General features: G+C 38.1%; 3 protein-coding genes and 1 pseudogene across 3 annotated transcripts; 1 reads left to right on the top strand and 3 right to left on the bottom strand.

Annotated features, from left to right (window-relative positions):
- Positions 1-50,562: 50,562 nt before the first annotated feature.
- LOC113359021 lies at positions 50,563-51,294 on the bottom strand. Its single transcript, XM_026602719.1, has 2 exons — positions 51,064-51,294; positions 50,563-50,964 (listed from the first exon to the last, which is right to left on the bottom strand). The coding sequence occupies exons 1-2, from the start codon at positions 51,292-51,294 to the stop codon at positions 50,563-50,565; spliced, it is 633 nt and encodes a 210-aa protein (XP_026458504.1).
- Positions 51,295-58,097: 6,803 nt separating this feature from the next.
- Positions 58,098-60,217, top strand: LOC113355318 (60S ribosomal protein L9). The gene is made up of 3 exons (XM_026598149.1): positions 58,098-58,546; positions 59,615-59,737; positions 59,827-60,217. Exons 1-3 carry the CDS (start codon positions 58,172-58,174, stop codon positions 59,911-59,913), a joined length of 585 nt encoding a protein of 194 aa, XP_026453934.1. The 5' UTR covers positions 58,098-58,171; the 3' UTR covers positions 59,914-60,217.
- A 498-nt stretch (positions 60,218-60,715) lies between these two features.
- Positions 60,716-67,238, bottom strand: LOC113355317 (annotated as a pseudogene).
- On the bottom strand, positions 65,372-69,198 carry LOC113359020 (pentatricopeptide repeat-containing protein At5g66520-like). Its single transcript, XM_026602718.1, has 4 exons — positions 67,319-69,198; positions 66,857-66,878; positions 65,470-65,588; positions 65,372-65,387 (listed from the first exon to the last, which is right to left on the bottom strand). The coding sequence occupies exons 1-4, from the start codon at positions 69,196-69,198 to the stop codon at positions 65,372-65,374; spliced, it is 2,037 nt and encodes a 678-aa protein (XP_026458503.1).
- Positions 69,199-72,089: the final 2,891 nt, after the last annotated feature.

The following is a 72,089-nucleotide window of genomic DNA, read 5'->3' as shown; positions in this document are numbered from 1 at the left end:
ATGTGCTCAAACTCGATAATATGCTCATGTACTGAGCCTTTTTGAGATATTGTAGACAGTGCCAGATGTGGGTTTGCAAATTTTTTATCAGCAAATCGATCACGAAGAAGAGAACAAAAGTGCAGCCAAGTTGGATTATTTACCTTATTTTGAACCCACCTATACCAAGCATTAGCTTCACCCTTGAAGTGAATTGTAGCAATTGAAATTTTTAGTCCTTCAACAACGTTGTGTAGACGAAAATATTGATCTGCCTGGAAAATCCACCCTGCTGGATCTGTTCCTTCAAAGTTGGGAAATTTCAAATTGATGGGGGCTGCACGAATACCTGAAAGAGCATCTGGAGAACCTAAAATACCATTGCCCTTAGAGCCATTATTTCCATTAGTACCATTACTACCATTGGTACCATTGATGCCAGTCGATCCACCAAACCCAGGAGGTGTAGTTAGAGGAAAAAGCGCGAGAAGGAGTGATGCCATGTTACGAGTGATAGTATCAGCAAGAGTTGTGGTATCTTGTCTGTTATGTTGCATCACAGTATTCATCTCTTGTCTATGATTCTCTAAAATAGATTGCAAGCTTGTATTATGCAAAATTTGAGAAAAATCTAACATGCTCTGATGACAGAAATTTCAACTCTTAAGAATTTATATCTAGTAAGAATCTCTCATTGAATTTGAGAGAATCCAGTTGTTCCCTTCTAAAGAAGTGTCTTCTTTTAGATAACGCTCAACGATCATTTGTTGAGAAAATTGATGTGACTAGGAACCATTCAGACAAATTCCAAGGGTTTGGTTTTTATGGATGCTCATCCGATCATCCTCGACTACCCTGTACGTCGTCTTTAAGGAGTCTGAAGGCTGCAAGTAATCCTTGTAAGAATACTATGCAACTTTGTGTTACTCAAAAGGGACGTATGACACTATCAGGATATTCTGTACAAAAAAGTACCAATGGTATATGAAGTCTTACTTCTTGTCCTACTTCCTCTCTTCGATGGTGTACTGATAGTCGTTGTGGGCCTTTTCTACATGTGTTAGGCGATTCTTCCTTGTGTGTATCTTTTATCGTCTTCAAACGTGAAAAAGACTCTACAACTAAGACAGAAGGACATCTGTCAATTGGTTGTTATTCGTCTCATTCAGAACCAGGAAACATTGATGTAATTCTGAGCAACTTCTCTTGGAAGAAATCAATGGATGATTAGTTAGATCAACTTCATAGACAAGTTATGTGGAACCTTGTATCATGCAAGTGCAATGTCTATAATGAAGGTTCTAAATGGGTATCCAGGAATGAGGGAGATTGTTTAAACACCTTCAGAAATAATCTCAGGCTCATTTCTCAAGGACACACACGTGTTCAAGAATTTGAGGAAACGATTGTTCCTATGGAATGCCTTTTAGATTTTCAGCCCACTTATAATTGTCGCATGTCCTATGTGACAAGTGCTTCAGAGAACAAAAGAAGAAGAATCTCTGCACATATGCCTTACCTTTGAAAGTCACTATGGGATAAACAAGGGGAGCTTTTTGATCCCATCATGTCTTCCTAATCCTAGACGTTCGCGTCCCTATGTTTGTCTTGAGAAAATGGGGATTTGCGTCTTTTGGATCAAAAAGTGTATTTTTGGTTACATTTTTTGTTCCTGTGTATATAAATATCTAAAATACAAAAGTTTTTGTTTGTCCAGGGTTTCTGTCTTCCGCGAACGGTGCATCTCAAGTCGTCCTTTCGATGGCACCTGTTATTAGATGCAGTACAAGCAGGAATGCAACCCTTGCAGCTAATGTTCGTGGATGCACAAGAATCTCCTCCACAAGTCTGAAGAAAGTGAAGGTTGCAATTAATGGTAAAAATCCTTCCTCTAACTGGTTCTTGTCTTCTTATCAAAGTGATGAAAACTTCAGGAACCTAGTAAAAGAATGAATTCATCGGCAAAAGAAATAGCTTAAAATCTCGGATTGCTGCATCCCTAGAAGAGATAATTCACTATGAACGTATGATGTCCCAATCTTCAAACACTGTTTAAAAACTAGAAAACGAACTTAGTAAGTTTACGGTGTTATCAAAAGATTTGGAGGAGTTGAATGATCCCTTTGTTAATGAACTCTTTAATAATGTGAAGGAGTTCTCTGAGGAAACTTTGGAAAATTTCATGAGCGCCTAGGATGTCTTCTTTTTGGATTAGTTGGAAGAATAACTAGTGCTTTGGATAGCGATGATTGTGACTACACATAGTTATTTTTTGTTTTCATCTTCTTATATTATTTTTTAGGTTTATTGGGTATTAAATTCTAAAAATATTTGGAGGATAATTATTATTGCAGTATTTGAATGGTTTGTTATATTGCAATATTTTTATGGGATATGTATTGTTTGCGTCCGTGAACTTGAAGGTCCCATATTGCGGTCAAAAATAAAGTTGTTCATGAATAGGTATTCGTATTGATGAAAGGACGAATGGACTTTTGACATTCACAAAAGTTATGCCTATGCAATCATGTATTTGATGGAAAATAGTATTAAATTTTTTGTGTGACAAGGATAAAGTCTATTATGTTGTTATGCATATAATGATGCAAAGATAGAATAGATCCTTGTATGTTATCCATGGTATAAATCTTCATTGATCCATTTTATTATGTATTATCGTGAAGGCTCCATTATGTGTCTTATGTTGAGAACCTTACAACTAAAGTCGATTATTCTTGGATTTGTTGGTTGTTCCATAAGATGTTATATGTTGATCATTAGGAACTAAATTAATCAACTAGTTTGGTTATTTAGTTTTGTATTCCATAAGCTTTTTCTTCTTATGTTGAGTACACGAACGGTTAAGGTTGTCGTGTCCCATGATAATCTTAGTCGGGGTTCCATAATCTCTTATGTTGAGCCCAAAATAATTAAATTGATTACCTCGGTGATTAGTTTGGTTATTTGTTTGTTTTCCGATTAGATTAATTATAGGCTCTTTTATAGTTAATCTAATTAGGTTTTCATATATTCCACAAGTTCTTGTGTTGAGTATATGAACGGCTACACTATCATGTTTTATTGGTTAATGTAGTCATGTATTCCGTAAGGTTTTCCTTATGTTGAGTAATTGAACATTTAAGTTAGTCACCTCCATATGATTGATTTAGTCGTAGCATGTTGCTTTGTGAGTTTACTTATGTTGAGCACTTTCAATTAAATTGATCACTTTTGTGGTTTTGGTTTAATTGCGTAATTCAATTATAATATTCATGGGTTTTCTTGTGAGTATTTTGATTGAGTTTTGGATATAAGAAATCATTCACATGGTTTTTGGTGTGCAAATAAAAATCCTTATTTTCTCTCGAAATTAAGGTCGCTCTTGTTGTTCCTTTGGGGATGACATCAAATGGGGGAGAGTTCTTTTGAACTTGTGCTTAATGGTAATATCTTGCGGGGAGTGCGGATGTGGAATTTTATAGGGGTTATCTTGTGTCTTAAAACTCCTTGATGAATGTTGTTAGCTTCGGCTATAAGATTGCATCTAAATTAAGATGATATGTTGTCTTTCTTTTGGTCATGAAATGTCTCTTGTGGAAATTTCATTATGAACCCGTTCTTGTACCTTTGCCAATTTTATTGATAAAAAGGGGGAGAAATATTGTAGGTCACACTACAAATACATATGGTTTTCGGATCATTGTGTAAGGGGGGGGGGGGTGGTTTCCATGATTGAGATGGAGTATTTACTAAGGGGGAGTGATACATATCATCATAGTATTATTGTTAAAGTCGTGATGCAATTGGACTTTGATGTTCATAATAATACTATGACACTGTATAATAATGATCGAGAATCTCGATTTCTCTCATTGTTATAGCTACGGATCTTCAACAACGGTGATACTAAACTTACAACCTTTGGGATCATTGGAGTACTTGGAAGGACGAAGATTTCAAGGAACGTTGAAGATTGGACTATGGAATAGGAGCCACTAAAGTTTATATTTTTTGTATTCCATATGTATTAATAGTTTTGTCACTAAAATTGATAAAGGGGAAGATTGTTAGAGCATAGCTCTGTCAACCTCGCATGTTGCTATATCAAGCATGTTTGTCAATGTTAGTGATCAAAACTATAAAGTCTTGATTTCTATCCTATTAGCTAAGTCTCGGACTAGGATAGGAAAAGTGTAGTTGAGCTCAAGGACTTCATGGTGATTCAACGATAATGACGAAGATCTACACCAAGGAACCGTGGAACTTCATCAACAAAAAGGTATGTGAAGATTTGAACTTATCTATCACTCGAAAGTCTATCTATTCTTCTCCTACTTTTTATGAGATAAAATTCGTATGTAGACTAGATCATATACACTTGATATTTCGAGTTGAGTATTCATTGCTTATCTTTTACTCGAAATCATGTGTTGGTAAAGCGTTTCGCTTTGATCAAGTTTATCTTCACCTAGTGACGAAAGTCATGAAAGTTTCAATTACTTTGAGAATTTCTCTGACGTGAATCGGTCTCTGAATAACGGCTACATAATGTCCTATGAGAATGTCTCAATGATTGAAATGAGAGTTTAGATAACATAACCATGTATTCCTTGAACCGAAGTTTTCGAACTTTGTTGATCAAGAGAAATCGGTAGGATTGTGGAACTGGCTTGCCAAGTCCGCGAACAGACGGAAGTTCTCGACCTAGAATTTCTGCTGGGATTTCCAAAACTCGTTTGTGTTTTAAGTCCGCGAACTGGCGGAAGTTCTCGACCCGAGAATTTCTGTTGAGTTTGGAAAACTCAACCGATTAGCTTAAGTCCGCGAACTTGTTTGTGAGCTTAAGAGGTTATTATCTAAAGATGTGCTTTGAACATGAAACATTAATTATTAAGGAATGATTTATGCAAACCGTGGCTATAATGTTGATGAGCCGATTCTAATCGAATCGAATCATCTTTGTTTCAATCGTGTCTTGTGTAGTTACATAAGATCTCATAGCAATTGAACAACTCTTAACTAGTTCATTTGAGTCAATTGAACTAGTTATGGTGAAGAAGAACATGATTAATATGAGATGCTCATATGGTTGACCTTTTGGGTTATCATGTTGAACCAACATATGTGTACTCGTTTGGGCATGGTTTTCTCAAACCCAGTAAACGTGTACCCAAGTGTGTGTGACAAGCTATGTCTTTCGATCTAACGGTTGAGAGATATTTGCTTAAATATAAATCAGGTTTTCATCTAACGGTGAATAGAGTTTTCTTTGTACCTAAGGCAAAACCCTGATTTAAAGGCTATATAAAAGAGACATCTAACATTGAGAAAACCTAATCCCCACACGTCTGTGTGCTACTAGTGCTCTCGCTAGAGTCGATCTCCATTAACTCTTGACTTTATTCTCTAAACTCGAGTTAACGACTTAAAGACTTCATTGGGATTGTGAAGCCAGACCGATACTACTTTTATCGTAGTTGTGTGATCTGATCTTGCATCTTCTATCGTACGAGTACAATCGATTGATTGGCTTGATATCATTAGAGTTCTCCGATAGGCAAGATAAGAAGTCACAAACATCTTTGTCTCACTGTTTGTGATTCCTCAACAATCCGCTTGTGTAGTCAGGAAGGATTGTAGAGAGGTGATTGATTAATCTAGGATGTTCTTCGGGAATATAAGTCTGGATTATCAATTGGTTCATGTTCATCTTGATTTTATATCTTAAGACGAAACAAAACCTAGGGTTTATCTGTGGGAGACAGATTTATCCTTTCGATAGAATTTTCTGTGTGAGACAAATTCGTTTATTATCAAGTCTATGATTTTGGGTTGCAGCAACTCTTTGTTGTGGGTAAGATCAGCAAAGGGAATCAAGTACGCAGTGTCCTGCTGGGATCAGAGGCGTAGGAGTACAATTGTACCTTGTATCAGTGGGAGATTGGTAGGGGTTCAACTATAGATAAGTCCGAAGTTAGCTTGGAGTAGGCTGGTGTCTGTAACGGCTTAATACAGTGTGTATTCAATCTGGACTAGGTCCAGGGGTTTTTCTGCATTTGCGGTTTCCTCGCTAACAAAATTTCTGGTGTCTATGTTATTTCTTTTCCCCATTATGTTTTATATAATAGAAATAATACAGGTTGTGCGTTCGTGATCATCAACTTCTCTAATCCAACTTTTGGTTGTTGATTGTAGTTGATTGATCCTTGGACATTGGTCTTTGGTACCGTCCAAGTTATCTATCTTTGATAAAGACTCGCTATTGATTTTAGCTTGAGTAGAAATCAAATCGAGAGATTGAGATATAAACTCTTTGATATATATTTCTATTGATTGAGTATGACTGTCTAGTTGATTCTCATAAAAAGTATATTGGAGTTTGTCCATATAGATTGCTAATAAAAATATTGGGTGGTGTTATTAGACCCCCGCTTTTTCATAGTAATCAAATCAAAAGTTCGGGCGGCCCACACAGAAGTCCTACGGCAAGTGTTCGAAAAGTGACAAATTGAAGATGAACCCTTTGAAATGCGCTTTCAGTATTTGTTTAAGCAAATTTCTGGGATTCCAGGTGACTGCTGAGAGGATCAAGGTGGACCCATCCAAGACCCAAGCTATCCTCACAATACCGCCTCCAAGAACGATGAAAGATCTACAAATCTTCATGGGTAAGGTGAACTACATTCGACGTTTTATACCTGGTTTATCCCAGCTCGTTGCTTCATTCACCCGTTGCTGAAGAAAGGAGCAAGCTTCGTGTGGACCACACTACAATAGGAAGCGTTTCGGAAGATTAAATGAATATTGTCATCTACAAATCATCATAAAGAGTTCGCCTATTATGTCAGCCCGGACGAGAGCGAGCCCGGGATATCTTCAGATCTACTGGAGCCGACACCTCAAGGGAGCAACCTCAAGAAGATAGAGAGGTCTGCAACATTAATGAGAGACGCTTTCAGAATTTTGTTTCCCGTAGAAGAAATATTTTCATTACCAAAGGATATTTCACCGGGTCCTTAAGAGACACGATCCAAAGATGATAATGGCAAAGGAGCGCGGCTGGGGACTGCTTAGCACTTCCCATCTCAAAGATGCTGAATTTAGAAAGATGCGAGCACGCTATCATCATGATTCCAAGATGTCCAAATACGAGGATATAATCAAGAGAGCAAACGTATTTTCAAAGACCAGTGATATTCCTGGACGTCTATGAAACGCAACTCAGACGTGAAGACGGCCTCATGAACCCAGCATGACAACATCTATCAAGTCGAAGGCTCAATGATACTCGTGGGCAGGGGATTGTCTCCCTCTTTTTCATTCTATGAGGCAACATCAAGGAAACTATCGGTTCCATCATTAGCTTCTCCCTATAATAACGAGACAAGCTCTAACACTATATGAAGACTGCCAAGTTCGTGCACGTAGCTATCACGCCTCTCCCTGCCAGTCTCTTCTGATCAAAGCTTCTGTTAAGAACCGTTGTTCGTCTATTGATATCAGTGCCTGAACTTCACTATAGAAATAACCACTACCGAAAAATAACCATATAAGTCATGCTTGGGGATTGAGGCTCAGCATGAGATTCCTTCGCCATCATTCAAGGACTTCTACAACACAAGAGATGGTCAATCAAGAAGCATGAAAAGGGAAAACCAAACTGAAGAAGGAGACGCTTCAACGCTCTCTCTCCAGGAGCCGCATCCACGTTCGCTTCAGAAGATGCTTAAACGCTCTCTCCGGGACCCACGTTCGCTTCGGAAGCTGCTTCAACGCTCTCTCCAGGAGCCGCCTCCACATTCTCTTTAGAAGCTGCTTCAACGCTCTCTCCGGGACCCACGTTCACTTCGGATACTTCAACGCTCTCTCCAGGAGCCGCCTCCACGTTCGCTTCAGAATCTGCTTCAACACTCTCTCCGGGACCCACGTTCGCTTCGGAAGCTGCTTCAACGTTCTCTCCAGGAGCCGCCTTCATGTTCTCTTCAGAAGCTGCTTCAACGCTCTCACTGGGACCCACGTTCTCTTCGGAAGTTGCTTCAACGCTCTCTCCAGGAGCCGCCTCCACGTTCGCTTCGTAAGCTGCTTCAACCCTCTCTCCGAGACCGACGTTCCCTTCGGAAGCTGCTTCAATGCTCTCTCCAGGAGCCACCTCCACGTTCGCTTCAGAAGCTGCTTCAACGCTCTCTCCGGGACCCATGTTTGCTTCGTAAGCTTCTTTAACGCTCTACCCAGGAGCCGCCTCCACGTTCGCTTCAGAAGCTGCTTCAACGCTCTCTCCGGTACCCACGTTCGCTTCGGCTGCTTCAACGCTCTCTCTAGGAGCCGCCTCCACGTTCACTTCAAAATATGCTTCAACGCTCTCTCCGGGACCCAGGTTCTCTTCGGAAGCTGCTTCAACGCTCTCTCCATGATCCGCCTCCATGTTCGCTTCAGAAGCTGCTTCAACGCTCTCTCCGGGACCCACGTTCGCTTCAGAAGCTGCTTCAACGCTCTCTTTGGGACCCACGGTCGCTTAGGAAGCTGTGTCAACGCTCTCTCCTGGAGCCACCTCCATGTTCGCTTCAGAAGCTGTTTCAACACTCTCTCCCGGACCCACGTTCGCTTCGGCTGCTTCAATGCTCTCTCCAGGAGCCGCCTCCACGTTCTCTTTAGAAGATGCTTCAACGCTCTCTCCAGGAGCCGCCTCCATGTTCGCTTGAGAAGGTGCTTCAACGCTCTCTTCGGGACCCGCGTTCGCTTCGGAAGCTGCTTCAATGCTCTCTCCAGGACTCACATTCTCTTCGGAAGCTGCTTTAACGCTCTTTCCAGGAGCCGCCTCCACGTTCGCTTCGGAAGCTGCTTCAACGCTCTCTCCAGGAGCCGCCTCCATGTTCGCTTCAGAAGCTGCTTCAACGCTCACCTGGATGCCTCTTGAACGTGACATGTTCCAAGGACAGGATGACACATCTCTCCTGGTAACATCTGACTTTGTCTCATAAGTTTTATCTTTAGTTGTCACAATCTCATGCCTACCCCACAATAGTGCAACTATTACGTTCTAGGCAGGGAACTTAATGTTGATGGTGGATTTTAGTTCAGGGCTAAAATTTTTAAAACCAAATCTGATGCGCTTACATCCTACAAAGGGTAAAGCCGTTTGATAAGTGATGAGTACCACTTCGCTTTATTCGAAGCAATTCTATAAATACATGAAATTCACTCAGAATGGTGCATGTAGAGACAATCCCAAATATTCTGTGAATTTATAGCATTATTAATTAATGCATGATTTGCCTAGTATTTCCTGTGTTGTTCTCAGCAGAACTCTCATTATTGGCGCGACATGACTACTGAGTGTTCACTCTCAGCAGAGTAACATGAATCTCCAAGTGTCAAAATACCCATACATGCTACATCATTCTCTAACAAATAAAATCTCGTATCGGCGTGCTTTAATTAGCCCGATCGGGCATATTTAATTTCCTAAGGGAAATCTGGACTATCCGTATCAGTCTTAGAAACGATCACGGCCATGCAAGTTGACCGTATGATTTAACCAGCCTAGACGAACCCTAGCAGGAGAAGGCGACCACCATAATGACCACCAGTGGGCCTGTTTTTGCCCTAACTGGTCGAACGCATGCTACACTCCCAAACACGCACCGACCGCTGGCCTTGAAGCGGGATAGTTGAGCTGGTTTGCGTTGTATGAAGTAGCTCGGAATGGCTCGTACGGGCAAGTTTGTCAAAAGCAGTCTCAAAACACCGAGACCGTCCAACTTCGCCAGCCAGTTGGACGGCTTGGATCGTCCCGCGATTTATCGGTGAAGCGCTAATGTACACATTGGCGGGCCCACTCCTCACATACCTGATGGCTTTCTCACGGCCTAGCCATGGAGTAATGAACGCTTGCTCGAAACATGGACGACGTGATGCTTAAAGGGTCGTGGAAACTCCACTAGCGTCTTAAATCGATCATAAGCATCCAACTTCTCTTGCATGTTTGGATGAATTAGATCGCGCCTAGGACCAGCGAACAGGTACACATATATTCACCGTCGGCCCAATATGGGCCCCACATGGTCGGTTTCTCCAAATGGAAAGCATGACTTGCCAAACCGATTGTCCAAAGTCATGCATGCGTGACTGCTCCAAAAACCTAATTAGGGTTTGAGGCGCTGCATAACTTCCATAGTTCGATCACGACCATCCATCTTCGCAAGCTTAGATGGAAGGTGTAGATATAGACTAAAGAGGTCCAGAGAGCGTCAACATGATCACCACGGGCCCACCTATGCGTGTGACCAATCGTCCTAGTCCAACCACGTCCGAGTGCCTCGAAACGCACGCCAAAAAGTGGCATGACGTGCAGCTTTCAAATCGTTTGCGGCAATGGATTTCTGCAGCAAACCGATCTCAACCACTCGCCTTTGCCAGTCAAATTTAGTGGCCTAGATCATACCTTCACGAGACGAGACAGCATGGACATGTACACCGGCAGGTCGTCTACATGCATGATTGGTCGGTCCCACCGAAAATGGTATCCATGCTTGAATTCGATCGAGAAAAAGAGTGATGCTTGCGCACCTCTTAAAAGCCCTAAAATTCCATCAACGGTCGCAAATGAGAGTCGCAAACCATCTCGTCCGTCCAACTTCGCTAGCTTGGTCGGACAGCCTAGGTTAAAATCTAGACGACTAGTGAGACACCACGATGATCACCGTCCGCCACTCTTTCACAGGAAGTGATCGGCCAGAGCATGGCCCGCCCATGCAGCCTCCAAACGATCACTTGAAGATGGTTGGACGTGATGCTATTTTAAGACGCTTGCTCCGCGACTTATTCGGACAAGCTTTAAAATATCGATGCCTCATACATGCTGATTGTTTACAATGCATTACATGCATCGAACATACACGATATTTCATGAATATAGATGTGGGTCCCATGATCCACTCATTCGAGACATCAAGCATGTCACAAACTGGGGGATACTTACTGTGGTATTGGTTTGGCGGTTTACAACGTGCAACCCGCCATCACAAGAACATGTCAGGGGGCATGGAAGGTTAACGATGATGGGAAAAGTGGGCAAAGACGTGATAGTGCAATCACCTACACGACCCCATTACTCCATTAATCAACTTCCTCCACTTCCTATAAGATGAGGGTTTTGCGCTCAATGACTTGTATAAATAGGTCCTTCGCTTATCTCCAAAACACAAGATACAAGCACCGAAGTTGCCACAGTATTCAGAAAACACCAGAACTGATAGCTTTCATTGTGCAAGCCAATTCATCATTCTGATACAAGTCATAAACAGCCAACACCTTCACAATCTCAACACCTTCTTCGCTTACCTCCCTAAGATCAACCCCGTCTCCTTCACTTTGTGACCGAAGCAAGTCTGGAACGACCATTTCTTGGTTTAGGCCAGAATTGTATAGATTAATCTCTCGAATCAAAAGCACTCCCGTGTAGTGCATTTGTTTAGGGTTTAGATTCGTTTCTCATCCACACACACTCAAAATTACAAAAACCAGCAGAAACAGTTTTCACCCATAAAAAAACACTCAATCACAAATTATGGGTTTAACGGTTCTACCAAAACAATTTTCGGTTCTACCTCCATGTGAGTAATGTGAATAGTCACACTAGCTTTCCAAAATTCGGTTGACTAGGTACTAGGATCGGTTTCCCCACATATATATGGTATCTAACTTATATGTGTTGCACATGTCCATATGATCAGTTCCCCTTTGCCTAAAAATGTGTTGCACATGTCCATAGGATCGGTTCCCCTTTCTGCTACAAACTTGCTTCACCTCATACAAGGATCGATTCCCCTTTGTGATGTGTTGCACCTCTTACTAGGATCGATTCCCCTTTACCCATATTTGGTCATACACAAATCACAAACTCGATCATACCATCTCCGGTGATTATTTAAGATCGGTTTCACTAATAAAAGTCATACCAATACATAAGTCAGGCCTTTGAGAATAGTTTTACCAAGAACACAAACAAGTTATGAGTGGTTATACTAAATCACACATATTGGTTGTTCACAAGATATGCAATGAATAACAATACCAATAACGCCTGGGATTTCCTTTTCGATTCATAAACAAGTTTATGAACTTACTTCCTTAAAACACATGTATAAAATTGTTTCCTAGGATGAAATCCTCACCTCATACCCATACATAATCACAATAGCATTTAAATAATTATGTCGATGTCTTATCTACAAAGTTTAATGGTTAAGCAATAAACCTCGTATTGTATTCCTTAATACTATGTCTATCTAGAGTGTTCATGCTTCCCAGTTTTGTTTTCAATATGCACTAATGTAGTTTTGAAAATGGTAAGTAGAGCATCGTTCAAACTCGGACTTGTAAGATTCGATTTCAGACTTAATAAAATATATACAATAAAGTTGTCACAGTATCGAGAGGTACTGAGACTCGGGATTCCACCAAATTCCATTCATGTGACTCAAATAATAATTCCAATCAATTATAGTTCAAATAATAAAAATATGGACTCTTATTCTTTGCCAAAAAGTAGATTTTTGAAAAGCAATGATTGTAAATCAAAAGCATGATGTATCAAAAATACATAGACCAAGCATACACCATCAAACGAAATCACACCCATTCAATAAAAATCATAAATCGATTAAAAATCAATGCAATTAGTCATAAAATAATTATTAGAATTACCACATGCGTGAAATAGGGCTTCCTCCGTCATCCCAGTGTTAGGGTTTAGCTTCTCATATCAAAAACAGGCTCAAAAGAATAAATCATGGCTCAAAGGTTGTTTTTATTGAAGAGATGATATGATTCAGTGAATATGCAACGACGTACTGGTGTTACAGAGTTCACTGTTACAGGAGGTGTAGCTAACTGAAGATAAATGTGGTTGTTCAGCTGTTACAGAGAGAATACTGTAGCACTGTTGCGAATTTGAGACGTTGTTCTTCGTTGCAACGCTTGTTCTTCAGCAGCAGCAGCAGAGACAGGCTTCCTGTAATCTCCGATTCTCTCCTCCTGAGCTCTCCTTTCGACCCTAAACTCTCGACACCCCTTCTACATGACCCAAACAATCTATTTATACACCACAGGACGATTAAATCTCTCCCAAATCACTTTGAAATCTCTTCTTTCCTTCCTTGGATGTCACGGCAATAATTCCTTCCAGAAATTGTTTTACGCGTTTCTGAGCTCTCCCACTTATATCAAACTCTTCCTTAGATAGAATATGTACGTTTGGAACGAATTTCTTGCCTTTAATCTCTCTGAATATCCAAAAACAAACCCAACAGGACCGTGTTTCCTTATTCACCTATGTTTCCCTTTTCCGGCCATTCCAGCCCAATTCGATCGATCCAATTGCTTCTAGTAAACTTGTCTAGCCATGACAAGTCCAACCCAATCAATTTCCGGTGTTGAATCTCTTTAAAACTTCCCAAAGTTTCACGTCCAAAATCTGCAGACGTGAAGTTTCTTTTCCCGCCAAATCTTTTTGATTCAAATCGTGAAGAAGGTGGGTGTCCCCCTATCCTGTGATGTTCTCCCTTTAGCAGCTGCCTGGAAATAGGTTACCCCTTAGTAATTAGGTTACCCCTTATCCAAAGTGAGAGTCCGTATAGTAATTTTCTCCCACGAGCGCAAAAACCACTTTTTTAGCCAATTTCGTCGCAAAAGCTTATTTCTCCAAAAATACCTACAGGGACATAAAAAGCCATAATAAATATAAAATCGAGCACTAATAATATATACAATTGAGATTATATAAGACAAAAAAATTTTCCTATCATGCACGACTTGAAAGATACGTTAGGGAATGAAACAGTTCAAGTAAAATATCACTAACCTCAAGTGGAAGGATGATGTTGTCGTTGTAGCTTCTTACTTCTTCACTTCTTCGCAATACTTGTAATGTCTCATATCCTAATAATTTCAAGCTTACCTATATGAAGTTGAATCAAGTACACAATTAAACGACTCTTAAATGAGCTATGCTTAACAGTCTTATATACGAAGTTCAAAAGATAAGCGTTATACTTCGTATCCTAATTCCTTAACACTATGATCATGTGATCATGTCTTACTACTAGAGTATAATCATTCACAGCTTGGCAGTTATGTTTTTAATATAGCACGACTTGAAAGATAAGTTAGGAATGAAACAATCCAAGTCAAAATATTACTAACCTCAAGAGGAAGGATGATGTCGTCGTTGTAGCTTGTTACTTCATCACATTCTTCAAGTCTTCGAGTAATACTTGTATGTCTTATAATCCTAATATTTCTAGTTTAATCTATATGAATTTGTTTCTAAAAATAACCCGAAACTGCAAATGACTAAATCTATTTCAGGAGCCAACTCACTTATCAATATTCCAAATCACTATATAGATCAATGATAAAGTAAAGCACATGATCTTCCGTTTATTCAATATAAACTCCTTTGGTGAAAGATCATTACCGAAATAATCTATTTTAGTGAACAATATTTATCCAAGCAATTCTACGAGTAGAAGTACCTAGATAGTTTGTTCGAACTTTAAGTCTATAGTAATTAACCGATTTTGTACATGTGACACTGACAACAAGCTTGAGATAGCAAAACTTTTGAGTTTGACCGACCGATGATCTAATAGGCTCCCACACAATCAATCAAGTAGTATGTTTAAGGAATTAACCTGTAAGATTACAAGCTCCACCGTTTATAGTGTTATGACAAGCTTGTTTGTAAAACTAAAAACCTCTGTATAAGAATATCCTGGGCACCAGAAGAAAATATTCTTACATGGAGGTATACTGTGAAAAAATCATGAAAATTTGTTGTACATGTACCTAGGTGTTTGTGGGTGAAAATTGTTTCTGCCGGTTTTGGTAAATTTGGGTGTGTGGATAAGAAACAAATCTAAACCCTAAACAATGCACTGCACGGGAGTACTTTTGATTCAAGAGATCAATCTGTACAATCCTGGCCTAAACCAAGAAATGGTCGTTCCAGGCTTGCTTCGGTCACAAAGTGAAGGAGAAGGGTTGGTCTTATGGAGGGAATCGAAGAGAGTGTTGAGAAGAATCGTTGATTCTGAAGGAGTGGTTGTTTATGACTTGTATATGAAAGTAGAACTGGCTAGCTGAATGGAAAGCTACCAGGTGATTTCTAGATAATGTATCGTTGTCGACCAAAACTTGTTGTTTGGTGAAAGTAGGTGAAGCCTATTTATACAAGTCATATTGAAACGTACCCTGGTCTCGTAGGAAGTGGAAACGATTGACTGGTGGAAGAATAGAGTGACGTGTAACCGTCATTCATTATGCTTCCATGATGAAGGAGGTGAATTCGTTTATACCGTTACTTTTTACCACCACTAATTGTCCTACTTCATGACACTTTCTTGTAACGGGCGCATTGCACGCCGCACGCTATAAACCGCCAGACCAATACCCTGATGAGCATCCCCCAGTTTGTGACATGTTTGATGTCTCGAGTGTTTTCGTGAAAAACATGTAGCACTTTGCTATGTTTGGCAAGTCAAAGTCAAGGGACTTACCGCAGGAAAATAGCATGCAATGCTATTAGGCTCGTTTTGGCTGGTCGCCTAAAACTTGCCACAGGTTTGTCAGTTCAATGGTGAACTTCGATGGCTGAGATCGCATCTCATGAAGGAGGGTAGTCGTTGACTATGGCTACCTTGTGTTGGCGCCTGATAATGGCACGGTGGTGTTTTGGTGTACGCCAGTGGCAATGTCGCATGGATGGCACGGCTCGTGCATGCTAGTGGCATGGTGATGCAAGTGGCGCCTGGCGTAGCCATGGCCACTAGATTTAGGCAGCTGGTCGCCTGAAACTTGCCACAAGTCTGTCAGTTCGGTGGAGAACTTGGATGGATGAGATTGCATCTCATGAGGAAGGATGGCAATTGATTATGGCCGCATCTTGTTGTATAGCGAAGTGGCGCCATTGGCATAGTGATGCCTGGCGGAGCCATGGCGTAGCGGCATGCCAGTGGCGTAACCATGGCAGTTGTTTTGGCATATTGGTGTTAGACCCAAATATGGATTCTGGAAACATTGGCCATGTTGCTACGTTAATCTTGAGGTCTCAGGAGATCCATTGAACCCAGTTGGAATGGAAAATTTTAGCTAAATTAGGGTTTGGCGTATCGCAACTCTATTTAGCACGTGCGGCATGACTGTGGTATGGTGGCGTGGATGGCATAGTTAGCACATGCCAGTGGCACGAAGTAGCGCCTGGCTAGACTTTGGTACATCGGTGTTAGACCCAAATGTGGCGTGGAAACATTGTCCCTGTTTCCACATCAATCCCAAAGCCCTGGGAAACTTTACTTGGCTTGGTTGGCGTAGCAACTTTTCCTAAACTAGGATTTGGCATGTCGAAACCCTAATTGGTGCGTGTGGCATGCGGCCGCGGCATGGCGACACTTTTTTTGCAAACGGTGCCATAGCTATGCCAAAGGAACTATGGCATGGCCGTAGTGTGGAAACGACCATAAGAGTAAGGATTGTCGTGTGTGGCTATGATACGGCGCCATTCCTAGAGCTTCCTGGGCCCCACATGGCTCATGGTATGTTGTGGGGCTGAAGTGGCATAATTTGTGTTGCGAAAATTAGGGTTTTGGTTAATGCAGGGTCGTGCTTCTGACTAGAAAACCCTAATTTGAGCTTATCATGGCGTTGGCCCCGAACAGGATGTAGGTAGCACGTAGGGTTCTATTTATGGCGTGTTGGCGCGTTTTGGCAGGTTTGGCATGCTGTTAGCATGTTGACGCGGTAAGTGGCGTGTTTGGAACGTGCACTTGGCATGCCCGTTTGGCATGTGCGATTGGCATGCTTTTTGGCGTGTTTGGCATGTTGTTAGTATGTTGGCGCGGTTTTGGGAAGCCAACATGGTATGGCGACATCTTGAAACCTCTTTTACAGTTGTGGCAGGTTTAGAGCAACCTGATTGGTCGAAAAAAGGAAGGACAAGCAAACATGGTGTGGCCACACTTCCGGCGTGAGTGTGGCGGCTTTGGAGCGACCTGATTGGTCGATGGAAACTTGGGACGACAGGTATGGGCCCAGCCACAACTGGTATGAGCGTGGCGATTTTAAGGAGACCCGATTGGTCGAGGGAAGTAGGGACGGTGTGGGATGGGGGCGTGGAATGGAAAGTGGCGCGAGCTGGCCTAAGGCATGGCCACACCTCCCTTTGCTGCTGCGGCTCCCTGTTTCCTGATTCTGGGCAAGGTTTTGCACCTTCTAATCCATGGCGGATTAATTACCTAGTCTTCCTAGGCTTATTTTCGACAAGAAAGGTCGGGTATACTGCGCAAGGCGTAAAAGTAATTGATTGAATTCTATGTGTTGACACAAAGTTCTTTAAGTTAATAGCCAGAGAGCAGTATGCTTTCTGATTGAATACCTTATGCAAAGACCTTATCCTTGATATTTGGAAATTCGTGTTACTCTACTGCGAGTGAACACAAATTGTCATGCCATATCAACATTAAGGGTTCAGCTGGGGAACATAGCATAGAAAGCATTCAAGGAAACTTTTATTAAGTGAATATAGGCAAGACACTGAAATTTACAGAACATCTGGGATGGTTGCTACATGCGCCAGTCTGGATAAATTTCGTGTAAATATATTGAATGGCTCAATAAATATGCCAGTGGAGAGGTTAACACTCATGGATCTGTTTCCTTGCAGAGTGACGTCACATCAGATGCAAGGTTTTACAATTTCAACCCTAAGTTAAAAACCACCATCAAAATTAAGTCCCCTACTTAGCACGTAACAGTAGAATTTTTGTGGGGTAAGCATGAGATGGTGACATACAAGAGTAAAATTGAAGGGTCAAGACGTGAAGAGACTGCCAGGGAAGTTCGACTAGCCTTTGGCGGAAGGCATGAAGAATCCGTGATCCTTGTCTTGGCGGCTCTGCGTATTTTCGATTTGGCAATGGGGTGTTGGCGTTGGCGTTGGCGTTGGAATTCCGGCTACTGATCGGCAGAGATAACGCTGCGAATAGGTCCGCGAATCGGTGGATGGCGCAAGCTGGATAGGTCATGGAACACATGGAGATGGTGCTTGCCTTAAGTCCATCGAATGATGGAAACTGGCTGCAATATGTGGAATGGCGGGAACAACGCTTGGAACTTCGGACACCAAACAGTGAAGATGGAGCCGACTAGGTCGTAGAATGGGCAGAGATAATGCGGCTTTGATCACGGAGTGCTGGAGTGATGGCGCTGCTTGCTAGGATATGGAGTGGGCATAGATGGTGTTGCTTGTCTGGTGGAGCGCGCGGAGATTGCTTCTTTGAGCGGTGAAGAAGGCGCTCCTTTGGCTAGGTCACGGAATGGCAGGGAGAGCGCTTGGATGGAATTGTGGGTCCGGTTTCCTTTTATGCATGACCCGAAAGAAGAAACCTTCTTCTACTCAAACTTCAAAATACAACGTATATAAAAGGCGTTGTCCCCCCTTTTATTTTTGTATCATTGGCTTTATCTCTGTAGCGGAAAGCCTCTTTCCATCAGCAGTCCAGATGAGCCAATTATTCTTTCTTTCATATAGATCGTTGTAGAACTGCATCCATCCTCTTCACAGGTACCGTCTCGCGTCTTTTATCATAGTTCTCCATTTCGTGTTCTTCATCATGTAGATTGTTGATGCAAACGTAATGTAAAAAAAAAAAAAATTGTGGTGCACAATGGGATCTTCCGATGATGATCATCTCTCTGACTCTTTGGAGAAAATTTGGAAGTCGACAAACCCATGTTTTCTTCACATGAGGATATATTAAACCAAATCAACCCTTTGTTCCATGCAGACGGTCGGATTATATAAGGCATGTCTCTCACCCATCTACGCATCGTGCGGGTGCGTACTCAGGCTTTCATGGCTTTCATGGACATGGAGGAGACGTGGAGACATGATGAAGCATCCCATCAAGTCGGGAAATATCAACGTGATGAAGCTTCTCCACATCCCAATATCAGAGCTGAGCGATTCGCTTCTCGGTTGAAAAGACGAAGGACTGAGTCTGAGAAACTTCTGGGCGAGAGCCAGTTTGATTACCCTGTCCATAATGGTATCGTAACCCTTGATTCTGACGTGAATGAACTGGAGAATCCTCAAGAGGTTTTTGGAAAATTTCTGGAGGAAGATGTTGGCACGGCTTGCGAGACTGAGGCAACTTTCGGAGCGAGTGACGTAACCGCTGCTGGGGAAGTTGGAGCGATCACTGAGGATGTTGTCAAGGTAGATGGGGAGGCGGTGGAAGCATATGTTGGAACTGACGTCGAAACGGATTCCGGATGGGATGTTAAAGTTGCTGATGAAACGGCTTCTTGATGGAATGTTGAAGCTGAAACAGCTTTGGGATGGGATGTTGAAGTTGCTGCTGAGATAGCTTCTGGATGGAATGTGCTGGGGAAAGTGCTTGAAAAAGCTCTGATGGAGGCGTCATTGACCAAGGCGTTTGTCGTTGGAAAATGGTTTTCCCATTTTGCGATTTCCTTCCATAGAGAAAAACAATCTTTTTGTAGCTTGTAGATGTTTTTGATACTTCGGTTTTTCTTTTGTTCGTGCGACTGAAGATGTGACGGACCGAAAAATTACGCCTTGATAGGAAGTATGAGCATCTAAGGAATGGAATGCAACTAGCCTCATCAAGTATGGCCACAATCTTCTCTTGCATCGAGCTACCGAGCTTAGATGATATGAGGGGCCAAAATGTTGCAATCATCTCACAATTAGATGATATGAGCAACAGAGTGCTGGACTGGAAATGCTGCAACTCATTGCGGCTGCCTACGTACCCTTCCCTACTCTAAAGGGATCAAGCACAGACCATAGTTCATCCACGAAGGGACAGAAGCTTAAGCCAACTCGTTTGCATGGCCGTGGCCAAGCAATAATAGTAATGGCCTAGTCCGTATAGGTCATTCCGTCAAAATGCATCCAAGTGATGAATATTTGGTCTGCGGCATGGCATAGTGATGCCCATGCTTAACACGATCCATTGGTAAGGCTACATATCTATAAATGAGGCCTAAGCATCATTTATACTCTTCCGGCTAAGCTATGAAGCTTACTTGGTACATGGTCCGCATATGTACCTTCAACCAACTATCCCTCCTTATATATGTTTAAAAGACATTTTTACAACTTAGGTTGGGGGAGAAAAAATTATTCATCAACTGCACCTTACCATTCTGGCTGCACCTTACCATTCTGGCCAACTGAGATGTATGGCCGTAATGGTTGTACATTCAGTTCTGGCTCACAGGCCAGTTTCAATGTCCGGCCATGACGGCTGAACATTTACTGAGCCAGGTCCCGTTAAGGGCCGTGATGGATGTACTTCCGGCTTTGGCCCGTAGGCCACTCCAATGTTCAGCCGTGATGGCTGTACATCTCTAAGGCTATCTCACTTGGTGCATGGTCCGTATATGCACCTTCAACCAAGTACCCCTCCCTATATATGTTAACATTTTTACAACTTTGATTAGGGGAAGAAAAATCATTCATCAACTCCCCACTTTTACTATTCATGGCCGTTGCCATATACCCGACCATGTTGGCCGTCCACTGCCATCTGATGTCCAGCCATGTTGGTTGTCCATTACCAACTCAATGTCCAGCCATGTTGGTTGTACATTTTCCACCCGATGTCCAGCCATGTTGGTTGTACAAATTCAAGGCCATCTACCCAACTGGCCTAATGCATCATTTGATGCAATATTGGCTCTTGGATAATGTAGCCTCCAACTAATACCATATTGGCCTTAGCCAATATGCATACGCGATGTGCCTTACTTGGCACCGGATATTGGCCTTAGGCCAAATGAATCTCACATGCAATGGAATCCTTGTATGAAGCTTCATCTCGAGCAATGGCGCATCCTTTAGCATGCAATGGAAGCCTTAGAATCTCTTCGTATACATGAGGGCATTTCTATCATTTAAAAAACAATAACTCTACCTTCACTCCGAATTTCTCCTAAAATAACCATCGACTGAGACAAAAGCGTGGACCTCATTTTTCCACTCTACCATCCTAATGCTAAGCACGCTGATTGGGACCACTCAATTATCTTTCAGGAGATTTTTCGGTAAAAAATCACGGTGTATCTGGTACCGCTCTTTAAAAAAATCATTTGGAAGACCCTTACGTGTATGAACCTGAGATTAATATTTTTGGTCCAAAGACATGAAAAAGGACCACCGGTAAAACCACTTCAAATAGGTGGACCAGTCATTAACATGGGATTAGTCAGTTGAGATTCGTGGAGATGTTGAAATTTTTTTAGAGACATTCAAAATCTTTTGTTAGTCAATAAGGAGTTTTTGAAAATCTCAAGAAATCTCTGTTATTGGATTGTCACTTTATAAAAGTCTTCAGAATTCTTTGTTATTGGAATTGGAATTTGAAATTAATGACTCTTGGTTTTGAGAGACTTGTAGAGACTTTTATTACAAAACATACCATGAAAGGCTTAAAAAAAAGAACGCGAAATTGGGGGATAAAAAAACTAATTAGGGGATATAGATTACTTCCCCCAACCCATGGTGTGTGCTAAGGGGTGATTTTTGGATCTGAAAATACTAAAATACCCTTTTCTCAAAATCAAAATCAAAAAACTTAAAATCAAAAAACAAAATCATATCCCCCATTTCCCCAATCCCTTGAAAACGGTTTTTTTTTTATCATTCGGAAGCGATGAAGACATGCTGGAACTGGTGAAGACCAATGCCGGCATAGATGAAGACCATGCCGGAAGTGATGAAGACCATGCCGGAAGTGATGAAGACATGCTGGAAGTGGTGAAGACCAATGCCGGCATAGATGAATACCATGCCGGTAGTGATGAAGACCATGCCGGCATAGATGAAGAGCATGCCGGCAGTGATGAAGACCATGTCGGAAATTAAAAAAAAATTACATCGCTGGGAGTGCTGAATATCATGCCGAAATTGATGAAGACCATGCCGGAAAAAGGTGCCGGCATACTTGGTAACTAACATTCAATGCCGGCACTCATGCTCGATAGAAATCTATCAATGCCGGTAGTCAAGTGAAAATTTTTTGAAGTTTCCTGGATACTTTTCATCATGTGCCGGCATAGAAATTTAAGCAACATACTATGCTAGCATAGATACCAGCATGCTCGAGAATTAATTGACTGTGCCAGAAGTGGACTGATTAAACCCAAAAAATTTAGGTTTTGAAGATAAAAATCAGAAAATTTTGTCCCGGGCCCCCCCGGATAGTGGCAAACATTTATGAAAATTTCCAACAAATGCCGGTATGGTTTTTTCGGTTGATTACAATGTCGGCACCGAGCTATTTCAGCTGCAACAATTGTGGACTCAAAGAAAAATATTAAATTTTCAACCTCTTAGCAGCAATTCTCTCTTCACAATCGTCCTCCACTTTCACCAAAAAAAAAGTTCCCTCTCAAAAAAATTTCTATCTTTCTACTTTCATCTTATTCACCCAAATACAAATACAAATACATACTAATCATTTAACAAATACTTAAGATTTTTACTAATTATTACTAACCACTAAACCTGATTAGTGAGGGGTAGATTAGGATTTTAAAAAATACTTAGATAAGGGGTGACCCTGATTTGATATTTGGATCCAGTTTTTGTCTTTTTTCTCTATCCCCCAATTAGTTTTTTATCCCCCAATTTCGCGTTCTAAAAAAATGTCTCTCCAAAGTAGGTGATATTTTGAGAGTTTTTTTTTTTTTAGAAAAGGATTAAATATCAGAAAAACAAAAACAATAAAAAATATGTGATACAAAACAGAAGGGATTTATGAGTCTTGGACGGTCGAATAATATTTTGAGAGACAAACATGTGATCCAACCATCCCGATCTCATCCTAGCCAAAGACATCTAGCGGCCGGTGGTGTTTGTAACCTCCTTCCATTATGAACCTAAATTTATTAACCTTTAATTGATTGATCACCTCATAACTCAAAATATTAACTGAATTATTAAATTCTAAAAAACAAGTAGAGTTTAATGGTTTAAAGTATAAAATATTAAAATATATGCATTAGTAGGATTTTGTGGTGGCAAGGTGAATATGATGAGAAGTGATATATATATTTACACTATTACTTGAATAATTCGGTTGTTGGATTTTTGATGATATATATGTCTAATTTTATTAGGTTCACATAGACATTATTCTGTTTTGAAACAAAATAGAGAACCTTCTCGGAATTGAAGGATTCAAAGACCGGAAAAAAATCACATCAGTCGTAAGCAGTGCTGTTACGACATGGGTTATTTCTTAAAAATAGCAGTTGAAGAAACACTAAATTTTAGAACTGCATGGGTGTTTTCATTAATTTAACGATAGGCACCATATCAGATGCATCAAAAAATAAAATTGGTATGGTGAACTAACATAAGTTCACAGCATCATAAGATTCATGAACACGATTCATCAAAATTTCAGTAGTCATTGGTAATATTATGACCAAAAATTATTCAGTCTCATGTCATGCCGTTACGACACGGGTTATTTCTAGGTTTTTGAGCATAAATTTTGAGCTTTGGACGAACAGATAACATTTTAAGAGACAAACAAGTGATTCGACTATCCCAGCCAAAGACATCTAGCGACTGTGGTGTTTGTAACCTTCTTCCATTATGGAGATATTAATAACCTTCTTAATAAACTGAAAAAATAAATGCGTCGTTAATAACCCATTCCAAAAGAAAAAATGCCAAGAAATTGAATGTGTCCCTAATTACAATAATCAATGCAGTGTATAAATAAAGGAGTGTATTTCTTCAACCACACACATTCACTTATTCCAACTAATTTTTTTGGTGAAATTTTTATCTTAAGAGTATCAACATGTCAAACATGATTAACCGTGTCCCCACAAAAACCATTGCCCAAAACGTGTTTGCTTTCTTTTCGAGAATGCATGGTTGCGATGAAAACAAACCTGCAGTACTCAGGTTTCGTGTTGCAAGAAAAGGGAAGAGATCGATTTCATGGCGACCAACGATGTCACTACTTTGGATTTACTAATGATTGATGAAAACTTGAGTATATTATTATTTCGATCTGAACTAAACTATTTTTTTTAAAGAATAAAATATTAGTGACGCCTTCTAATCATGTTTTACATAATTGCGATGAAAATAAACCTGCAGTACTCAAGTTTCGTGTTGCCAGAAAATGGGAAGATGTCGATTTCATGGCGACCAACTAAGTCAATGCTTTGTATTTACTAATGATTGATCATAACGTGAGAAATACATATTTCGTCCTTCAAAGAATGATCTACGAGGAATTTTTATCGAAAACTATTATTTGAAGTCTAAAGAATATCGTGAGGAATTATTAAACTATAAGTGTAACTGAAGTTATAATTATTTGGATTAAGATTTCATGTCTACAAGTTCTCATGGTCCCAATTAAGCTTCACATGGTAATTATTAAAATCATTCTAACCAAAAATTATTATGTCTCATGACATGCCGGTACGGCACGGGTTATTTCTAGCGAACCTACAATTAACAAATTACATTTGTGGTTACAACATGCAAAACCCTTATTACTTCCTTGAAATAAATTAATTGTCATTTATCAACTTGCAAAGAACGAAGAACAAAGAACATTATGTTAAAAATACAAAAAAAAACATTTTTATCTGACTCTTTTTTGTTGTTGAAATAATCGAAAAATAGTATATATATATACAGTTGAGATCTATCCAAATAATGAATCACCAAAACCTTTAACTTTAATCATAGGCCTAATTTTAATTTTAGTGAAAAAAGAAATTTTATTTTAAATTTATAATTGACCTAGCTAGGACACTAGAATCGAAAAGCTTGGAATCGCATTCCTTTTCAAATGTGATAACAATCACATTCTTTTTCAAAGCAACACTGACACTGAAACCTCAATATTTTCATAAACCTCCCTGACTTTTTGAGTGGTTTCCTTTTTCCTATGCATCTACTAAATTTATTTATTTTTATCTTCTTTATCATGATTGTCTTTTCCTCGATAACAACACGATTGAGCATCGCCATCTAAACCTTCGATTACTGACCCATCACTGTCGCCAAATCCTTCTTTATTAACTCCAGCTTCTCAGCTCCTGATTTTATCATAAATTTTTATTTTTATCAATCACAAGTGTAACCAATTTATATTTATTTGGATGACAAATATCTAAGATTTTCATAGCTACAAGTTTTCGTGGGCTAAAATTAGTCTTTCATATTTTGTAGTATTTATTTAAATCATTATGACCAAAAATTATTACGTCTCATTCCGTGTTGTTAGGGTCGGATTATTTTTAGTAAGATACAATTAAACCCTTAAAAAAAACTTGTCTTCCAAAATCCAATAAATTTACTAGAGATTCAAACCCCTTAGAGCATCTCCAACAATGGGTGCTACAAATCCTATATGGAGTTTTTATTTATATATATGTAGCAAAAATAATAATGTTTCTCTCATAAACCATCTCCAATGGTGTGGGGTCTTATTTTTGTATAAAGATAAGGCAAGTTTCTATGGGCATGGAAAACTTTCGAGTTTGCCATTTTTGCACCCACTATGGAGCTGGGAAACTGACCTGTCTAAGTGGTAGATTTTCCTATTAGCCATGCCAGGTCAAGTTTCTACCGAGCGGTCGAGTCTCGACCGCTCGGTCAAGACTACACCGTTCGGTGTTTGTTAAACCGCTAGCGGCTTTCTTAAGACCGGTCGGTCTAGACTACACCGCTACCTAGAATCTGACCCAATGGCCATAAATCTTCGCCCCTATAAATACAAAATTCCTCTTCCATTTTCACTCACACCTTCTCTTCTCTACTCTTCACATTTTTTAATCTAAAACAAATTTCATCATCCAACTCTTGTATAATTTCTTTAGGATGTCTCAAACTAATACTCAATCTAATAAAAATAAGAAGATTAGGGATGCAAAATTTACCGTAGCCGAAGATGAAAGCATTTGCAGAAACACAATATAGTGTCGATGGTGCCCAACAACAATCTACCAAGTTGTGGGATAACATATTTGCTAAGTTTCGTGAAGAAACTATGAACATCAACGATCATGATGCAAACGGATTGTCCGGTCACTTCGTTATTGTTAGAGCATTGCTCGGTCAAACTCACATGTGTTTCTATCTCAAGCATGTCTCTCAATGTTAGTGATCAAAGCTATAAGTCATGATTTTTCTAGTCTACTATATCTAAGTCTCGGACTAGGATAGTAAGTGTAGTTGATCTCAAGGACTCCATGGCGATTCATCATACAAGACGAAGATCTACTCAAGGAACCGGTGGAACTTCTCGACAAAAAGGTATGTGGAGACTTGAACTTATCTATCACTCAAAAGTCTATCTATTTTATCTCCTACTTTTTGAGACAAAAAGTCGTATGTTATATATATAGACTATGATTATACACATTTGGTATTTCGAGCCGAGTATACCTCGCCTATCTATATCTCGAAATATGTGTTGGTAAGCTTTTCGCTTCGACCAAGTTTATCTTTACCTAGTGACGAAAGTCATGATATGTTTCAATTACTTTGAAAATTGCTTTGACGAGAAATGGTGTAACAACTATATAACTTCCTCTATGAATGTTTCAATGATTGGAATGAGAGTTTAGATTACATAACCAATGGTGGACATAAACATTATTGTGGAAACACATTTATATATAATTCCTATTCCTTGAACCAAAGTTTGCGAACTTTGTTGATCAAGAGATACCGGAAGAATGGCTTGTTGCCAAGTCCGCAAACCCAGTCCGCGAACTGCCGAACTTCTCATCCCGAGAAATTCTGTCGGAGTTGACAAACTAGTTGCGTGTGTACTAGTCCGCGAACCCAGTCCGCAAACCGGCGGAAAGTATTTTCCGAGATTTTCTGCTGGAGTTTGTAAACTCTGCCTGTTGCTTAAGTCCGCGAACCTAGTGTGCGAACTTGAGAAGGTTATATATCTAAAAATGATTTCTGAACTTAAACTTAAAAATACTAAGGAATGCTATTTGCAAACCGTGGCTATAAAAGTTCATGAACCGATTCAAGTGAATCAAATCATCTTTGCTTTAATTGTGTCTTGTGTAGTTACATAAGATTTCCTTGCAATTTAACAACTCTCTAACTAGTTCAATTGAGTCATTTGAACTAGTTATGGTGAAGAAGAACATGGTTGATATGAAATGCTCATATGGCTAACCTTTTGGTTAACTATTGTTGAACCAACAATGTACACGTTTGGGTATGGTTAACAAACCTAGAATCGTGCATTTCATTTGTGTACAACAAGCTAAGTTTTCGATCTAACGGTTGAGAAATATTAGCTTGAATCTAAATCAGGTTTTCATCTAACAAAGTGGATATTGATTGCTTTGCTACCAAGGCAAAATCATGATTTGAAATACTATATAAGGGGACATCCAGCAACTCTGCAAAACTAATCCTCACACCTTACATGTGCTACTAGTTTGCATGCTAGAGTCGGTTCTCCTTTAACCTTTGGTTTTCTTCTTCTAAAACTAGGTTAAACGACTTAAATACTTCATTGGGATTGTGAAGCCAGACCGATACTACTTTTATTGTAGTTGTTCTATCTGATCTTGCATATTCTATTGTACGAGTACAATCATATTGATTGTCTTGAGATTGTTTGATTTCTCCGATAGGAAAGATATAAAAAGTAATCACAAACATCTTCGTCTCATTGTTTTTGATTCCGCAACATCTTGTTTCGCTACCATACGATTAAGATTGTTGTTAGGTGATTGATTAATCTAGGCTGTTCTTCGGGATTATAAGATCGGGTTATCAATTGGTTCCTGTTCGCCTTGATTATTATCAAAATACGGAACAAAAACTTTAGGGTTTTTCCTGTGGGAGACATATTGATCCTTTGATAGACTTGTCTGTGTGAGACAGATTTTTTTATTATCAAAGCCTGCGATTTTGGGTCGTACCAACTCTTAGTTGTGGGTGGGATCAGCTAAGGGAATCAAGTGCGCGGTATCCTGCTGGGATCAGAGGCGTAGGGAGTACAAATGTACCTTGGATCAGTGGGAGACAGATTGGGGTTCAACTATATTCCATTCCGAAGTTAGCTTGGAGTAGGCTAGTATCTGTAGCGGCTTAATACAGTATGTATTCAATCTGGACTAGGTCCCGGGGTTTTCTGCATTTGCGGTTTCCTCGTTAACAAAATTTCTGGTGTCTGTGTTATTTCAATTTCCGCATTATATTGTTTTATCTTTATAGTTGAAATAATACAGGTTGTGCGTTTAGATCATCAATTAGTATAATCCAACCTTTGGTTGTCGATTGTCATTGATTGATCCTTGGACATTGGTCTTTTGTACCCTCCAAGTTATTCCTTGTATTTGATTTGAACTCGCAGGTTCTGCTTGAGTAAATCAAATCAAGAGAGATAAATAAACTCGTTGATATACTTTTAAATGATTGAGTCTTGTTTATTCTCTTGAAAGTATATTTGATTTTGTCCATACAGGTTGCTAATCGAAATATTGGGTGGTGTTGTTAGACCCCCGCTTTTTCAGTTGGTATCAGAGCAGGCAAACACATTAAAGACCTTATAAGTTTGTATTTGTAGCGATCTGATTATGGACGAGTCTATCTCTAATAACATACCATTTCAGAAATCACCAGATAATTCTAAAAGCTTCGTTTCACCTGAGAAAACTGTTACGTCTAAGTTAATATCTAAACATTCTCTTGATGTAAAAACTGTTGATTGGGAAACACTCCTAGAATAACAGTTCGATGAACTTTCTGATGAAGGTGATTCAGATATTGATAGAGATGTTGATGAGGAAGTCTCAGAGTACGTTAAGTTTTTGGATTCGTAGAAAATGAAGAAGATTACAACTTCTCATGTCACACCTCTTCTGACTCCTCTCTGTCGAGAAAACAAGAAAATGAAAAGGATTTACGGAAGTCTTTATGGTCGTAATCGCACTTGCGAATCGGCCCTCAAAGATACCGAGGAAAATCTGAGTAGGAAGTCACTTGAATGTGATCGTGTATATCAAAAATACTTCTTGTTAGAAGAAAAACTTTCAGAAATTGAAGGAAGGATTAACTCCCAGCAAGCAAGTTTTGATGACACGGAAAACGCTTTTCTCGCTCGAGAAAAACGTCTTGAGGCTGATTTAGCTGTTGCTCTTGATAAAATCAAGATGTTGGAAGATGACTTGAAAAAGTTCAATACTGGTTCAAGCAAATTAACCACAATGCTAGGAGAAAGTAAAAATCATCGTGATACACGAGGATTGGGCTATAAGGGAATAGATGCTCCAAGTATTAGCAAAGAGGTAAAATTTTTCAAGGCTAGTGATTCTTCTCAACAAAAGGTTTCCACTGATGGTAAAAGTGAAATACCTTCACCGGCAGTTAAGGTTCAAAATAGCAAAGTATATCAACCTCCAAAGTCAGCACACACAGATCGAGGTAAGAACATTCCTTATGTTTGCCACTATTGCGGGAATAAAAGTCACCTGGAAAAAAGATGTTGTTTCCATATAAGGAATGAAAAACTTCATGATGTTCTTTTTTGGGCATCACAAGAAGTTGTGAAACCAAAATCATATGTTAATACTGATCCTCCTAACGTTACAGGTTGTGACTGTCCAATCTTTAGGCAAAGGAATCAGTGTTTTAATAAACCTAGATTTTCCTATAAACGTCGTACGAATCCTTTTCACAATCGTAATGTTTATCAAAAGTATAACTTCGTAAAGACGAAGACAAGATCTGATGCTCCCAATTGGAGAAAGACTAACTTGCAAAATAATAGTCAATCCAATTCTCTTCCTAGAAATCTTGAAGGGTAATGGGAACAAGGTTCTGGTTGTTCCTAAACGCACTCATAAGTGGGTACAAAGAAAGCCAATGATGCTTTGAGTGTGAAAAGGAATGATCTTCCAGAAAATTCCATGTCTATGGAGAAGGCAGTATCCATGATGTTGGAACTTAACAATTTTTTTGGAAAAATGGAATTGGATGTGAAAGGTTCTAAAAGAGATCTCTTTCATGATAATCCAAAGGTCACTTGTGGTGATCAAGACATTGTTCACCCCGACACAACTTGATTGTGTTGTAAGTGCATCCTCACCAAGAAATGCCCTGCTATGTATACGGTGAGGGAAGCACAAGAGTTGGGGCGCACAGATTATGTTCGGTAAGGTTGTAGAATTCAATTGGGTTCTTCTAAAAAGGTATGACTATAAAATTGATCAATTTTTGTGTTTACAATAATCCATGTACCTTGCTTATCGTTCATTTCTACCTAACTTGATCAGTGTTTGAGGTTCTTAAACGTTTAAGTTTGAAAATAGTAGTTTGGGATGTTTGGACTTCATGGTACACCTAATAGGTATGCTTACCATAATTTAAAATCAAAATCCAGGGTTTTAAGTTCGCAAACCCAGTTTGCAAAATTTTTTAGTCATGAAAATTCGTTTGCAAACTCGTATGCGTACTTGCCTGTAGACACCGATATTCGGTAAATTCTTTTTGGCCGTAATTTCTTCGTCCGAACTCGGAATGACCTCATTCTTTTTGAATTCTCTTTCTCTTAGAATTCTCTTCAAAATGGATATGACAAACCTTGAATTTTGATGAGTTAAGATTGGTATTTATCCTATCTCTTGTTTTTGAGTGTTTTGCTCCATTTCGTCACTTGTTCCACTTCTCTTGGAATTGGCAACTTGGATTCTTGGAGTACTACTCTTCTAAGCTAATTTGTAGATTTTACAAGAATGTTGTTGGTGAATCACAAAGAATGGAGTTCAAGAATGGGCAGTAGTATGCATTACTAGGGAATTCTTGAATGTTCACAATCATTTCATGTGAACTATGGTGCATGGTCGCTAATGACGTTGTATGATCTTCTTTGTTAATAAAATCTTTCTATACGCCTTTGGTAGCTATTCTTGGTATAAATCCGGAAGAAAAAGATTGATTATACCCTCTAAGGACAAATCATCTTATATGTGCATTACGAGCTTGTCTTGATGCCTAAGAAACTTCTTATGGGAATTTATTCTTGTTTTTGAAGGATTAGTAGAGTTTGGAATAGAAAATATTGTGATTACACATAGATATGTCCAACGATTTCATCTTTATGTTTTTAGGTTTTTGGTTTAAATTCTAAAACTTTTTGGAGGATGATGTTTTGCAGTATTTGTTATATTGCAACTTGTTATGGGATATTGGTGTTAACGTCCATGAACTATGTTGTCCCATATTTTATCAAAAGTAAAGTCGTTCACGATCGATATTCATGTATTGATTTAAGGATGAATAGACTTTTGAAAATTACAAAAGTTAAGCATATATTGTCAAGTTTTGATGGAAGATAGGTTAAAATCTTTTGTATCCAAGGATTATTGCTATTGTATATGCTTGTGCAACTGAATGAATCCTTGTGTTTTCCACAGTATTGATCTCCATTGATCCATATTTTATGTAATATTGTGAGGCTCCGTAATGTGTCTTATGTTGAGCATGATACAACTAAGTTGATTAATTTTTGATTAGCTTGGTTGGTTGTTCCGTAAGGTACTTTATGTTGAGCATTTAGAAATAAATTAACCATCTTGTTTGGTTATTTAGTTATTACTCCACAAGTTTATCTTTGTTGAGTATATGAACGATTAAGCCAATCACTCTCTTATATGGGTAATTTAGTTGTTGCTCCGTAAGTTTACTTATGTTGAGCGCAATCAATTAAATTGATCACTTTTTGTGTTTAATTTGATTATGTATTCCGATTAAATTAATCATGGGTTTACTTGTGATTAATTTGATTGAGTTTTGGATATAAAAATCATTCATATGGTTTTGGTGTCCAATAAAAATCCTTCTTTTCTCTTGAAATTAAGGTCGCTCGTTGTTGTTCTTTCGGGAATGACATCAAATGGGGGAGAGTTCTTTTGAACTTGTGCTTAATGGTCATATATTGAGGGGTGTGCGGTTGTGAAATTTTAGAGGGGTTATCTTGTATCTTTAAACTCCTTGATGAATGCTGTTATCTTCGGCTATATGATTGCATGTAAATAAGATGATGTGTGTTTCTTTCTCTTAAGTTATGAAATGTCTCATACGGATATTTCATTATGATCTCGTTCTTCTACCTTTGCCAATTTTATTGACAAAAAGGGGGAGAATTAATATGTAGTTCACACTACAAATACATATGGTTTTCGGATCATTGTGTAAGGGGGAGTGGTTCCATGTGAGATGGAGTATTGACTAAGGGGGAGTGATACATATCACCATAGTATTATTGTTGAAGTTGTGATACAATTGGACTTTGACACTGTGTAATAATAATATGACACTGTATAACAATGATCGAGACCAATGCTTTCTCATTGTTATAGTTACGGATCTTCAACAACTATGGTGCTAAACTTACAACCTTTGGGATCATTGGAGTACTTGGAAATAACGAAGATTTCGAGGAATGTTGAAGATTAGACATGTGGAATAGGAGCTATTAAATTTTCAGTATCTTTTTTGTATTTGTATTGATAGTTTTGTCACTAAAATTGACAAAGCGGGAGATTGTTAGAGCATTGCTCGCTCGAACTCGCATGCATTGTTATCTCACGCATGTTTGCCAATGTTAGTGATCAAAACTATAAGTCTTGATTTCTAGTCTACTATAGCTAAGTCTCGTACTAGGATAGTAAGTGTAGTTGAGCTCAAGGACTCCATGACGATTCATCATACAAGAAGAAGATCTACTCAAGGAACCGGTGGAACTTCTCGACAAAAAGGTATGTGGATACTTGAACTTATCTATCACTCAAAAGTCTATATATTCTATGTCCTACTCTTTGAGACAAAAAATCGTATGCTATATATATAGACTATGATTATACACATTTGGTATTTCGAGCCGAGTATACCTCTCCTATATATATCTCGAAATATGTGTTGGTAAGATTTTCGCTTCGACCAAGTTTATCTTTACCTATTGACGAAAGTCATGATATGTTTCAATCACTTTGAAAATTTCTTTGACGAGAAATGGTGTAACAACTATATAACGTCCTCTAAGAATGTTTCAATGATTGGAATGAGAGTTTATATTACATAACCAATGGTGGACATGAACATTGTTGTGGAAACACATTTATGTATAAGTCCTATTCCTTGAACCAAAGTTTGCGAACTTTGTTGATCAAGAGAAACCGGAAGAATGGCTTGTTGCCAAGTCCGCGAACTGCCGAACTTCTCATCCCGAGAAATTTTGCTGAAGTTGACAAACTAGTTGCGTGTGTAAGAGTCCGTGAACCAGCGGAAAGTATTTGCCGAGATTTTCTGCTGGAGTTTGTAAACTCTGCCCGGTTGCGTAAGTCCGCGAACCTAGTGTGCGAACTTGAAAAGGTTATATATATAATGATGATTTCTGAACTTAAACTTAAAAAGACTAAGGAATGCTATTTGCAAACCGTGGCTATAAAAGTTCATGAACCGATTCAAGTGAATCAAATCATCTTTGCTTCAATTGTGTCTTGTGTAGTTACATAAGATTTCCTTGTAATTGAACAACTCTCTAACTAGTTCAATTGAGTCATTTGAACTAGTTATGGTGAAGAAGAACATGGTTGATATAAAATGCTCATATGGGTAACCTTTTGGTTAACTATTGTTGAACCAACAATGTAAACGTTTGGGTACAGTTAACAAACCTAGAAGTGTGCATTTCATTTGTGTATAACAATCTAAGTTTTCGATCTAAAGGTTGAGAAATATTAGCTTGAATCTAAATCAAGTTTTCATCTAACGGTGAATATTGAATGCTTTGTTACCAAGATAACATTGATTGCAAACCCTAATTTGAAAGAATATATAAGGGGACATCTAGCAACTCTGCAAAACTAATCCCCACACCTTACGTGTGCTACTAGTTTGCGTGCTAGATTCGGTTCTCCTTTAACATTTGGTTTTCTTCTTCTAAAACCATGTTAAACGACTTAAAGACTTCATTGGGATTGTGAAGCCAGACCGATACTACTTTTATTGTAGTTGTGCTATCTGATCTTTCATATTCTATTGTACGAGTACAATCATATTGATTGGCTTGAGATTGTTTTATTTCTCCGATAAGCAAGATATAAAAAGTAATCACAAACATCTTCATCTCATTCTTTGTGATTCCACAACATCTTGTTTCGCTACCATACGATTAAGATTGTTGTGAGGTGATTGATTAATCTAGGCTGTTCTTCAGGAATATAAGACCGTATTATCAATTGGTTCATGTTCGCCTTGATTATTATCAAAAGACGGAACAAAAACTTTAGGGTTTTTCTGCGGGAGACAGATTGATCCTTTGATAGACTTGTCTGTGTGAGACAGATTTGTTTATCGTCAAAGCCTGCAATTTTGGGTCGTATTAACTCTTAGGTGTGGGTGAGATCATCTAAGGGAATCAAGTGCGCAGTATCCTGTTGGGATCAGAGGCATAGGGAGTACAACTGTACCTTGGATCAATGAGAGACTGATTGGGGTTCAACTACAGTCCAGTTCGAAGTTAGCTTGGAGTAGACTAGTGTATGTAGCGGCTTAATACAGTGTGTATTCAATCTGGACTAGGTCGCGGGATTTTCTGCATTTGTGGTTTCCTCGTTAACAAAATTTCTGGTGTCTGTGTTTCAATTTCCGCATTATATTGTTTTATCTTTATAATTGAAATAATACAGGTTGTGCGTTTAGATCATCAATTAGTATAATCCAACCTTTGGTTGTCGATTGTCATTGATTGATCCTTGTACATTGGTCTTTGGTACCGTCCAAGTTATTCCTTGTATTTGATTAGAACTCGCAGGTTCTGCTTGAGTAAATCAAATCAAGAGAGAGATATAAACTCGTTGATATACTTTTAATTGATTGAGTCTTGTTGATTCTCTTGAAAGTATATTCGAGTTTCTCCATACAGATTGCTAATCAAAATATTGGGTGGTGTTGTTAGACCCCCGCTTTTTCAGTTATAATCAACGCCCAAGTTTCCTTGTATGTCTCTGCTCTAATGGAAGCTGCTCGTGCTCGAGCGAGCGGTCTTGTCGATGTTGATGTTGAACGAAAGTGTCCAACTGATTGGCACCATAAACATGGGAAAAAAATTTCTTATGAAAGTTTTTATCATATTTTGAAAGTGTTGCCTAAATATAATCCAGATGTGTTAGCAAACATGCAGAATATACGTGCAAGTTCACCATACACTTCTTCACCTTCAACTCCAGCTTCACAACCATCTCAATCATCTCATCCCCCTTCGGATAATCCATTTTCTTCACTAGAAACCACAACAAACAACAATTCCAACTTGAATGTCAATGATGCGATTAAGAGAAAATTATTAGGAAGAAACACTGCAAGAGCAGCGAAAAAAGCTGCCCAAGAAGGATAAGCAAGTGAAGGAAGTGTTATGGATACTTTCATAGAATATCAGAAGACCGTCAAAAAACAAAGAGTTGTAGACCGGAAGTTCTTGACTAGGGAGATGAAAAAACATCGACAAACTCAAGAGAAATTTGTTTCAAACTATTACAAGAATAAGATTCTAAATACAAACACCGCAAAAATGAATCCCAGACAATATATGGTATGGGAGATGGAGATGGACAGGTTAGCAGAGAATTTGGAAGAAAAAAGAAACATGGAAAAACAATTTGGAATTCAAGCTGAAGATGAGGATGATGAAGACCAAGATGAATTAGTGCCACTTAATGAATTAATGTATCAGCTTTAATTTTTGAAAATGCGGGGGTTTAACAACCACACCCAAAAATTCATTTGGCAATCTGAGTGGACTTACTCCAATATAATTTCTAGAGAATCAACTAGACAGTCATACTCAATCTAGATAAAAGTATATCAAAGAGCTTAATATCCCTAACTCTTAATTCAATCTGCAATCAGCAAATAGAAATCTGTGAGCCAGATTGAATATAAGAGGAGTTAACTTGAACGGTACCAAAGACCAATGTTTAAGTGTCAATCAATGTAAATCAAAAACCAAAGGTTGGATATTCTAATTGATTGATCTTAACGCACAACCTATGATGTTTCAATTATATAAAAAATATAATGCGGAAAAGAAATAACACATACACCAGAATTTTGTTAACGAGGAAACCGCAAATGTAGAAAAACCCCGGGACCTAGCCCATTTTGAACACCACATTGTATTAAGCCGTTACAGACACTGACCTACTACCAATTAACTTCGGATGGACTGTAGTTGAACCCTACTCACACTGATTCAAGGTACAGTTGCGCTCCTTACATTTATGATCCCAGTGGGATACTACGCACTTAGTTGATATCACCCACAATCAAGAGTTGCTACGACCCAAAGTCGAAGACTTGATAGACAAATCCGTCTCACATAGCAAAGTCTATAGGATTGAATAAATCTGTCTCACATAGAAATACCCAAGAGTTTTTGTTCTGTCTTTCGATAAATCAAGGTGACCAGGAACCAATTGATAAACCAGACTTATATTCTCGAAGAACAACCTAATATTATCAATCACCTCACAATAATCTTAATCGACTAGCGAAACAAGATATTGTGGAATCACGAACGATGAGACGAAGATGTTTGTGACTACTTTTATATCTTGCCTATCGGAGATATAAATATCAAGCCAATTTTACATTTGTACTAGTACGATAGAAACAACAAGATCATATCACACAACTACAAGAGAAGTAGTATCGGTCTGGCTTCACAATCCCAATGAAGTCTTCAAGTCGTTAACCTACAGGGTCTCGAGAAGAAACCTAATGTTAAAGGAGAATCGACTCTATCAATACAACTAGTATCACATAGGAGGTGTCGGGATTAGGTTTCCCAGTTGTTATAGTTCTCCTTTATATAGTTTTCAAATCACGATTTGCAATCCAAGTTACCTTGGTAACAAAGCATTCAATAATCACCGTTAGATAAAAACCTGATTCAACCAAGATAATATCTTTCAACCGTTAGATCGAACTTATATTATTACACACAAATGAAATTTACCCACATTTAGGTTTATGTAACCGTACCCAAACGTGTACACTCATGTTGGCTCAACAATAGTCAACCGAAGTTAGCATATGTTTACTCTCATATTAACCTTATTCATCTTAACCATAACTAGTTCAAATGACTTCAAATTAAACTAGTTAAAGAGTTGTTCAATTATATAAAAGACACAATTGAAACCTAATCGGTTTGATTCACTTGAATCAATCATGAACATTGTAGCCATAGTTTGCAAAGATTACATTCCTTAAGATTTAAATGTTTAAGTTCATGAAAAGTTTGATAAAATAACCAGCTTAAGTATGCGTACGGGTATGCGTACTTAAGCAATCAGATTTGAGTTTGTTAAGTTTCCAAACTCAGCATAAATTCTCGGTTTGAAAACTTCCACCAGTATGCATACGGGTACGCATACTTAAGGTTACTAGTTTAGGAGTTTTTAATTCCCATACTCAGCAGATGTTTTCGGTTCGAAAACTCCCTCCAGTATGCGTGCAGGTATGCATACTTAAGGTGACTAGTTTAGGAGTTTGTAATTTCTAAACACAACATATATTTTCGGTTCGAAAACTTCTACCAGCATGCGTATGGGTACGCATGCTCATGTTGTCTCCTTCACCAATTGTATACACACATATGCATACACTTTGTTCCCGGTTTATGGATTTAAACACTAATGTGCGAACACACTATATATGCTTATATCCAAACATGGTCAGTTTAGATTACATAACCAATGTATTCCTTGAACTGAAGTTCTCGAACTTTGTTGATCAAGAGAACCGGAAGTATGTCAAGTGCCAAGTCCGCGAACTCAGTCCACGAACTGCCGAAGTTCTCAAACCCGAGAATTTCTGCTGGAGTTGACAAACTACTTGTATGAGCCAAGTCCGCGAACCCAGTCCGCGAACCGACGAAGTTCTCATCCGGAGAATTTCTGCTGGAGATTGTAAACTCTATCCGGTGTCTTAAGTCCGCGAACCTAGTCTGCGAACTTGAGAAGGTTATATATCTAAAGATGATTTCTGAACTTAATCTTAAAATACTAAGGAATGCATTTGGAAACCTTTGTCTATTAAAGTTCATGAACCGATTCGAGTGAATCAAATCATCTTTGCTTCAATTGTGTCTTGTGTAGTTACATAAGATTTCCTTGCAATTAAACAACTCTCTTAACTAGTTCATTTGAGTCATTTGAACTAGTTATGGTGAAGAAGAACATGGTTGGTATAAAATGCTCATATGGTTAACCTTTTTGGTTAGACTATTGTTGAACCAACAATGTACACGTTTGGGTGCGGCTAAAAAACCTAGAAGTGTATAGTCATTTGTGTATAACAAGCTAAGTTTTCGATCTAACGGTTGAGAAATATTAGCTTGAATCTAAATCAGGTTTTCATCTAACGGTGGATATTGATTGCTTTGTAACTAAGGCAAAACCCTGATTTGAAAGGCTATATAAGGGGATATCTAGCAACTCTGCAAAACTAATCCCCACACCTTACGTGTGCTACTAGTTTGCTTGCTAGAGTCGGTTCTCCTTTAACCTTTGGTTTTCTTCTTCTAAAACCATGTTAAACGACTTGAAGACTTCATTGGGATTGTGAAGCCAGACCGATACTACTTTTATCGTAATTGTGTGATCTCATCTTGCATCTTCTATCGTAATAGTACAATCATATTGATTGGCTTGAGATTGTTTGATTTCTTCGATAGGCAAGATATAAAAAGTAATCACAAACATCTTTGTCTCATTGTTTGTGAGTCCACGACGTCTTGTTTCGCTACCATACGATTAAGATTGTTGTGAGGTGATTGATTAATCTAGGTTGTTCTTCGGGAATATAAGACCGGATTATCAATTGGTTCCTGTTCGCGTTGATTATTATCAAAAGACGAAACAAAAACTTTAGGGTTTTTCTGTGGGTGACAGATTGATCCTTTGATAGACTTATCTGTGTAAGACAGATTTGTTTATTGTTAAAGCCTGCGAATTTGGGTCGTAGCAATTCTTAGTTGTGGGTGAGATCATCTAAGGGAATCAAGTGCGCAGTATCCTGTTGGGATCAGAGGCGTAGGGAGTACAACTATACCTTGGATCAGCGGGAGACTGACTGGGGTTCAACTATAGTCCAGTCGAAGTTAGCTTGGAGTTGGCTTGTGTCTGTAGCGGCTTAATACAGTATGTATTCAATCTGGACTTGGTCCCGAGGTTTTTCTTCATTTGTGGTTTCCTCGTTAACAAAGTTTTTGGTGTCTATGTTATTTCAGTTTCGCATTATATTGTTTATCTTTATAATTGAAATAATATAGATTGTGCGTTTAGATCATCAATTAGATTAATCCAACCTTTGGTTGTTGATTATTATTGATTGATCCTTGGACATTGGTCTTTGGTACCGTCCAAGTTATTCCTTGTGTTTGATTAGGACTCGTTGATTTCTATTAGCTTGAGTAAATCAAAAAGAGAGAGAGAGAGATTAACTCCTTGAGATACTTTTACCTAGATTGAGTCTGACTGTCTAGTTGATTCTCTAGAAATTGTTTCGGAGTTAGTCCGTACATATTGTTAAGCGAAATATTGGGTGGTGTTGTTAGACCCCCGCTTTTTCAATTGGTATCAGAGCAGGCAAACACGCTTAAGACCTCAAAAATATGTGTTTGTAGCGATCTGACTATATGGACCATAAAGTCTCAATTGACGCTTTACCAGGTTTAAAAAACAACCCCGTAGAAAAAGGTCTGATAAACTGGATGAACAAATCCGGATCAATTCTGGCCTTGTTGCAGAAATTGCAATTCTTAAGGATTTAATATCTGGTACTAGTCCCTTGGTGAATCTGAGTAACTCCAGTTGTTCCTCTTTAAAGAATAGTCGTAAATCAGATAGTAATCAACAACCTGTTGATGTAAAAACTGATTTGACTAGGAACCACTCATAAAAAATTCAAAGTTGTGGCCCGTATTGTTGTTTTGATTCTTCCAATCGCTTACAACAAGTTTGTATGTCATTTCGAAAGAGGCTGAATGTTGCATGTAATCTTTGTAAGAAAACTAAACAACATTTTGATACTCTGAAAGGACATACAAGAGTATCAGGAAACTCTAAACAGAGAAGTACTAATAGTATGGGTGCTTTTGCTTTAAGATATACGTCTCCTTTTCAACAGTTTCTTGATAGTGTATGTAGTACACATATGACAGGTGATCTCACATGGTTCGTTTCGTCTATTGACTATGAAGGAGGTCCTGTAACGTTTGGAGATGGGAGTTTTTGCTACATTAGCAAGAAGGGATCAAACTGCCCGGTGTTCCAGAAATCCATGATATTGTATACGTAAAAGGTATGATTGTTAATGTTCTTTCTATTAGTCAAATTTGTGACAAAGGCCATAGAGTTGTATTCAATGCAAATGGATGTGACATTGTTGACAACACTGGGAAAGTAATATTTCAAGGAACTCGTGGTAAAAACAATTGTTATCTACTTGATACTCAGTTTAGCAATCGCTGCAATTTGACTAAGGTGGAATCCACACATCTTTGGCATGAACGTTTTGGTCACATCAACTATCATCTTCTAACTAAAATCATTAACAAATAACTTGTCAGAGGCATTCCCAAAATCAATGCAAAAATTGAAGGTGTATGTGGTGCATGTCAAAAGGGTAAGCAAACGAAAGTTCACCACACACCATCTCGAGATATTCTCACTAAAGCTCCACTTGATTTAATTCATATGGATCTATTCGGACCATTTCAACAACCCACTGTTTCTGGTAAGAAGTATGCTTTAGTTATGGTAGATGATTACACCAGATTCACTTGGGTTGCATTCTTATCTCATAAGAATGAAACTCTTGGTGAATTCAAGATTATTGTTAAAAGGATCCAGAACGAATAAGGTCGCAAACTAAAGAAAATTAGAAGTGATTGTGGAACTGAATTCAAAGACACCAAGGTATTTGAATTCTGTGACGAACTAGGGATCATTCAACAATACTCTCCACATATTACTCCTCAAGCTAATGGAGTTGCGGAAATAATAGTAATATTCAGGAAATGGCTAGGGTAATGCTCCATAACAAAAACTTACCATTAAGATTTTGGGGAGAAGCTGTTTTTACAGCATGCTATTTGATCAACCGTGTGTGTTTGCGGTCTAAAACCCTTAACACTCCTTATGAGTTGTGGTATGGAACGAAACCGAACCTACGCTATCTCAGGGTGTTTGGAAATAAGTGTTATATTCTGAAAGATCGAGAACAGAAAGGGAAATTCGACACCAAAAGTGATGAAGGTATCTTTCTTAGCTATGCTTTTGATAGTCGTGGTTTTTGAGTTTTTAATCTCAGAGCTCAAGTCATGATGGAATCTGCTAATGTTATCATTGACGACATTAGTAACTTTCGTCGTGAAAATCCTCCTGTTGAATTTCCTCCTACCGAGACAATTGAGAAAGTCAAAGAAATTCCAGAATCAGTTGAAGTTATCCCAACTGTTACTGATCCTGACATTTCTATTGACGAGGAGAAGAGTACTGATCAAGGGATTCCTGATGAACAAGAACGTGTCCCTCCACGACATTTATGAGTTCAGAGGAATCATGATCCAAACAGTATTATTGGAGGAAGATATTCTACAACTAAAACTAGAGGACAACTTCAAAATATATGCAATTTTGGTTGTTATCTTTCACAAGTAGAACCAAGGAATATTGATGAAGCTCTGAACGACCCCTTTTGAGTGAATGCAATGCATGAAGAGTTAAATCAATTTCAAAGGAAAGATGTGTGGGAACTTGTACCTTTCCCTTCCAATATCAATATTGTTGGTACTAAATGGATATTCAAGAATAAGTCTGATAAATTTGGCACGATTGTCAGAAACAAAGATAGACTTGTCACTCAAGGATATTCACAGATTGAAGGAATAGACTTTGACGATACCTTTTCTCCTGTGGCACGTCTTGATTCCATTCGCCTTTTGTTAGATCATGCTTGTTTTCTTAAGGTTAAGCCGTTCCAAACGGATATAAAATCAGCATTCCATAACGGAATTTTAAAGGAAGAATTCTATGTTGCTCAACCTAAGGTATTTGAAAATACTGAATTCCCATATCATGTGTTAAAACTCAAGAAGGCATTGTATGGGTTAAAACAAGTACCTAGAGCCTGGTTTGAAAAACTTACCACTTCTCTCATTAGAAAAGGTTTTTCAAGAGGCGGAGCTGATAAAATTTTGTTTACCAAATGGAGTGGGAGAGATGTGGTTATTGCTCAAATCTATGTAGATGATATCATTTATGGATCAACTTCTAAAACTTTTGCAAAAGACTTCTAAGTCTCTCTTGCTAAGGAATTTGAAATGAGCAATGTTAGTGAATTAAAATTCTTCTTAGGATTACAAATTCAACAACATAAGGATGGAATTTACTTATCCCAAGAGAAGTATGCTCGTGACCTTGTGACAAGGTTCAGTCTGGATAAGTGCTCTCCGAAATTGACACCTATGCCCACTACTGGTAAACTACATAGAGGTGAGAAAGTAGCAAAAGTAGATCAAAAGTTGTATCGATCTATTATTGGAAGCCTATTGTATCTTACAACTACTAGACCTGATATTTATTTCAGTGTTGGTTGTTGTGCCAGGTTTCAGGCAAATCCAAATGAGTCTCATCTTGAAGTGGCAAAGAGGATCATTCGATATATTAATCACACTGTCGGGTATGGGTTGTCTTACACTTTTGATACTAACACTGATCTGTCTGCTTATTCCGATGCTGATTGGGCAGGTTGTGTAGAAGACAGAAAAAGTACGTCAGGGAGTTTCTACTATGTAGGACTGAATCTTGTTGCTTGGCATAGCAAAAAGAAAAATTCTCAATCCATGTCTACATGTGAAGCAAAATATACTGCTGCTGGATCATGCTGTACTCAACTCCTATGGATGAAACAAATGATAGATGATTATGGAGTTGATACTAGAATAATGAAGATCTTCTGTGATAACTCTAGCGCGATCCGAATCACTGAGAATCCCGTTGAGCACTCAAGAACAAAGCACATTGACATAAGGTACCATTTTATTCGTGATCTCCATGAAATTGGTATCATAATCATGACATTTATGCCTTCCGAAAAACAATTGGATGATATTCTTACCAAACCATTAGACATTGCTACATTTCAACACTTGCGGCAGTCAATTGGTGTTTTTCTAATTCATTAAGTGTTTCTATAACTCTTGCCCCTATGCTTATATATATCTTTAGGGCAATTGAGTTTGAAACACCAGTAGGTTACTTCAGTTCATTTTCTGTAGGGTTGTTTTTCTGTTTTGTTAGTGTCACTTTTTGTGTTTCAAAAATCCTTCTTTTCTCTTGATTTTAAGGTTGCTCGTTGTTGTTCTTTCGGGAATGACATCAAATGGGGGAGAGTTCTTTTGAACTTGGGCTTAATGGTCATATCTTGAGGGGTGTGCAGCTGTGGAATTTTAGAAGGGTTATCTTGTATCTTTAAACTCCTTGATGAATGTTGTTAGCTTCGGCTATATGATTGCATCTAAATAAGATGATGTGTTTTTCTTTCTCTCAGTCATGAAATGTCTCTTACGGAAATTGCATTTGCAAACCGTGGCTATTAATGTTCATGAACCGATTCGAGTGAATCCACTCATCTTTGCTTCAATTGTGTCTTGTATAGTTACATAAGATTTCCTTGCAATTGAACAACTCTCTTAACTAGTTCATTTGAGTCATTTGAACTAGTTATGGTGAAGAAGAAGAACATGGTTGGTATGAAATGCCCATATGGTTAACCTTTTTGGTTAGACTGTTATTGAACTAACAATGTACACGTTTGGGTGCAGTTAACAAACCTAGAAGCGTATAGTCATTTGTGTATAACAATCTAAATTTTCGATCTAACGGTTGAGAAATATTAGCTTGAATCTAAATCAGGTTTTCATCTAACGGTGGATATTGATTGCTTTGTAACTAAGGAAAAACCCTAATTTGAAAGGCTATATAAGGGGACATCTAGCAACTCTGCAAAAGTAATCCCCACACCTTACGTGTGCTACTATTTTGCGTGCTAGAGTCGGTTCTCCTTTAACCTTTGGTTTTATTCTTCTAAAACCAGGTTAACGATACTACTTTTATCGTAGTTGTGTGATCTGATCTTGCATCTTCTATCGTAATAGTACAATCATATTGATTGGCTTGAGATTGTTTGATTTCTCTGATAGGCAAGATATAAAAAGTAATCACAAACATATTCGTCTCATTGTTTGTGATTCCACGTCGTCTTGTTTCGCTACCATACGATTAAGATTGTTGTGAGGTGATTGATTGATCTAGGTTGTTCTTCGGGAATATAAGACCGGATTATCAATTGGTTCCTGTTCGCCTTGATTATTATCAAAAGACGAAACAAAAACTTTAGGGTTATTCTGTGGGAGACAGATTGATCCTTTGATAGACTTGTCTGTGTGAGATAGATTTGTTTATTGTTAAAGCCTGCGATTTTGGGTCGTAGCAACTCTTAGTTGTGGGTAAGATCAACTAAGGGAATCAAGTGGGCGGTATCCTGCTGGGATCAGAGGCGTAGGGAGTACAACTGTACCTTGGATCAGTGGGAGACTGATTGGGGTTCAACTATAGTCCAGTCCGAAGTTAGCTTGGAGTAGGATAGTGTCTGTAGCGGCTTAATACAGTGTATATTCAATCTGGACTAGGTCCCGGGGTTTTCTGCATTTGCGGTTTCCTCGTTAAAAAAATTTCTGGTGTTTGTGTTATTTCAGTTTCCGCATTATATTTTTTATCTTTATAATTGAAATAATACAGATTGTGCGTTTGGGTCGTCAATTAGATCAATCCAACCTTTGGTTGTTGATTATCATTGATTGATCCTTGGACATTGGTCTTTGGTACCATCCAAGTTATTCCTTGTGTTTGATTATGACTCGCTGATTTTTATTAGCTTGAGTAAATCAAAACAAGAGAGAGATATTAATTATTTGAGATACTTTTACCTAGATTGAGTCTGACTGTCTAGTTGATTCTCTAGAAAGTGTTTCGGAGTTAGTCCATACAGATTGCTAAGCGAAATATTGGGTGGTGTTGTTAGACCCTGCTTTTTCAACGGGTATGCATACTTAAGGTGATTAATTTAGGAGTTCGAAAACTTCTACCAGCATGCGTACGGGTACGCATACTTATGTTGTCTGCTTCACCAATATTGTATACACACATATGCATACACTTGGTTCCCGGTTTATGGATTTATACACTAATGCGCGAACACACTATATATGCTTATATCCAAACATGGTTACGTTCTCAACTCTTTATTTCAATCATAGAAACATTCTTCTATAATAACAATAGCCGTTTTCACACACTATTAACATCAAAGCAATTTTCAAGATATTGAAATAATCATTATCGAAACATTCCAAGCCTACATCAAATGATTGTATCACACAAACCATGTAAGATGTTACTCGGCAATTTTCTCATGACATAAGATGAACTTGGTCGAAGCGAAAGCTTACTAACACATGTTCCGAGAAATATGTAAGCGAGATATACTAAGCTCGAAATCTCAAATGTGTATAGAAAAAACTATATCTTAACCAAGGTAGTTAATATCGCGTATCGGTATCGTATCGGTCGGGTCACATACACCTATACAAAAAATAATATTGGTTTTTATCAGTGACACGTCATTTAATATAGAATTTCAAATAATTATAAAATCATAATAAAAAATAATAAGAATCATATACATATTTTAAATTTCCAAAATAAAAGGTGTTTTATTAGTCAGCGTTGTGATTGTTGTCCCGTTATGCCAGTAAATCCTTTTATCATCCCTTATGTTTATCTTTTATATTTCCCTGTCTTGCAATCCAAATATGGTTTCCATCTTATATCCTACCATATAGTCATTGATTTTATATTATAAATATATTAGGGATTTTTACCTTTTCCAATTGGCATTGTACTTGTCTGTAAAGACTAGATGCATGTTGATGAAAAATTTATGCATGAAACCGATATTATCGGTGTACAAGTAAAACCAATATATCGGTCTGTACCATCCTGTACAACCGATAATATCGTCTTGTCTTTGTATCGCCGATATTTTCGTTATCGTATAGGTATTTTCCGATATCCGATAAAAATCTGTAATATCGTCCTGTACAACCAATATTGACTACCTTGATCTTAACACGACATATGTCTCAAAATAGGAGATAATAAAAATATACTTTCCAAGTGATAGATGAGTTTAAGTCTCCACATACCTTTTGTCGAAGAAGTTCCACAAGCTCCCCTTAGTAGTTCTTCGTCTTCAAATGATGAACTCTGTGAAATCTAAGCTCAACTGCACTATCTATGTCCTAGTCCGAGACATATATAAATAGGCTAGAAATCAAGACATATAGGTTTGATCACTAACATTGACAAACATGCTTGAGATAGCAACGCATGCGAGTTCGACCGAGCAGTGCTCTAACAATCTCCACATTTGTCAATTTTATTGAGAAAACTATCAACACATATGGATTTCAAAATATATAGAAATTGTATCTTCTCATCCAAATGTTTGATCTCCTTTGGCATCTTCAACGCGACTCGAAATCTTCGTCACTTCCAAGTACTCCATGATCCTAAAGGTTGTAAGTTCAACATCACAGTTGTTGAAGATACCTAGCGATAACAATGAGAAAACAAAAATGCTCTCAATCATTGTTATACGGCGTCATAGTATTATTACACAGCATCAAAGTCCAATTGTATCACAACTTTGACAACAATACTATGGTGATATGTATCACTCCCCCTTAGTCAATACTTTATCTCAACATGAAAACCACCCCCTTACATAACGATCCGTAAACCATATGTATTTGTAGTATCACACTACATATTAATTCTCCCCCTTTTTGTCAACATAAATTGGCAAAGGTACGAAAACTAGTGGGATCCTCATGAAATTTTCACAGAGATAGTTCATGACCAAAAGAGAATACCATGTCAACTTATTTTAGATGCCATCATAAAGCCGAAGCTAAATGCATTCATCAAGGATTTTATAAAGATACAAGATAACCCCTAATATTCCACAACCGCACTCCCCTCAAAGATTTGGAAATTAAGCACAAGTTCAAAATGAACTCTCCCCCATAAAATGTCATTCCCGAAAGAACAACAAAGGAGACCTTACTTTCACAAGAAAAGAAGGGTTTCTTTGGACAAAATCAAATCACATAAAAACATGAATTTAAATCCAAAGTATTCAATTGAAGTAATCACAAGAGAACCCGTGATTAATGCAATCGAAAAAATACAACAAAATTAATCACAAGAAAAACACGATTAATTAATTGGAATACACAACCAAATTAACCACAACGTGATCAATTCAATTGGTCATGCTCGACATAAGAGAACTTACGGAGCAACAACTAAAATAACCAAAAGAGAATGATCAGTTTAGTTGGTCATGCTCAAACATAAGGAACCTTACGGAGCAACACAGTATATGCACAAAGATGTGGATCGGAGATCGACCAATACTGCAGAATAAACAAGGATTCATTTTATTTTCCATTACTATTTGCACAATGACATTAGACTTAATCCCTGTAAACAAAAGTTTTATCCTTTCTTCCATCAAAACAATGATATAAAAGGCTTAACTTTTGTAATGTCAAAAGTTCATTCTATATTCTATAAATATATTTGTACCGCCATAATATAGATAACTTTTGAACAAGTATGGAACAATCACAGGTTCACAGACGTAAACAACATATCCCATAAAAATTTGCAATATATAAAACCATAAAGATTAAAATTGCAAAAAGAATCTTTGCCCTTTGAAGGTGGATTTAATCTTTTCCGCACGGATTTACACCAACAGTGGTTACCAAAGGCGTACAAAAATATTTTCTTAACAAATAAGAACATACAAAGTCATTAAAGACCATGCATCATAGTTCACATAAAATGATTGTGAACATTCAAGAATCTCATAGAAATGCGTACTACTGCCTATTCTTGAACTTTCTTCTTTGTGATTCACCAACATCATTCTTGTAAGAGATACAAATAAGATTATAATAGAATTACTCCAAGAATCCAAGTGCCCAAGTCCAACAAAAGTAGAACAAGTGCGACGAAACGGAGCAAATTACTCAAAAACAATATACGGGACAAATACCAACCTTAACTCATTCAAATTTAGGGTTTCTCATCACCATTTTGAATAGAATTCAAAGAGGAAGAGAATGCAAAAAGAATAATGTCATTCCGAGTTCGGGCGAAGAAGTTACTGCCACAACAAATTTACCGAATATCGACGTCACGTATGCATACGGGTTTGCAAACGAGTTTTTGTATCCTGGAGCAGTATGCAAACTGGTATGCGTACTTAAACCCCTGGATTTTGACTTTAAATGATGTTATGCATACCTGGTATGTGTACCATGTAGTCCAAACATCCCGAACTAATGTTTTCAAACCTAAACATTTAAGAACCCTAAACACATATCAAGTTAGGTAGAAATGAACGATAAGAAAGGTACATGGATCATTATAAGTACTCTAAGAAAATAAAAACATAAATTTTTCTCAATTTTATAGACATACCTTTTTAGAATATTCTAATCGAATTCTACAGCCTTACTGAACATAATCTGTGTGCCCCAATTCTTGTGCTTCCCTCAACGTATTCATAGCAGGGCATTACTTGGTGAGGATGCACTTACAACACACTCAAGTTGTGTTGAGGTGAACAATATCTTTCTCACCACAAGTGAATTTTGGATTATCGTCAAAGATATCGCTTTTAGAACCTTTCCCATCCAACTCCATCTTTCCAAAATACTTTTTAAGTTCCAACATCCTGGATACTGCCTTCTCCATAGTCATGGAATTTTCTGGGAGATCATTCGTTTTCTCACTAAAGGCATCATAATCTTTCTTTGGTATCCACTTTTGAGTGTGCTTAGAAACAACCTGGCCCTTCTTACCGTTACACTCTTCTGGAATTCTCGGAAGAGAATTGGATTGACTGTTCTTGTGCAAGTTAGTCTTTCTCAAATTGGAAGCATCAGATACTATCTTTACAAATTTATCCTTTTGATAATCATTAGGATTGTGAAAAGGCTTCTTATGACGTTTATAGGAAAATCCAGGTTTATCACAGCACTGATTCATTTGCCTAAAGGTTGGACAGTTACAACCTGTAGTGTTAAGGGGATTATCCTTAACATATGATCTTGGTTTCACAACTTCTTGTGATGCCCAAACAAGAAAATCATGAAGTTTCTCATTCCTTACACGGAAACGACATCTCCTTTCCAGGTGACCTTTATTTCCGCAATAGTGGCGAACATAAGGAAATTGTTGTAGTGATCAAAACTATATGTCTTGATTTCTAGCCTATTTATAGATGTCTCGGACTAGGAATAGATAATGTAGTTGAGCTTAGATTTTACAGAGTTCTCATTTGAAGACGAAGAACTACTAAGGGGAGCTTGTGGAACTTCTTCGACAAAAGGTATGTGGAGACTTAAACTCATCTATAACTTGGAAAGTATATTTTTATTATCTCCTATTTTCAGACATATGTCGTGTTAAGATCAAGGTAGTCAATATTTGTTGTAGTATTTTCATTACTACAACATGCATTACATTAAAACTTAAACTTGACAACATGCATCAAAACTAAACTTAAGACTGTAACTTCCGCTTAAGCCTAACATCCCATACGAGTTATTAAAAACTCCTTAAGAACTTGGTGATGCGCTTCGTATTCAAAATTCTTTCCTTTCTGTCTTCGCCGCTCGTCTTGAGTTCGTATTCCCAATTCAGCTTTGGTGTCACCTCTAAGACGATATCAAGTGATAATCCTTTTCATAGCTATAAAACCACAAGATATTTGATAGTCATGAATCGGCAAAACAAAGCAGCACAATCCCGGTTATGAGGATTACATGTTTCTGTGCATAAGGCATCATGAATTTTTCCCACATAACTCATACTAGGTACACTGTTCATCCGTCATTCATCACCTCTCTTCGGGTAGTATATTACATAGTTTCTACAAAGAGATAAATCTTCATCTTCAGTAAATCTAGGATGATCCATAAATTACCCAGAAAGTAGAGAAGTTTTTGTAGAGAAGTGAATTTTAAGTCGATGAAGTGGAAGATTTTAAATGAAGGTGTGATTTTGAAATGAATGAAATGAAGGTATATTTATAAGGAATGTTGGCGAATGAGTCTAGACCCCTAGGGATTGAATCTACACCGCTACTTTTAATGACCGTTAAAAAAATAAAACTTAAACAGGTTCAAAACAAAACTATGAAACAACAAATGAAACTTAAACAATTAAACAACTTCAAAACAGAGCTATGATATAACAAATGAAACAACACTACTTAATTCGTCCTCCATCTCTTCCAAACTCAGCCCACATATTCGCTCTGAGATCTTCCCTTAACCTGTTATACAAAGTTCTGTTCTCAATATTACTAGTCATTTGCGCATAGTTCCTTGCAGGTAATCCTTTTGCTGGGATAATATCGTGCCTTAAGTCTTCATCTTGATGGTTAGTCCAATTCTTATTACGACGAGTTTCCTGGATTACCATGTTATGCATAATGATGCAAGTCAGCATAGTCTTATGCATTTCACGAGCACTTAGACCACGATAAGGCCCACAAATGATGGCGAACTTCCGCTTCAGAATTCCAAATTCCCGTTCCACATCCTTTCTCAGATTCATTTGTCTACTATTGAAATATGAATACGAACGACCCGTTTCACCGGAAGGTGGCTGACAGTAACATTGAACTAAAGTTGACCATTTTGGATAAATTCCATCTGCAAGATAATAACCGTGAGTGTAGCGATTCCCGTTGATAGTGATATTTACCTGAGGTGAAAGTTCATACTTTAAATCTTCAAACAAAGGCGATTTGTATAAAACATTTATATCGTTCTGAGATCCCGGGAGACCAAAAAAAGCGTGCCATATCCAACAATCATAAGAAGCAGCAGCCTCAAAGATAACCGTTGGTTTTGCATAGTGACCCTTATACTGACCGACCCAATAGGTAGGGTATCCGGTCCATACCCAGTGCATGCAGTCAAGACTACCCAACATTCCGAGAAATCCCGTTTCCTGATTTTTCTTTAATATTTCTCTAACATCCGCGTCAGTTGGTTTTCGTAAATAGGTTGGACCAAAATGATTAAACATTGTTTCGCAAAATAACGAAAGATACTTGTATGCAGTTGTTTTGCCAAAGCGAAGGTACTTATCATTAGAATCTGGAGGTCTGCCATATCCTAGAATCCTTAAGGCCGAAGTAACCTTTTGTTCAGGGTTATAACCTCTAATATTGAGTGCATCATACCGATAATTAAGTTGAGGTTATACCTGACAAAGCTCACCAAAAATCTTTAGCAACAAATGTCGGGGCATTGCAGAATCGTACTTGGGAATTTTCATCAGAGAACACACAGTCGGGAAGAAAATATGTGCATCAGCTTCTCATTCCATTCATCCCGACCCCGGTACGTATATCTTCTTGTGAACACTTCTCTTGGCTATGGATCTCTAGGTATTAGCCCCGGTAAATATAGCTGCAACAAATTGTTGGTTAGTTCTTTATCTTCATCTGACTCATCATCAATTTGTTTCAACGCCTCAACGAATATTCGTCGTTCGTTGTTCTTCAAATCGATTCATATGAATACGTACTTCTTCGTCAGAAGGATCCATTGAGTTGAAAATAAAAATTAAACATAGGATTAAAGGTACAAAAGAGTAAGATGATAGAGTTAATGAGAAAACGAGGTATGATCAAATTGAATTGAATGGGGTAAATTTATAAGAAGACATGGGGGAAATAACCGTTACGAATTATTTAATAAGCGACAATTAAAAGACCGACCGATTTTATGAAGGCCGCTAGCGGTGGAAACTCGACCGCTAGTGGTCTTAATAAAACCGGTCGGTCTAATCTCAACCGTTCGGTGGAGACTCGATCGGGCAACTTTTTTACCATAGTGGCGCGGCCAGTTTGCCAGGTCGGCTGGCATAGCAAGTGGGGGGTTTAGCCAACCCCTATAGGAACCGGCCTAAAAGTGATTCCATTTTTCCTATTGGTTTATAAAAAATTATTTAAAAATAATAATTAAAAAAATAGTTAAAAAGATGACATGAAGGTCAATCCCAAGGTCTAAGAGCCTCTCCAATGGAATGTGTATGAAGAAAAAAGTCCTAATCCACGTAGGATCCACAACCATATTTATAATATATCATCTCCAACCCATTGATGTGAAGATGATGTGGCAAAAAAAATTAGACATCCTCTAGGTGAACCTCTAGTTTTAGACATTCATTTAGATGATGTCCTCCCATCCTAGTCACACTTTTATTAATAATAACCATTGAAAAATAAAAATGGAAAGGATTTTAACAAATTTTATGCCTACAAATAAGTAAAAAATAATTGAAAACTTTATGGGTTGGATATAAAATTTTATTTTTCCTAATATTTAGGATCTATACTCAAAGGCTGTCTTAGAAGTGATGCTACGTATGTAACATTCACATTCACCATTGGAGAAGCTCTAAATAAGACTTTCTCTAAGACCTTAATATTTATTTTGACACCATTCCTACTTTATAGGACCTACTGTTGGAGATGGATTTAATTTAAATGAGGGTCTAAAATCTTATGTGTCATGAGAAATAAAACTCTCACCCTTTGTTGGAGATGCTCTTATGTTCTTATCATTTTTATTTTTTATTGGCAAAATGGTTACAAATTTTATTAGCCGTGCATGGAATTTTAATTGAATTATTTATCCTAGCTTGGTTGGGGCATACCCAAATTAATTGGGGCATACCAAATGAGACAAAATAAGGCCATTTTGAAGTAAAACACAAAGCTCCTTAACCACATATTTACAAAAATGGCTAATCTATCCTTGATTAATTAAGAACCATTAATTGGGGGATAAAAAAAGGAATTGGGGGATATAAGAAAAGGACAAAAACTGGTTCCAGATATTAATTCGGGGTCACCCCTTATCTAAGTATTTTACGTATTACCTAATCTACCCCTCACTAATCAGGATTAGTGATTAATAATAATTAGTAAAGTCTTAAGATTTTTGATATATGATTAGTGTGTGTTTTATTTGAATTTGGGTGAGTGAGGTGATACTAGAAGGAGGGAAAAATATTTTTGAGTGAAATTTTTTTTTTGAATCTTTAGCTGCTGAATCTTTAGCTCTACTACAACAACGAGCTAACGACAACAACTCTTTGTTAAGCCAACACCCTCGAATGATGATTTTGAAGAGTATGGAGAGTTTTTCGAAGAATCTACACAAGAAAGTAAACATGCACAACATGAAAGCATCCCCAATACACAGGTAAAGCTGCTAGGAGGTTGAAAAATCCATTTTTTTCTTTAAACCCGCCATTTTTTCAACTATAAATCCTCGGTGCCGGCATGGTCTTAGTATGAATACCATGCCGGCAGACGCGTTACCGTCATAGTATTCATACTACGACCATGCCGGTTAAGCGTTATCCCCCAATTTGAATATTGATCCGGCATAGTATTCTACCAAAAAACTATGCCGGTATGCAGTTAACTTTTTTACCTACCAAGGAATATACTACGGAATATTAAACCGGCATGGGTTCATTGATAGGTTACCATTCCGGAACTGCATGAAAAACATACATGAAACATTTCCATCTAAACCCAAAAACCGGCATGGAAAATTAATAAACATCAACGCCAGAACTGAGTACCGGCGTGGTACCATCAATATCGAGAATGCCGGCAGTGGAACCGGCGTTGTTGAGTTTCAAATTTACAATGCCGGTACCCACCAAAAAACATACAGGAATAAATGTTTTCCAGAGCTAAATACCGGCACTACATATCAATTAATTTGAATGCCGGTAGCGTGTACCGGCTTGGGACAATAAATTACGACAGTGCCGGCACCTTGTTTTCCGGCGTTGCTGTCTAATGAATAATGTATGCCGGAATATGTTTCAAATTTGGTCTTAAGTTTTCGGAGTGTTGTTGAACTCGTATCTCCTAACTATAGGCGTATCGGGTTCAGGAAGGTCTTTGATCTTCAAGGAGGTCCAGTCCTTGAACAAGGTGGGGAAGTGTACATAAGCCCACACCTATTCCAAGGTGAAGCAATAAGTTTTGTTTCTAAGTTCACGATATGGGTACATGTGAACAATATACATAATAACATAACTTTAAAAACAAAATTACCTGCAGTAGAGTGAAATTCCCGAAAAATTGGTTGGTTTTAGCCTTACAAGCCCTTCTCATCTCCATCATCAAATGTGCCATTAACGCGGTGCCCCAAGAATAACCATAGACATCTTTCAATGGATCCAAGTACTGAAGGTAGTTCGCACTAACCATGTTGCCATTAGTGTCAGGGAATACCCTAGTGCCCAAGATGTATAACAGGTATGCAGCGGCAGTGTAACGAATTTCTTCAGGGTCCCATCCATCCTCCAAACATCTTTGTTTTGAGTTTTCAAACTTCTTCTTAAGCAGCGTCAACTTGATTGTCTTTGTCCTACCAGACTTGGATTCATAAAAGCTCTCCACATAAGTTTTGTAGTCCCAACCCAACATCTTCTTAGTCAGAGCGTGCAACTTCGACCATTCTAGGTCCAGAGACTCAACTCCTTCTGCAATTGATTTGCCGGTAAAATTCAAGCCTAGAGTGTTCTGAGCATCATCAGGGATGAAGGTCATCTCCCCAAAAGGGAAGTGCATGATATCGTTTTCACCATGATTCATTTCAACGAAGCAATTGACAGTCTCGGAATCAAGCTTCACATAATTTTCAACCAAAGCATATAGACCAGATTCCATTACTATTTGTTGGACTTCTTCACATTCATCGGACAATTTCCAACAATCCGCGGCTTGGTTTCGGCAAACACGCACAACCTTCTTATGATCCTACAATTAAGAGACAATACAATTAAGATATTTTACATAAATACACAACAATACATATGCACAAGATAAAAAATACTTACATAGGTTTGATAGATAGTACGAGCCCACGAGTGCTTGTATCCAAATAGTGTTTTCGGTTCCGGAGCTTCACCCCGAATTCTACCACGTTCAAGGTCAGGTATCATGTCATTAATATGAGGAAGGTGGGAATCTTTAAATTTCACTTTGACATTGCCCTTCTTTCCATTGCCTTGTGTTGGTTGTTTACTTGGCCCACCAACTTCGCTTTGGCTTGCTAATTGACTTGGAGGAACCACATTATCTTCATCCTCACTTTCCTCTTCATCTTGCTCATCTTGATCATCGTGGTCACGGATTACATCTCGACTACGGTCACCACCACTCTCCCAAATTATCCGTCTTGTCTCAGCCCCCAAACGCTTTTTACGACCTTCATCTTTCCCTCGAGGAGGGAGAGATTGAGGAGTATCAAGACCGTCCTTCCTTTTTCTCTTAGTGACACCATCTTTAGTTTTTCTTTTGTTAGCCTCCTTGGCTTTTGACTTATATCATAAAATCACACGAAATGAATGTGAGACAACTCACTTTCAGTTTTTCTACCGGCATTGACTTACTGAAACAAAGCACGCCGGTTGTCTGTTCCGACATTCAACAATGACTGTCAACAATGCCGGTAATCTTATGTAATTCTCCTGTATGTTTTAAGTCTACTACCGGCATGCTCGAAATAAATCAATTCCATGCCGTAACCTTGTTCCGACATTAAAATCAACCTAAAAATCTATGCAGGTACTGGTGATAAATTCATAAACTCTCCTGTATGTTTTAAGTCCACTACCGGCATGCTCGAATTTTTATAAAAGAATGCCGGTACCATAAACCGGCATACAATGCAACCAAAAGTCTATGCCGGTACTGGTGACAAATTCATAAACTCTCCTGTATGTTTTTAGACCACTATCGGCATACACGAATAGTTATAAATGACTGCCGGTACCAAAAACCGGCAGGTAATTCGACCCAATTTCTATGCCGGTATCGGAAATTCAGTTTCTGCTGAATCTGGGGACTGAAACCGGCATTGCATTCATCCTAGATTGAACGCCGGAAGGTAAAACCGGCACCGTATTCATACATATTTCAGTGCCGGTAATCACTGAAACTCAACTATTTTAGTTAGGGTTTGCGATTCTAACTAAACCCATTGCTATAAATCGATTAAAACACTCATAAAGTAGTTTAAACTCACTTACCTTCTCACAGAAGCCATGGTTGCGAGAGGTTGATTGTCTGAATCCGTTGCTTGTTCTTCTTCTTGCTCTTGAGCAATCTTAGCAATTCTTTGTTCCTGTTTTTGTTGAGCAATCGATTTTGACGATTGGGCATTCGTTTTCTTTCGTGGAGGCATTATTTATGATTCGGGTAGGTTAATCGACGAAGAAATTTTTGAATCGACGAAGAACGGATGAAGAACTATGATTTTTTTTTTCAAAACCTAACCCTAGGTCATTGCCGGAACTGATTTGAAATGGGGGATATATGTTTTGGGTTTTTGATTTTAATGTTTTAGGAGAAAGGGTATATTGATCTTTTCATAATGTTTTTTAATTAATCAAAGGGTATTTTAGTATTTTTTTCATATCCAAAAATCACCCCTTAACACAAACCATGGGTTGGGAGAAGTAATCAATATCCCCCAATTCCTTTTTTATCCCCCAATTAATTTTTCTTAATTAATACTAATAAATGTGATTAAGGTATTTAATTTAGTTAGTTAATTAGTTGATTAAAATTTTGAAATTATGTTTTATTTTAGATTGAACTCATGGATGTGGGTAGATTTTTGATTTTTTTTTTTTTGATAATTCTACTTGTAACGGAAATGAAATCGTACTACCCACCAAACACTTTTAAATATGGGATTGTAGAGCTGCTGGGTGATTTTATACTCAAAATCATAGAAGGAATCAACATTTTCAGTTTTGAAAGTATTAAAAGTCGGCAAATACATGATTAGTCGGAAAGGTATTAATTTCATAACCTGCCGACTAAACTATAGTCGACAAGGTATAAGGATGAATATCGTGCCGACCTTGTAAATGCTAATTTCAGAGATGAAAAGTCGGTACATTATTCAACCTAGGAAGATACCGACTAATACTAGTCGGCAAGATCGACAAAACAATACCCTGCCGGCTAATACAACTCGACAAGTTCGTCAAAAAGAAATCATGGCGACTTTTGATAAAAATTTGGATCATACAAGATTTGAGATTGGGTATTATTTTGTACCCAATATCAAAACCCGTGTAATCAATTTTTTTTTCTTTTTCGATTTGATTTCATTGTTAGAGTTTTGGAAAAAGATTTTGAATTTTTTTTGGATGAATTTTAGTCGGCATGGTTTTGTTTTGGGGGTAATTTGGTCTTTTAACATTTTTTAGATACCCCTTAGCACACTATTTGAATGGGAATAAAATGGGTACATCCAAATTAATCTGGGTGTTACCCCAATCAAGCCAGGTTATTTATATATTCATTTTGCAAAAAAAAAATATACTGCTTGTATCACGTGTGTAAGGTGAAATTCATATATGTTTTGTCGTCTTTATGAATCACCATAATTCCTTAAAAATCACTAATATTATTAAGAGAGTCTTTCAAAACCTCTAAACTGACATAAAGTCACCTAAAATTTCTTACAAAAAGTCTCTAAATCTCTCTACTAATTCTACTTGACTAACCCCTTTAAGCATGTGAAGCTGTAGTTTGACCCACGGGTTTACCCCAAATCCCCTGGGTGTCAAGATCCATTAACCATATCCAGGTCCATGAAACGTAGGCAAGGGCAATTAGGGAATATGCTCATTAAAATGTGTCCAGCAAAAACCCTAGGAGGGTTTTGTTATTTGTCTATTGCAAAGAGAGAGAGAAATTTCTTTCGCCCCATTAGTAGAGAGGAGTGATCAGAAAAAACAAGACTCGGCAAAGATGAAGACAATCTTGTCTAGCGAAACCATGGATATTCCAGATGGAGTGAAAATCAAAGTAAAAGCAAAGATGATTGAAGTTGAAGGACCAAGAGGGAAGTTGATTAGAAACTTTAAGCATCTTAACTTGGATTTTCAGCTTATTAAGAACGCTGAAACTGGGAAAAAACAACTTAAAGTTGATGCTTGGTTTGGATCTAGAAAAACTTCTGCTTCAATTAGAACCGCACTTTCTCATGTTAATAATCTTATTACTGGTGTTACTAAGGGGTATAGGTACAAGATGAGATTTGTCTATGCTCATTTTCCCATCAACGCTTCAATTACCAACGGAAATAAGGGTATCGAGATCCGTAACTTTCTCGGGGAGAAGAAGGTATATTCTCCTCTTTGATCAACTCTTCTTCTTTTATTTTTTGCTTGATTTTTTTAATTTTCTTTTTTAGGGTTTTCATTGCTATTGAGATACTTTGTGCTATATTATGTTTGACTTGCACTATTCTTTTTTTCTGAGAGGAAACCAGTAATTTTATATGATTTGCTTTATCTAGGTGATTTTTATTTCGGGGTTTAAAACTGTAAATCAAGTTTGTTTATATGGTTAGATTTATTGTGAACGATCAATAAAATTTGTTTCTAGAAAATCTAGTTGCATATGAAACCTTGTATGATGTTGCATCAAAATATTACTTAGGCAATATATGGCTCACAATATTATAAGTAATGGGTTTCTATTCTGAGCATAAAGTAAGATATCGGTTAATATTTTGGGTTGAAAAACACCAGTGTGCTGTAGTATAACCATTCACATGCAATATCCCTAAGAAGATGTTGCTTTTTATGATGTCCTAATGGTACTTGTAAGTAGGTAGGCAGGAGTAGATGGTCATGTCTGCTTCTATGAAGCACCTGATAGGTTAAAGCGTTAAGTTAAACTGTGAAGCTCAGATGGTAGCATTCTATGGGATGGTGCATCTGTAGGGATTTACAAAGATGTGCTGAATTTACTCTTTTGTTTACATACCTTTTCCATCTATTTTCTCTACAATAGGATGGATTTGCAGTTGTGATGGGTTCGAAGTCTTAACCAGTAACTTTTCTGGTGTATGAAAATCAAGAGTCTCATAACAATGTGGCTGTTGACGTTTTTCTAAAGTATTGTTTCTCAACTTTTTTAAATGAAGCATGACCATCGTGCAGATGTATCACGAGACTAAGCTCAGTTTGGGAGTCTGTTAAACGGTTTTCTTGATTTAAGGGATTCACTATAACCAGATATATACTATATGCATCTAGTTTGTAATTTATAATTTATGAAATGTAATTATAAAATATGCACTAAAGGTGTCTATAGTTTGTTGGTTATATTACAATTTTGATTGTAGGTTTTTTGAATCAGAGTCTAACTGCTCTTGCTATTTACATGATTTTTTTACTTGTATAGGTGAGAAAGGTCGATATGCTTGATGGAGTCAGTATTGTCAGGTCTGAGAAGGTCAAGGATGAACTTGTGTTGGATGGGAATGATGTTGAGCTTGTCTCTAGATCTTGTGCCTTGATCAACCAGGTATGTGCTTTTGAGAATTCACTGAAATCAGCTTCTTAAATGTGTTTTAAATATGTTGATTCTGATTATTCTGTGTTTGTTCTTGACAGAAATGCCATGTGAAAAACAAAGATATCAGGAAGTTTTTGGATGGTATTTATGTGAGCGAGAAGGGAACTGTTGAGGTTGAAGAATAAATTGGTGGTACAACTCTGTTAGTTTGGTCAAGTTGTTTTCTTTCTCCTGCCATGATGGCCTACTTAGTTGGATACATCACTTGTTGGACAGAGATTTTTTTTTTTGATTTTGGGGTTAAACTTTTGTAGTGGTGATAATATTAATTTAAAATGGTTTGATTTACAGAGAATTTCTAGCCATATTTGTGTTTTGGATGATTTGAGTACGTCTTTTGCTAGTTCTAAGTATGTTGGTTCCTTATGTAGTGATGTGTTTGTTATCCCATTGCAACTTTTACTGATATTCCAGGTTCTGTTATTTGCATGTTTGCAACTGTATATAATTGTTTATATACATTTATAATTGAAGCTGAAGGAGAAGGTATTGTGATTATTAGGTTTTATATATTTCCATGCCTACATTAGAGAGAAAAAGAGAATTGACTCTTTAAAAGTTGTTTGTATGGTTAATTGGTTATTGTTGCGGTTGGGCGTGGTTAAACCCGTGCAAGGCTCTATTTTTGCAGCCTGGGAATTAGCTTCCCCTATTGAAAGCAACGGCAGCCGATATCTTAGACCACAGTCAAACTAGACCTTTTAGTTATTCGAATTTGGTGGTCTTATTGGTAACTGCTTGACCAGAGCCAAGAATAAAGACCTCGAGAGTCGAAGCAAATCTCCCACACATGGAAACTATCGGAGCACTTCGAGTTGAGTATTGACCGAGGTTGTGGAAATTTTAACTATAGAAGCACCTATAAGCTCTTCATATGGTTGGCTTGTCTAGTACATACATATACAGCATTCACAAAATAACAACAGTATATATATATATAGAGGGTTCAAATGTGTGTATTACAGCAGATGTGATTGATAATGTGTGGGGGATTCTTTAAACCAAGTACAACACGAGTATAATTTGATGTTTCAGAGAACAGTTGCGGAGGAGCTCAGACTGTATATGCTTGTTGAATTGTGTCGATGTCGAGTCCCTTCCTCCTGACCACTGATTCTACGTGACCCTTCAATGTATGGAGTTCTCTTAACCTGCAATAACAGCATACGCAAATTAAACCGTCATTTTTTCCATGATAATATCTTGTTATTAGATAGTGCAGTGTTTGTCGTTATGGACAACATACCTTGTGATTTGAGCTCATTCTTTTGGCTTCCTCAGCCATATCACCAGAACCATGGAACATTTTGGTATCAGGTGGGTGAAGGCCGTGAAGCGTCCTCTGTGCAGTAGCCCACTGGAGCTCTCGTGCTTCTTTCCCGAAATCCTTTTGCCTTGTGAATGCAACCTGCAAAAAGAAAGAAATCCATTAATTACAGAAAGAACCAATTACGTCAGATAATATAACGGATCCACAAGAAACTGCAAAACCAATTGAATTCGTACCTTTTTCTCAATAACAAGATCCCAGGCCCTACCGCTGATAGCGTAACGGATCATGAACTTCAGAATATCAAGAGGGAAGTAGAAGACGATGTTATACAGCCAGATCACACCAGCCCAACCCCATCCGATGCCTTCTATCGCAGCGAAAGACCAGTTTGCATGTACTGCAATTACCGTAGCAATCTGCAAAATTGTGAAACATAAAGACTTGAAGGATTTTCTACCAAGACTTCCAATTCTTTCTTTTTTCCCCTGTTTTCCTTCATTCAAATTTCAATATAACAATGGAAGAATCCTCACCAGCTGAGCAAACAAGAAAGACGCCACTAGCAAAATCCCAGGACGCTCGACAAAAGACCAACTACGTGACCGCGTCACAAAGATAAGGGCCTGGCTAATAGTGCTAACTTGCAGGTATACTGCTGAGGCAAGCATCTTGATGTCATCTCTTTCTGTTTGCTTAAGGCTGTGAACCCCAAATGTATGCTACAATTATCAATACAGAAGCAAGTGTTACAAGCTAACAATTTTGAGTAAAAGGTAAAAAATCACATTAAATAACTTAAATTCACTAAGCTAACAATTTCGTTGCTATAACACTTTCAAAAATGTTAGCGATTTTAGATTCTAATTACTGGAAAGAAATCGGTTTTATATGCTGCCCAGAAGAGATAACTGTCATAATTGCCATGTAAGTACCGAGAATGACTCCAGTGGCAAAGATCTCAGCCAGCTTCCAGCTGTCCGGTAGAGGAGAAGGTTTTACTCTATCTTTTGATATCGTCATTATGGTACCTGATACATTGATAATTTAGAAAAGAAAACATCTATATAGCCTCAACCAAATGAAAATATGCAATCTCGAGAAATGAACACGAACCATCATTAAGTATGGCAATAATAAGCACCATGAAAGGAGGAAAGTCGAACTGCCAAATGAGAGCTAGTAGCATGAAACCAAGCTATCACAATAAAATCAAGTGTGAGGATAAGAACCTCGTAACTTACTGATAGCAGCTACAGTACCTCAAATTAAAGGAAATGTTCTGTATAGAAAGAACTAGTTGCTTACCACAATACGAACGGTGATAGCAACAGCGTAAATCTGCAGAAACACAAAACAAGAAAAGTTTATAAACTAAACATGAGTTGAAGTTCTATTAGGAAAATAGAAGTAATATTAAGAACCAGATATTACCGTGTAGTTTTTCATTCTCTGGAAAATAGCTCGACTTGTCAAAACGGCACTAATAATAACACTAAGACCAGGCTCAGTTAGTACAATGTCAGAAGCACTACGAGCTGCATCAGTCGAATCCGCAACAGCAATACCAATGTCAGCCTTTTTAAGAGCAGGAGCATCGTTCACTCCATCACCAGTCATTCCACATATGTGCTTCCTAGCTTGCAGGTGTTTTACGATCTCATATTTATGTTCTGAATAAACAGAAGAAATCCAATCAAAATGAATGCCAAAAAGGAACAAGAAATGTAAACCCAATTAAATAGTTGTAGTGACAACAGTACCGGGAAAAACACCAGCAAAACCATCTGCTTTCTCTATCAGTTCATCAACGGGTAAAGCTGCTACAGATTCATCCTCGCTCTGACCTAGCAATGCAGATGAGGGGTACATGTTGGTTCCCATTCCCAGACGGCGCCCAGTTTCTTTCCCAATGGCCAGTTGATCACCTAAGAATAATTGAAAGAGAAACTGAATCTCTGCTCACTTTATACATGGAAAGCTAAAAGGAATCATGAGAAGGGATGGCAACAGAAAACACTTCGGCAAAACAGAAACCTACCTGTGATCATTTTGACACTAACCCCAAGTTCTAGAGCTCGCTTAATGGTCTCAGCGCTGTCGTGTCTAGGTGGATCAAAGAGTGGCAAGAGGCCGACAAACTTCCATGGAGCACCTCTGCTCTCTTTCCTGCCTTCTGGGACTTCTTGGTATGCTACTCCGAGTGTCCTTAAGCCTCGTTCTGCAAATCTATCAACCGCTGCATGGACTCTACGCTCTATGTCCGGTTTATTGTTTGCAAGATTCAAAATCTGATCATCAAAAATATTGGCCAGATTAACAACAAGAGCTGTTAAGAATTTGCAAATAACCAAAAAACACAAAAAGTTCAAAAAGTGATACCTGCTCTGGTGCACCTTTGCTAACCCGATGCATTTTACCTTCATTGTCAATGTATGTAAGCGCCGTTCGTTTGTCAATGGGGTTAAATGGGAGAAAGTGCACTTCTTGGATGCCAGAACGCGCCTTTTAGTGAATTAGATCAAATCAGAAACATTAATAAACGAATACTCAAAGAGAAACTACATTTGGTCAAATTTATGAAGAACCACTGCAAACTCCAACATCAGCAAACATACCTCCTCTGGGTCAGCCAGCATCCCAACAATAGCTGTGTCTATAGCATCTTGATTCTCAATTCGAGATGCTCGAGTAGCCATCAAGATAACCATATCTTCGTCTACTCCTTTGGTGAAAACCTGGATATGTATGATCAAGCACAAGTAGTCAGATGAAGGACCCACTGCCTTCCTCAAGTAGAAATACATTTCACCGTGAAACCTATAGATATATGACCTCAATTAGATTCTTATCGACACTGAGCTTGTTCAAGGTCAGAGTTCCAGTCTTGTCACTGCAGAGCACGTCCATGCCAGCCATTTCCTCTATTGCTGTCATTCTCTTTGTTATGGCTCCCTGCAGAACAAAATTCACCTGGAGAGTGAGTCTCGAGTTAGAGAGAGTTTGGCATTCACTTAGAGAGTGAATGGCCTATATAGTTGTTTTGAGACAAGTTTTGGGTAAGGCTGAAGCACGAGAGGGTGAAGTTTGTTCACTGAACCACTGTGTCAACAGGTTACATCCAGGAGAAATTGCAGAAGTCAATTTGGGAGCGTATTACGAACCTGCTGAGCTAAACGACGGGAACCAATGGCCATTGTCACTGACAGCACTGTTGGCATGGCGATTGGAATTCCTCCGATTAGAAGAACCAGAAGATTGTCAATTCCTGGACGATAACCCCTACCTTGCACTGGGTACATAACAAGAACCTCTATTACCATCCCAGTGATAATTGTGCAGAAACAGAAGTTCCCAATTGCCTTCAAGACCTGAGAATTAAACAAGAAAAGGACGTATCAGCACAGTACCATCTGTCGAGGTAAGAGAAATGTACTGAGTTGCAAGAATATCCTAAAATTTCTGTACAATGACTCACTCACCTTTTGGAAGTGACCAAGTGATTTGTAGAATCTACAAGATGAGCAGCCTTTCCGAAGAAAGTATGAACACCAGTTGCAATTACAACAGCTTCAATTTCCCCCTGCTTGCAGGTAGAACCAGAATAAACACCATCACCCGGCCCTTTTGTAACAGCTAGGGACTCCCCAGTAAGTGCAGACTGCAATGACCAAGCAGTTACACTTCATAAACACATCAATCATGTTACATTCCACCAATTTAGAAACTAAAATCTCACTAAACCCACCTGGTCAATTTTCAACGGATCTCCGTCAAGTAGACGTGCATCTGCAGGAACTATATCCCCTAGTTTAATACTAATTACATCACCAGGAACAAGTATAGCTGCTTCCTCCTCATTCCACTTTCCGTCCCGGAGAACCTACATATGTTTCATTTCAGCAACGCAAATCCTTCCCATTTGACTCCAGATTTAAAAAAAAAAGGAACCAGAAAATTATAAATTTTGAAAACAAAACAACTTGAACAAACCAGCAATATATATACTTCAATGTGATACCTTAGCTTTCGGTGCTAGCTGAGCCATGAGAGCAGCAGCGGCATTTCCTGCATTGTTCTCCTCTACGAAACTGATGGTCGAGTTAATCACTAGAAGAATGATAATTCCAACAAAGTCCTGCCAATCTGGAGGCTTTCCCTGCAAAATCAAATAACAACCATCCAAAGATGAGATTTAAAACAAAAAGAAAAAAAAATGGAAAAGCAAATGAAAAGTAATAACACTTACTCCTCCATAATTGCAGCAATTTCCATTACCCATGATAATGGATTCCACATAAACCCCAAGAACTTCAACAACTTGCTCTCCTGAAATTTTGAACCAAAAAAAGAAGGGTATTGAGAATTAACATCTTTAGCTCAGAAAAATCTGAAAAGAAAAGAAAGCTACCTTTTTTCTTCAAGTTTGTTGCAACCAAAAATGGTTACTCTTTCTTGAGCCTCTTCAGACGTTAATCCTTGTCTGCTACATCTTAGATTTTCAAATACTTCTTCTATGGGTATGTTCTCCTGCATTTACAAAAGAAAAAACAGAGAAGAACCTTTTAAACGAAAAAACTCATAACAACAAACAACAACACATACCAAAATACCTCAAAAACAAAAAATAGTGAAAGATCGAAGAACATTTCAGGTCGAGATCCATAATCAGTACCAAGTCTACAGCTTCTTTCAATAGCGCCTCAAGGACTTCTTCATCTTTGACTCCATCTCTCTATATGTACCCTTCTTCCTCTCTATTCTCTGTTTCTAAACCCCTTTTTTGGTCTAAATAACTCTCTGTTTATCTTTCTTTCTATTGAGTCTCTATTTATTACAGAACCAAATAATAAGGGAAAGAGAAGAAAATGAGGAGAAAGAAACAAGGTTCTGGATCTAGCTACACACCACTACTCAGATGATATGAGCTATGAGGAGAGTGGACCGAAGAAGAAGAAAACAGAGGTTTTAAAGAGAACATGCGGTGCTATATTTAGAAGAGGGAGAAATGTGACCAAAGATGAAAATTTTCCTGAAGCGGGAAAAAGCGGATTCCAAATTGGTTATTGTATTTTATATAATGCATTTTGATCAGCAAATACCTACTCTTTGGAGAAGAAAACGATTTGGAGAAGAGAACGATTTTATATAATGCATTTTGATCAGCAAATACCTACTCTTCAAGAGACGTGCAGTTTTTATTAGAATTAATGCATTACCATTTTCTTCAAGGAAAAGGACCTCCATTTCTTAAAAGAAGAGGCAGCTTAGTACATAAGAAATAGCCATTTCTGGTTCACCTAAGCTAAAGACAGACTCATAAAGAGACCCATAAAAAGCAACTAGCCAGCTTTTTATTGATTTAGCAAAACGAGTTGCCAGTAGGTTTGAGTTTAGGTATCAAAACGTACGTAGTAATATTTATGAGCTTAAACCAACCACCACACTATGATGAAATTGACAAGATAAAATTTGTCTTCATTCGAATTTATTAAATAAAACTTGAAAGCATTTTTAAGGGTCTAGAAAACGAGTAAAATACGATTGTTTTCTAATATCCAGGGAGTACGTTGCTGAATCCACCCCAGACGACAGCCTACTCTATTGTTGGTCTTCTAAGGCACAAGTTAACGTTTGAAATGCTTGTGTACTTTGAAATAGCTAAGGCTCATAAGCATTTGTAAGACACAAATTAAACAAAGTAAATCAAGCTGAAACAAAGGGCAGATCACCACTTACAATTAATAGGGAACATCTCTTTTGATTCCAGATCATGGCAAAGCGAGGAGCAACCCAACCATCTCTGCCTCAATAGCGAGCCTGAAAGATTCGTTGAAAAAAAAATCACAAGTTATCAGCAAATGTAAAATATTATTTCACAAGGCAATTAACCTGAATCATGAATTAGTATAATGAACTTGTCTAGTATGAACTTACGTTTCTCGACTTCTTCTTAAGCAGAAGGTTTCTAGCCTTCACATAATCAGTATATACTTCCTTTTGAATTATGCTTTACATTTTTTGGGGGCTAACTTGATTGCCTGTCAATACAATGTACCTTCTGATAGCCATAGTCACGCTGCTTCACGTTAAACTTCGATGATTGACATTGGGGAATACTTTATATCAGAGCACATATTTCCCATGAAGGTTGTTCCTCTTATACCACATTTTGATGTAGGTTTCCCTCAAAAGAAAATTTTCTTTCCGGCTTTCAAGAAAGGGTAATCAATGCACGATTTTAAATATGTCTTGCTTACCAGTAATCATTACAAGAACAAAATCCATCTTCAAAGTGATGAAAGCGTCTACGATCTCTAACCACAATCTTCCTTTGAAAAACCTTAGAAACAAGTTTAATTGCAGAATGACAGTCACTACAGATACGAATATTCTTCACGATGCGAAGAACTGAGCCTGGCTCTTTGCTGATAAACCCAAATGCAACAGCCAATTTTTCACTGTGATAACCAACTACAGTTTCTTTTTCCTCTTCTTCAACATCAAACACAACCCCCTTTGTCTCTGGTGCATACCCAAGTTTCTTTATCTCTGTAACCATCTCCTCCCACACGGAATAAATTTCACCTGTCTTATCGTGGGACTTGTCCCCAGCAACAAATTCATGAACAATACCATCAACCTCAATTGAACTGTACCCTGGAACACGTTTAACTCTTCTCTTTCTCATAGTTCTCTGAATTTCTTCTACACATTCTCCTTTACTTGACACTGCATAAATGTTTGAAAGGAGAACATAACGCCCATCATGTCCTGGATCAGATTCAATTAAGCAATTCCCGACTCTTTGTCCCATTTCCACATTGCTGTGAGTCCTGCATGCACTAAGAAGGGCACCCCATATGACATTATCCGGAGTTATTGGCATGGTATTTATGAATCTTTCAGCTTCCTCCAACAAACCTGCACGGCCAAGAAGATCAACCATGCACGTATAGTGATCCAGCTCAGGTATGATGCCATGAACCTCAACCATTGAATTGAAGTAATGAAAACCTTTTTTAACTGAACCCATGTGGCTACAAGAACATAATACTGCTAGATAGGAAATACGATCTGGTGTGATTCTTGCACTCTTCATTTTCTCAAAAATCCGAATTGATTCTTCATTATACCCATTGTATGCCAAACCTGATATTGCAGCTGTGTAAGTGGATATATTTTTCTCCTCCGAAGAATCAAATACTTGCATAGCCAGACTAATATTACCACATTTCGCATACATATCAATCAAAGCTGCAGAAAGTATCGAATCCATCTTAATACCATTCTTCTTAATATAGGAATGAACCCAACTCCCATGATCAAAAGCTCCTAATTGTGCACAAGCAGAAAGAACACTCACCAAAACTGCAAAATTCGGTTTTAAATCCAACGATTGCATCTCCCTAAACAAGGCCAGAGCTTCTCTTAAATAACTATTTTGACAATACCCAGATATCATCACTGCCCAACTAACAACATTTCTTTTCATCATCCCATCAAAAAGACGTCGTGCCTCGTCCAAATAACCTGCTCCAACTAGACCACCAATCAAGCTGTTCCAAGAAACCTCATTTCTTTCAGGCATTTTTTCAAAAACACCCAGTGCTTCTAAAATCTCTCTATTTCTTACATACCCACTAATCAATGAGTTCCACGTTACAATATCTCTTTGAGTACATTCATCGAATACTTCCTTCGCATCATCTAATTTGCCACAAACTGAATAGAACTGAATCATGGAATTACAAACACACACATCAAATGGAAAACACCTCTTAATCACCCCTCCATGGAACTGCGAACCTAAATCAAAACCAACAAACTTTGCACAACACTGGAAAAGAAAAGTATAAGTAAAACTATTGGGAGATAGATCACATTCACCCATTCTACGAAGTAGTGTAACAGAACTAGACACAGCACCAGAACGAACCGACCGCGCAAGCCCACGAATCACAGTATTGAAGAGAAAAATTGTTGGTTTTATGGGGGTTCGGAGAAGGAGTAGAAGCGCGTAATCGATATCACCAGTGGGTTGAAGTGCAGAGAATGAAATAACTGGTCGAAGAGATGGTTGAGGATATGGTAAACCATTAACGATTAGACGAGCATGGGTTTGTTTGAATTCTGCCATTGACTTACATTTATGAAAGATGGAGTTGAAGGAGAAGGTATTGTGATTATTGGGTTTTATGTATTTCAACGCCATTAGGGAGGGGGGGAAAAACTGGCGCCAAAAAGTGTGTATAGTCTGGAGTTTGGAGGGAATGGTAATTGGTTAGTAACGTCACGGGTAGGGCTGCACATGGGTCGGTTTGGGTCGGTTTTGGCCTCACCCACCACCCGACCCACTGATGGCGGGTAACAGAAGTTGTCACCCGCAACCGACCCAACAACACAATGGGTCGGTTGTCACCCGACCCATTGTGACGGCGGGTTTGGTCGGGTGGGTGGTGGGTTACCCACCATAAAATAAAATGACATTAGTACTGTACATTACATTAACAAGGAACAGAGTTATTGAGTATAAGTGTATAACTGTATAACAGTATAAGTGTATAACAAAGTTGATAAAGCTAACAATAAAAAGGAACAGAGTTCAATTGTTCAAAGCTCAAAAGATAAAAGAGTGCATTACTAAGTATTGCGTACTATACTACTATACTAAAGCCTAATATCATATAAAGCGACCAACAGCGAGTCGCTGCAAGCCTGCAAGTTTGTGGATGTTTTACCTCCGAATGGCTGAAAGCCTGAAATAAAACGAAGTCTGTAAATTAGTTACAGTAACAAAGATACTCAGAAATATCAAGCTACTGACAATGACCCTTGGGCCTTGGCGTCATTACCTTGTCTATGAGTCTATGACGATAGAAGAAGAAGCAAGGTCACTGAAACTGAATAACTCTGCAAGCGAAATGATTCAAATGAACAATTAAACTGAATAACTCAGCTTCATCATAATCTCAACATCCAAATTCAACTATAAGAACATATAAAATATCCTAATACTAAGAACATCAAGATAACAGACAATATACAGATCAAAGCAAAATTTGAAAAGCCAAATTTCAAGATTCTCAAACCATAGAAAACAGTATAACAAACATCAAACAGATAACTGAATTTAAGAAATCCAATTGATATGAGGTACACGACATTGTGACAATGCCTCTGACATGTTGATATAGAGATAACTATGAGTGATCTTCGGATTTCAAAAGATTTTTGTTATAGATTACTAACATAACAGGGCAGTTAACATAACAGGGCAGTTAATCTATTCACATAGCATGCATTATGTTTAGTAAACCATGTACTTTCATGTAATAAACATGCTGCAGTAAAACTCACAGTGTCATGAACAACAATAGAGCCAAGGAAAATTTAGACATACCATACTCAGCAATATCAATCTCCTCCTCCTCGACTCCAAGGGTAGATGAATCCATGTCTATTGGTGTTCGTAACCAATTTTGTAACAAAATTAAGGCCTCAAGTGTCTTGGGCTTTAAGGAGCTTCGAAAAGGATCCAAAATTCTTTTTCCGGTACTAAATGCTGATTCTGAAGCAACGGAAGAAACGGGAATAGCAAATATATCTTTAGCCATAAGTGGCAAAATGTCAAACCTCGCAGCATTTACCTTCCACCATTGTAATATATCAAAAGTAGCATTTTCATTTGTGGGTGTGTAGATCGGTTCAGCCAAGTACCTTTCTACCTCAGATCTCCCAATGTCCTCCACATTACTCAATTGATGCATGCCTATGCAAAACAAAGAAAACAAATTCTGAAAAATGATAAAGAGGAACAAACCTGGGTAAAAGAAGATAGCTGGGTTCTGTTCTTCAATCTTGACACATAAACATTCAAGAATAAAATAAAGGGTATTAGATTCAGATTCAGTTCTTCAATCTTGACAAACCCTAAACACATAAACATTCAAGAATCCTTTGAATCTACTGATTAAACTCTTCATTACTGAGTTCTAACATAGTAACATCATACCAATTCATTCCAAACTGAAATTAAAAAACAACACCCTAAACAGATAAACCCTAAATTGAAAATTACCGAGTTCCTAATCTTACCTTCCGTTATTGGTTTGCTTCTGGTGATGCCGATGATCCACAAAGAGAATCTGAGACTGAGAGAAGAAAAAAGAATGGAGTTGGAGACTTGGATGGAGATGAGTCTGTCTGAGAAGGAGAGAAGACTCAGAAGAGGGAGAGGCCGCAGAAGAGAAGAGAAGGAGATTGCGATTAGGTTAGGTTAAGTTAGGTCTTTTATACATAAATTCAACGGCTCTGATAATCCATCCTAGGTTAGATCTAAGGGTCAGGATCCTACGTTAGTTTTGGGCGGGTGGGTGGGTCGGTTCGGGTGACGGAAGTTTCTACCCGCAACCGACCCAAAATAGGTGGGTTCTGGCGTGCCTCACCCATAGTCGACCCATGCCTCGGCGGGTTGGGTCGGGTGCGGGTATTTTTGGTCGGGTGCGGGTTGGGTCGGCGGGTTGGGTCGGGTATGTGCAGCCCTAGTCACGGGCTCCTCATCCAAATCTTTTATGGACCAAAAAGTGTGTGATTTTAACATCCCGAACCGGATATCCTTCGGTGTCCGGTGCATATTTGTGAAGGTTACGGATGATTTTACCTCCATATCGTACGAGTTACCTTCAAAATCCTTGAGTTTTTAGTAAGAGCGGTTTTGTAATAAATTCATAAAATTAAATTGTGCTTCATGAAAATTTAAATTAGTACTGTATGTTGATAAAGAGATATTTAAGACAATTTTTTTTCTTATCAAGCAGTGAATGTTGGTGGAATTGAGTTACTTGTTGACCCAATTACAGGTGGAGTTGTAAAAGAAAAGCTACCTTTTCAACCGGCGGCATAGATACTTAACAAGGAGAATGATTAATTAGCGTCAAAGCAGTTAAATGGGATATAAACTTTCCAACTTGGTTCAGTCAAGTTCATTTGTATTACTACAAGTCTCCAGCAATTTCCTGCGACTGAAAT

Source organism: Papaver somniferum, chromosome 3 (assembly GCF_003573695.1).
Source record: "Papaver somniferum cultivar HN1 chromosome 3, ASM357369v1, whole genome shotgun sequence".
NCBI lineage: Eukaryota > Viridiplantae > Streptophyta > Magnoliopsida > Ranunculales > Papaveraceae > Papaver > Papaver somniferum.
This window is presented reverse-complemented; position numbering and strand designations above follow the sequence as displayed.

Excerpts from the sequence above, each read along its gene's own strand:
- LOC113359021 (XM_026602719.1), bottom strand. The coding sequence starts at position 51,294 with ATGTTGGGTAGTCTTGACTGCATGCACTGGGTATGGACCGGATACCCT. Across the intron at positions 50,965-51,063 it reads AGTATGAACTTTCACCTCAG|CCACCTTCCGGTGAAACGGG; the intron begins GTAAATATCACT and ends TGTTACTGTCAG.
- LOC113359020 (XM_026602718.1), bottom strand. The coding sequence starts at position 69,198 with ATGGCAGAATTCAAACAAACCCATGCTCGTCTAATCGTTAATGGTTTA. Across the intron at positions 66,879-67,318 it reads TGTTCTTGTAATGATTACTG|GCTCGCTATTGAGGCAGAGA; the intron begins GTAAGCAAGACA and ends CGAATCTTTCAG. Across the intron at positions 65,589-66,856 it reads TCGCTATTGAGGCAGAGATG|GAGAACATACCCATAGAAGA; the intron begins GTTGGGTTGCTC and ends TTGTAAATGCAG.
- LOC113355318 (XM_026598149.1), top strand. The coding sequence starts at position 58,172 with ATGAAGACAATCTTGTCTAGCGAAACCATGGATATTCCAGATGGAGTG. Across the intron at positions 58,547-59,614 it reads ACTTTCTCGGGGAGAAGAAG|GTGAGAAAGGTCGATATGCT; the intron begins GTATATTCTCCT and ends TTACTTGTATAG. Across the intron at positions 59,738-59,826 it reads CTTGTGCCTTGATCAACCAG|AAATGCCATGTGAAAAACAA; the intron begins GTATGTGCTTTT and ends TGTTCTTGACAG.